Genomic DNA, 72,089 nt, shown 5'->3' with positions numbered 1-72,089 from the left:
TCTAGCTATTGGAGTTAAGAAGGGTTTGATTCTATATATGGAGCCCATTTTTCTGTTTACTGCTTTAATAGTGTTATTTATATGGCTATCAAAATTGAGGTTATTGTCAATTGTGATTCCTAACAGTTTGGTGGTAGTGTTGGGTGATGTAAGGGTGCCATTATTGGATTTGATGGAGAAAGCTATAGGGGAGGATTTACTGGTATGTGTAGAGAGTAAGAGCTTAGTTTTTTTGGCATTCAAAAGGAGGCAACGTTTCAAGAACCAAGCCTCTGCTGTGTTAAATATCTTCTGAGTCAGAGATTGTAGTTCTAATGTGGAGTTAACTGAACATATAAGCGTAGAATCGTCTGCATATTGTATGCAGGTGGCTTGAGGAATTGCTACATAAAGGACGTTGATGAATAGTGAGAAAAGAAGAGGTCCTAGAATGGAGCCCTGAGGGACTCCAAATGTGACTGGCAGGTGGGAGGATAGATTATTGTCCCAGAGAACTGCTTGCTGCCTATTGCTAAGGTAGGACTTTGAACCATTGAAGAGCCTAGGTGTCAAGAGAAAGAGATTCAAGAGTATTTATAAGCAGGGGGTTATTTACCATGTCAAAAGCTTTTGAGAGATCGATGGAGTGCTGATGAGAGGATGTTTTTATTACGGTTTCTATTGATGGACTCTGTAAATGATGAGAGCAGTGGTGGTACTATGAAATGGCCTAAAGCTGTGCTGGCAGTTAGCTAGTATGTTGTGTTAAGTGGTCTTATAGCTGACGGTGAATACATTTTTCCATAACTTTTGCTAAGGGTGATAAAAGGGCTATAGGCCTGTAGCTGGAATAATCATTAGAGTTACCATCTTTGTGTAGGGGATAATGTGGGAGATTTTCCAGATGTCTGCGATGGTTCCCTCCTTAATGGTTCTGTTTACAAGGATAGGTATAGGAAAGGCAACTGCTTTGGCTGCTTTTTGCAAGTATTCAGATTGTAACTGGTCAGCAGAAAGAGTACAAGGCTTAAGCTTTTGGATGATTCTGTAGATGACAGTTGTAGAGATGGGTTGCATTTGGAATGTTTGGGAGACTTGAGTTGTCTGTGGATAGTTGACAGGCTAGAAATTGTGTGGTCTCTGTGAAGAAGGTATTGAAGGCATTGGCAGTTTGATGGGGGGGGTATTATGATCAGCCCCTAGTGGGGTTGGTGTACTAGAGTGCCCTGGGTGAGGGAGTCTATTGATGCTTGACCAGAACTTCTGTGGATTATTTTGGCGAATTTGTTGTAGTTTACAGTAGTAGTTCTTTTTGTCAGTGAGTATTGCTTGATGTTCATTGTGTTTCACTGTTAGTCATTACACTTGGGTTATCCTGCTGGCAGGCTACCCGCAGTCGGCCTGAATTCTAAAGTCCTGGTCCGGCGTCTGTTGCTGTCGGCTCTTCCCTGACGTCAGTGCGCCAGGGGTATAAAAGATGTAGCCGACGCCATTTTCTTCAGTCTTTCTTGTCGCGTGGTGCCCGAAGCAAAAGTAGTTCGCAAGTGCCGGTCGGCCGACTCCTGAGATTTTCGAAATTGAATTTCAGATCCGAAGTCTTCAATAAAGCTAAGGACCCTGTTGGGGAAACTTTTTTTCTTGCTCCAGACCGATGTCAGAAAAAGTTAACAATTGTATTTCTTGTGGGAAGCAAATCCCTCATAAGGATTTTAATTTTTACTGTATTCCTTGCCTAGGCCCTGACCATGACGTTGCTAGTTGTCAGTTTTGTGCTACATTTAACCAGCGCACTATTAAGCGTCGGTACGATTTTGCTTTTCATTACTTTGGCCGAAGGTTTAACTATATAATGCCGTCAGAACAGCCGACAACCGGAGTTCATAAAAAGCGCAAGGAAAAAGAAAAAGGCATCCGAGGTCCAAAACCGAGGACGAAGCCTCTTCTAGGCCAGTTGCCGGTTCTCAGTGAGGTGCTTTCGCAGCCCCTGACACCCACTACATCAGAGCCACAGGCCGCCTCCGACTCCCATGTGGAGACCATTAGGCCTCTGGATACTCGAGGTATTGGGCCTACGGAAACTAATCCCTCAGATGGGTCGGGAGCCACTGAGCAGGCATCGGCTTCTGAGGGTGTTTTCAGACCTACTCATATTTATATCAAGCCAACTTCAGCATCCAAGACAAAGTCTAAAACAGTTGTAAAGACAAGGAAACAAGTACAGCATTCTCCAGGACAGACTTCCATGCCTAAGAAACAGATGAATGGCTGAAGACCTAAGTAGTTTGATCAGGGGTTCCCATCCCCCTCCTGATAAGAGGCCTAAGCAAAGACACTGAATATGATTCCTCTGATCAGGTTTCCATTTCCTCTGACTCCTCTTCAGAACAGGGATACTCTATTCCTCCCTATGAGGATTCTAATGCTGAAGAATCTATTCCTTCAGCTTCTCCTGAGGATTACTCTTTTGGGGAAACCCTGCGGGAGCATTTCCACTGGGAGAGTCAGATTACTCAGATTCGAAAAAAAGGCTCTGAGACTTTCTTTTACTACATCAGCACAGACCTCTTACTATTCCACCTGTTCTAGACATTGTAGATGATGTATTTTCAGAGTCCGGCCTGTCTCCCGACTCTCTACCTCCTGCACCTGTTAAGCCAGACAGATACTACAGGGTTCCAGATTCTCATAAATTTCTATATAAAAACCCTGCTGCTGACCCAGAAGCTATTTCTCAGGGTCCCAAAAGGGTCAAGGCCGCTACTGCAAAAAACCCTGTCCCCTCAGATAGAGATTCAAGGGCACTGGACAGATGGGGGACAAAAGTTTACACTTCTGCTACCTTGGCTGTAAGGGCTTTAAATTGTCAGTTTCATAAGCTTAAATATCAGCTGTACTTAATGTCTCTGCTTAAACAGAAAATGTTGACAAATTCTGAATGTTCTGAGAACAAGGAAATGCAGGATCTATTGCATGCTGCTGAACAAGTGGGAAAGCATACTTTGCAATGTGGTTATGATTCACTGGAGGCCTCTTGCAGGGCCACTGTAACAGGTTCTGTCATTAGAAGGCATGCTTGGTTAAAGGAACAGACTCTGCCTGATCATGTTAAAGGAAAATTATTGGATGCTCCATTACAGCGTGTTACTTTGTTTGGTGTTAAGGCAGAAGAGGTGTTGAAGAAAATGGCGAATAAAGCTAAATCTATGCAGACAGTAAAGGATTTCTTGCAGGTACAGCCACCCAGGTTTAGCAGGAACTGGCCTGCTAAGAAATGGTCCTTTCCCCGTGTCAGACAGGCCACATAAAGGCAGATAGACGCCCTAGAGGCAGACAACAGCCCCAGGGCTCATACAGGCCCAAGCAATGGGGTGCTTCTACCTCCAAAAGCAGAGAAGACAAATCACAGCCGTTTAGGAAACAGTACCAATGACTTCCCTCTGCCAATGCCAAACATTTATCCTTTGGCAGCACCCTTAGGGGGAAAACTAGCACTTTTTTTCACAAAACTGACACATAATCACCCAGGACAAATGGGTCTTAAATATAGTCTCTCAGGGCTACAGGTTCCACTTTCACACCTTCCAAAGGCAAAAGGTATGCCAGACCTGCCACACAATCAATGGGCAGAGGCACAAAAACAAATTTCATCTCTCATGGACATGAGGGCTATTCAGCCAGTGTCACAACAAGAGCAGGGACAAGGATTTTGCTCAAGACTTTTCTTAGTACCAAGAAAAAGGACAAAGCATGGAGGCCAGTTCCGGACCTGTCTATTCTAAATACTTTTCTGGACGTTCCAAAATTCAAAATGTTGACTCTGCAGCAGCTTCTGCCCATGCTGGGCAAGAAGGCTTGGCTTGTAACTTTGGACCTCAGAGGCATACCTACATGTCCCAATCAGACAATCTTGCAGAAGATACCTGAGATTCATAGCTGGCTCAATGCACTACCAATTCTCTGCACTGCCCTTTGGCTTATCTACTGTGCCCAGGGTCTTCACAAAATGCCTGGTACCAGTAATTGCATTTTGCAGACAAAGAGGAATTCAAATATATCCCTACTTGGACGACTGCCTTATTCAAGCAGAGACCAGAGACATTCTACTAAAACATCTGGCGTTTGTAAAAAGATTACTGATTTGCCTATGGTACACAGTAAACAAAAACAAATCAAAACTAGTACCCTCTCAGGAGATAATATTCCTGGGTGCAAGCTTAAATACAACTGCCCAGATGGCTTATCTCACACCAGACAAACAAAAGCAACTGACTTCTTACTTCAAAAGCATGGCAAAGACCAAGTTATGTAGGTATTATGTAGGCTCTGGGCTACATGGCATCCTGCTAATTCCATATGCAAGACTGCATATGAGGAAACTACAATGGTGTCTAAAAAGTGTTTGGACTCAACATTGCCACAGCCTGGAATCATTAATTTCACTCATTCCCTACCTGGAAAACAGGAGTTTTGATGGTGGGCACAGGCCTGTCATCACAACAAGAGGCAGCCATTCACTTTACCCACAGCTAGGCAAACACTAACAGATGCATCAGATTATGCCTGGGGGCCCACATGGCAGGAAAATACATTCAGGGCACATGGCCTGAAAACCAAAGGCATCTTCACATCAATCAAAAAGAGATGCTAGCCGTACAAAATGCCCTGACAGCCTTCAAGGACCTACTTCATCCAGGACAGCTGCTGATAAAGACTGACAACACAGTCATGTGGTACATAAACAAGCAGGGGGACACACATTCCTACCCCCTCTGCAGACAAGCCCTGATTTTGTGGAACACAGCAGTGACTTACCAAGTACACTTGCAAGCACAATTCCTGCCAGGAAAAACAAATGCTCTGGCAGACGAACTAAGCAGAACCCTCATGGATCCTCACGAGTGGAAACTAGATCCACAAATCTTCAACATGACAACAGGGAAATGGGGATGCCCAGACATAAATCTATTCACCTCCCCTCACAACTACCAGCTACAGAGATTCTGCACTCGGACTTATCACAAGCAAGCATGGAAAGCGGACGCCCTTTCATTCAGCTGGAAAGCCCGTATAGTATATGCCTTCTCTCCTCTGCCTCTCCTCTCCAAGGTACTCCTAAAGGTCAGACAAGAGAAGCCAAAAATGATATTGATTGCCCCAGACTGGCCACACCAGCACTGGTACCCAATCCTAAAGAGCTTGTCTCAAGGCCCAGCCTGGACATTGCCTCTAATACCTCATTTGCTGACCCAATAGAACAATCAGATCCTGCACAGCCAAGTCAGAACCCTAAATCTGGCTGCATGGCGGATAATGTAATCATTCAGAACACACCTCTCTCTAAAGCAGTTATGGATGTTATTTTGGAGGCCAGGAGGCCCAGCACCAGAAAATCTTATGCAGAAAAATGGAAGAGATTCTGTGCTTGGAACCAAGCGCAGGGAATTGACTTGCTTGAACCAAATATTCCTCAGATTTTGCAATACCTAACTGAGATGCTGGACAAAGGCCTGTCCTTCTCATCAATTAAGATCCATGCCTCTGCCATTTCAGCTCATTACAATACGGACCCACCTATTTTTTCTCATCAACTGCTAAGACAGATTCTCAGAGGGGCCAAAAACATAAGACCTCCAAGGAGAGCTCCAATACCTACATGGGACCTCAATTTTGTCTTGGAAAAACTCACACTGCCTCCTTTTGAGCTAGCCAATACAGCAGAGGTAAAATACTTGTCATGGAAAACCACTCTTCTCCTAGCAGTAACTTCAGCAAGAAGAGTCTCAGAGTTACAGGCACTAATGGCTGTGGAATGTTTTATTATTTTCCATCAGGACAGGGTTTCTCTAAGGACAGACCTGACATTTATGCTTAAGGTAGCATCCAGCGTGGCTCTTAACCAAACCATACATTTGCCTACCTTTTATCCAAACCCACAGAATAAGGGGGAGATACTTTTGCATACTTTGGACATACACGGACAGCTATGCTTTTACTTGGACAAGACTAAAGCCTTCAGAAAGACTGAGCAACTCTTAGTGGCATATGCTGTAGGTTTCCAAGGAATAGCCATTTCAAAGCAGACTATTTCAAAATGGATAGGCCACTGCATTCGTTTCTGCTATTCACAACATGGCAAATCAGCGCCCAAGGGCATTAGGCCACATTCTGCCAGAGCAGCAGCCTTCCTCAGAGGAGTACCAATGAAGGATATTTTGGAGGCTGCAACATGGACTTCAGTGCACACTTTTACAAAGTGCTACCATTTACCTCTCTACTCTAAATCCAGAGCAGGCTTTGCCACTGCAGTTCTGCAGGGCCTCATAGTCACTCCAAACTCTCTTTAGGCCCAGCCGCCCTACCTCAGCTTTGGGATTCAACCCAAGTGTAATGACTGCAACAGTGAAACGCGATGAACATAGTACAGTTGTCTACCAACCATAAATGTAGATGTTCGAGTGTATTCGCTGTTGCAGTCCAGGTTACCCTCCCACCATCCCCCTTTTTCTTTGCTGGGACTTATCTGTTCCTATCTATTCTATTCAACCTATGTGGTGTATTTGCTTGTAGATGAAGGTTATGTGCATGCTTTTTTATGATAATTTTTACAGCCTACCCTTTTGGGGGCACCTGACATCTGGGGCAAGAAAAACTGAAGAAAATGGCGTCGGCTGCAGCTTTTATACCCCTGGCGCACTGACGTCAGGGAAGAGGCAACAACAACCGACACCGGGCCAGGACTTTGGAATTCAGGCCGACTACGGGTAGCCTGCCAGCAGAATAACCCAAGCGTAATGAACTGCGGGTAGACTGCCAGCAGGATAACCCAGGCGTAATGACTGCAACAGTGAATACACTTGAACATCTACATTTATGGTAGGTACACAACTGTACTTTTCCCTTCCTTTGGTCTCATCTTCTGGCTCCACCTTGGATCCCATTCAGGATCTTATTTCACACCCCTCAGGGGTTCCTCTTCCGAGCCTGGATAGTTTGAAGCTCACTGCTTGGCTGTTCCAGTTCCCCTAACTGCTAGGACTCCTGGATTATCCTCTTCAGTCAGGTCTATTCTGGTGGCAGCTCATAAGTCTTCCACCAGGAAGATTTACTTTAGCAAATGGAAATGTTTTTCCTTTTGGGCTTCTCAAAGGAGTTTAGACCCTTTCATGGCTCCTGTTCCTGCCATTCTCGATTTTTTTATGAAATATTTTTCAACAAGGGGCAAGCTCTTCTACTATCAAAAGTTCAACTAGCTGCCATCTCTCATTTTCATTTAGGTGAGAATTCTGCTTCTCTAGCCTCTTCCAGACTTTGTAAAGCCTTTATTAAAGGTACTTTCCTATTACACCCCAAGTTGCTGTGATGCAGCAGTAGCATTGTCGCCTCTTCCAGACTGTGTAAAGCCTTTATTAAAGGTACTTTTCTTATTACACCCCAAGCCGCGGTGGTGCAGTGGTAGCATTGTCGCCTTACAACAAGAGGTTCTCCCGTTCGATTCTCAGCTGGAGCGCCTTCTGTGTCGAGTCTGCATGTCCTCCACGCGGTCGAGTGGCATTCAAAAGACATGCGTGAATGGACGTGTCTTCGTTGAAGGTTGGGCGTCGAGCTGGCACCTTGGTACCATAAAAATCTACTACCAATCACTAGCGGACTGGAGTTCTACTGTGGCGACCCCTAACCAGGAAAAGCCGAAAGAACAAACAAAACTTTCCTATTACACCCCCCCCCCCCCCCGTCAAGGATCCTGTTCCCCCATGGGACCTTACTGTGGTTCTTCAAGCTTTGGTTGCTCTACCATTTCAACCTGCAGCAACCAGCATTTTTAGTGGCTATCACCTCTGTTATAAAAGGGTTTCAGAACTGCAAGCGTTGTCTATTGAAGTTACCTACATAGGTAGGTACTAGGCTATCGGCCCAAGGGCCTAAGTAAGCCTAGCCGAAAAGATTCCCTGGCTTACGCCACCCAAGAAAGTTATTTTCCTGTGCCCATGTTAAGCAGAGCCACCAAAGTGATCCCTGGGGTGTATTTCCTGTTTCCTATCCATTTATCAAGATTTTTCTTGGAGTACTAATGAGGAACTTTGCTTGGCATAGATGGGTATGGGAAGTCTCTGGGACAGAAATCCATCCCTTCAGCATTTCCTGTTAATTGTGGTGACAAGGTTTAGGTCCATAGAGCAGGTAGCTCGAAGGGATTGCGATTTCTTTAGGTGTAGCATGTCCAACAGCTCTGTCTTTGACATAGCTTTATATGTTAGGCAGAGATCACCTCAGAGTAGACGATATGCTATGGAGTAAAGGGAGTAAAGCTTGAGTTTTTTGAGATGCTCATTGTAGGGCATTTGGTTGAGGTCAGTAATCCCTTTTGCGAAGTACTTCTGTGACCCTTACAGCTGCTGCAGATGTCTTATGAGGTGCATTCCAAAGGGGGCGTTGTACTCTATAATGGATCTGAGTGTCGAGTAGAGGGGAACAATGACCTCTTTTTTCCTTAGATGAGAACCCTTTTGTGATGGTGTGCCACGTACAGGGATTTCCTGACTACTGTGGTGATGTGATTATCAAAGGAGAGACTGCTGTCCACCTGGATCCCCAGGTCTCATCACACATTTGGTGTTAAGTAGACTGCCGCCTATGTGGTAATTCATGGGTACAGAGTTTTTATCAAATGAGATGACTGCACTCTCTGGCATTGTGCTTGAGGCCATGGCTCTGACACCAGGCATCTGTCTCAGTGGGGCCCTTCTGTAGGATGTCCACGTCATTTGGGGACTTGACTATGGCTCCTAGTTTGCAGTCACCTGCGAACTTTGTTAGCCAAAGGCCTTCTGTGTTAACCTGTACTTCAGAGAAGTAGATACCAAACAGGAGGGGTCCCAAGACTGAACCCTGTGGTACTCCAAATCTGACTTCAAACCAGTGACAAGTGGAAGTCTGCAACTTTTACATTGTGGGTTCTGTCAGTGAGCCAATTGGCAACCTATCTTGTGACGTAGAGATTTATACCTAGTTTAGTGAATTTAGCTATAATTCCAGAATGGGGGATGGTGTCTAAAGCCTTGGCGATGTCAAGATAGGCTTTGTGAACTACCTTACCCTCGTCTACAGCTTTGGTGACTGCCTCAAAGAAGTCTATCAGGTTCAGGAGGCATGATCTACCTTTCACAAACCCGAACTGGGTGGGGTCCAGAGTTTGGAGGTTACCAATGTCTTTTGAGTTCCATGATATGTTCCATGGCCTTACAGACCAAGTTCATCAGGCTAATATGGCTATAGTTCCCGGGATCAGTGGTGTCTCCCCTTTGTGGAGTGGGATAACTGTTGCTGTGCACCATTCAGTGGGCACAAAGCCTGATGTGAGACTATGATTGAACCATGGTGCTTAGGTGGGGAGCCAGTTAATTATGAAGTTCATGTAAAACGTAGCCTGGGATGTTGTCCGGTCCCATGGATGCTGTGTTTTGGGCTTTAGAGAGTGCAGCTTTTACCTGTGTAGTTGTGATTACAGGGACTCTGCATTCTTCCCGTATAGATATATGGGCCCTTTAGAGGGTGAGAGGGGGGGTAAAGTTAACACTGAACCTATCTGCCAGGACGTTGGCAATATCAGTTGGTTCTGTAATTTTCATGCCGTTATTATGTAACTCTGACCAGATCTAGGTGTTGCCATTGAGAATGTTCTTCGTGTTTCACTGTTGCAGTCATTACATTTGGGTAATCTGCTGACAGGTTGCCCTCAGTTGGCCTGAATATCAAAGTCTTGGGTCCTGTGTCGGTTGCTGTCTCCTCTTCCATGACGTCAGGTCGTTGGGTATAAAACATGCAGCCGACGCCATTTTCTTTATTTCTTGCCGCACAGTGCCCAAAGCAGAAGCAGTTAGCAAGTGTCAGTCGGCCGACTCCTGAAATTTTCTCATTCGAGTTTCAGAACTGAAGTCTTCAATTAAAGCTAAGTACCCCGTTGGGGAAACTTTTTCTTGCTCCTTACCAACGTCAGTAAAAGTTAATAATTGCATTACTTGTGGGAAGCAAATACCTCATAAGGATTTCCATTTGTACTGTATTCCTTGCCTAGGCCCAGATCATAACGTGCCTTGCTGTCGGTTTTGTGCTAGATTCAACCAACGCACTATTAAGCGTCTGTATATCTTTGCTTCAAAATATTTTGGAAACAGATTTGTTTGTTTGTGTCTTTCGGCTTTTCCCTGTTAGGGGTCGCTACAGCGGAACTCCGGTCCGCTAATGATTGGCAGTAGATTTTTAGTGCTGGCTTGCCGGGCCTAACGCACAACCTTCAATGAAGGAACGCCCATTCACGCATGTCGCCACACAATACGCTCTGAGAATCGAACGGGCAACATCTAACTGTGAGGCGACAACGCTACCGCAGCACCACCACCACCACCGCAGTATTTTGGAAACAGGTTTAACTACCCTGAAATGTCGTCTGATAGCAATCCGACTACGGGAGTTCACAAAAAAATGCAAAAAAAGGACAGACAGACTGTCCAGGTCCAAAACCGACAAAGCTCCTAAGCCAGTTGCCGGTTCACCGGTACTCAGTGAGGCACTTTCGCAGCCCCTGATACCCGCTACTTTCGAGTCGCAGGCCTCTACCGAGACCCATGTGGAGTCCGGCATGCCATGAGATTCTCAGAGTATTGTACCCACGGATCTCTCTTCCTCTGATGGGTCTGGAGCCGCTGAGCATGCACCGGCTTCTGAGGATGTTTTCTGGCCTCAGCATTTCTATATAAAACTAACGCCAGTTTCAAAAATAAAGACAAAAGCAACTTCTAAGGCTAAAAAACCGATGCATGAACCACGTGCTCAGGCCTCTATGCCCAAAAAACAGATGATCAAAATGTCTGAAGACTTAATTGCCTTGATCAGGGGTCCCAACCCCCCACTGATAAGAGGCCTAGGCAAGACACTGATTATGAATCTTCAGATCAGGTTTCTATTTCTTCTGATCAGGAATTTTCTATACCACCCTATGAGGATTCAGATGCAGAGGAATCCATCCCATCTGCATCTCCTCCTGAAGATTATTCTTTTGGAGAAACCTCGCATACTTTGAGGGAACATTTTCATTGCGAGAGTCAAGATTTCTCATAATCAAAAAAGAGGCTTAGGGATTTCCTTCTTCCTCAGCATAGGCCTTTGGCCATACCTCCTGTATTAGACATTGTTGATGATGTGTTTTCGGAATCGAGCATGACTCTAGACGCCCTACCTCTGGCTCCTAGCAAGCCAGACAGATATTTTACAGGGTTCCTGACTCCCACAAATTTTTATTCAAAAATCCTGCTGCTGACCCTGAAACCATCTCACAGGGTCCCAAAGGTGTAAAGGCCTCAACAGCTAAGAATCCTACCCCCTCTGATAGAGATTCCAGGGCGCTGGATAGATGGGGGAAGAAGGTTTATATGTCTGCAACCTTGGTAATTAGGGTCTTAAACTGCCAGTTTCATATGCTTAAATATCAACAGCATGTTATGGGATTATTGAAACAGAAAATTATGTTGATTTCTGAATGTGTGGAAAATTAAGAATTGCAGGAATTATTGCATGCAGCAGAACAGGTTGGAAAGCATACTTTGCAGTGTGGTTTTGATTCCTTGGAGGCCTCCTGCAGGGCCTCAGTTACTGGATCTGTGATTAGAAGGCATGCCTGGCTCAAGGAACAAAATCTTGCCTGATCAAAGCTTAATTGTTGGATGCACTTTACAGCATGATACTCTGGTAATAAGGCAGAAGAGGTTTTAAAGAAAATGGAAGACAAAGCTAAGTCTATGCAAACTGTAAAAGACTTCTTACAAGTGTAGCCACCAAGATTCAGTAGACACTGGCCTATAAAAAACTGGTCCTTTCCTGTGTCTGACAGATCCTCACAGGGCAAATCCAGGTGCTCAAAAGGCTCTAGATACCAATCACAGGGTTCTTACAGGTCAAAGCAATGGGGTGCCTCTACCTCCAAATCTGGAAGAAACAAAGCACCAACCCTACAGTAAACAGTCTCAATGACTTCCCTCTGCCATTACCAAGCACTTATCTTTTGGCAGCCGCCTTAGGGGGAAAACTAGTACTTCATGCTCAAAATTGGCAGTTAATAACCCAGGACATTTGGGTATTAAACATAGCATCCCAGGGATACAGATTTCATTTCCATACTTTGCCAATTCCAAACGGTTGGCCAGATCTACCACAAAATCAATGGGCAGAGGCACAGAAGCAAGTTACGTCCCTCATGGATATGGGGGCTATTCAGCCAGTACCAGAACAGGAACAAGGACAAGGGCTTTACTCAAGACTCTTCTTAGTACCCAGAAAAGACTATGCCTGGCGCCCAATACTGGATTTATCGATTTTGAACACACCAAAATTCAGAATGCTAACTTTGCAGAAGCTTCTGCCCATGCTGGGCAAGAACGCTTGGCTAGTGACTCTAGACTTAAGAGGCATACCTGCATATCCCAATAAGGGAATCGTGCAGAAGATACCTCCACTTCAAGGCTGGTTTTATGCATTACCAATTCTCTGCACTGCCCTTTGGCTTATCTATTGCACCCAGGGTCTTTACAAAGTGCCTGGCACCAGTAATTGCATTTTGCAGACAAGCATACAAATCTATCCTTATTTGGACGACTGTCTCATTCAAGCAGAAAACAAGGTCATTCTTCAACATCTGGCGTTTGTAAAAAAGGCTTCTAACTTGCCTAGGGTACACAGTAAACGAAAATAAATCACAACTGGTACCCTCTCAAACGATTACATTCCTGGGTTCAAGCTTGACTACAACTGCCCAGATGGCTTACCTTATGCCAGACAAACAAAGGCAACTGGCTATTTACTTCAACCGCATGGTAACAAATACCCAGTTATCTGCAAGACAAATTCTGCAGGCTTTGGGGTTCATGGCATTTTGCATTCTACTAATTCCATATGCACGACTGCATATGAGAAAACTACAGTGGTATCTAAAAAGTTTATATAGTCAGCATTGTCACAGTCTGGAAACAGTGATTAATCTCATTCCCTGCCTACAACAGGAGTTTCTTTGGTGGGCAGAGACATGTCACCAGAACATGGAATGGTGTTTTACTCTACTCCCTGCCAACCAAACCCTAACTACAGATGCATCAGACTATGCCTGGGAGGCCCACCTGGCTGGGAGATGCATTCAGGGCATATGGAGCCCAAACCAAATGCATCTGCATATCAACCAGAAAGAGATGTTAGCTGTTCAGAATGCCCTGACAGCCTTCAAGGGCTTACTTCATTCAGGACAACTACTGATAAAGACAGACAACACCACGGTTATGTGGTACATAAACAACCTGCTTACCAGCCCACAGGACATCAGAGGCAGATGGAGGGAGTCTTTCCAGCAGCTTCTGAATGAAGAAAACCCCACAGAAGCGGTACTGCCCCAGAAACGGCCTACAATGAGATTAGAAGAGGCGCCCAGCTTAGAAGAAGTAAGAGCAGCACTAAGGAAAATGAAGTCAGGGAAAGCAGCAGGCTCAGATGAGGTCACAGCAGATATGATAAAGATGCTAGGTGAGCTAGGGGAGAAATGGCTCCTGAGGGTACTAATTGCAGTGTGGAGAGAGAGGCGTATCCCAGATGACTGGAGAATAAGCATACTCGTGCCAGTGTACAAGAACAAAGGGGACATCCACAACTGTGGACAGTACAGAGGCATCAAACTCCTACCACATTGCATGAAAGTTCTGGAGAGGGTGATTGATAAACGGATACGCAGAATAGTAGAATGTAAGATGGGAGATGAACAGTTCGGATTCAGATCAGGATGCAGAACAATTGACCCGATGTTTGCATTGAGACAGATACTTGAGAAGAAACTAGAGAAGCGGAGAAAATCAAACTGAATTTTCCTAGACATGGAGAAAGCATATGACAAGGTCCCAAGAAAGCTGATCTGGGCAGTACTGCAGTGGTTTGAAGTCCCAGAAACATTGGTAGAATTAGTACAGTCTATGTACAAGGACCCAGTGACTCAAGTACGAACAGTGTTTGGCCTCACTGAGGGGTTCCCAGTGGGAGTGGGTGTACACCGGGGTTCAGCTCTGAGCCCACTGCTGTTCATACTGGTAATGGACTACATCAGCAAACAGGTTGGAGGGGTCAGAGCAACAAAGCTGCTGTATGCAGACGATGTGGCAGTACAAGCAGACTCTGAGCCAGAACTTCAGCAAAGGATAGGAGAATGGAATGCAAATCTGAAGGCACATGGGATTAAACTAAGCACAGATAAGACAGTGGTAATGGCAGCAGATTGGGGAAATCAGAAGAAGCTGAGAATATTGATAGATGGGAAGATAGTGGAACAGGTAAACAGCTTCAAGTATCTAGGAGGGGTGGTTGAGGAGAAGGGTAGTCTGAATGAAGATGTCAAGGCTAGAATTAGAGGGGCTGCAGCCAACTGGCATAGAGTATCAGGTGTATTCTAAGACAGAAGAATGCCAAAGAAGCTGAAAAGTAAGGTGTACAAGACAGTGATGCGACCAGTACTACTGTATGGTACAGAAACCTGGGCAGTAAAGGCAGAACAGTTGAAGAAGCTAGAGGCGATGGAAATGAAGTGCCTGAGAAAGGTGGTAGAGGATGCACACTGCGGGGCAGGCGAAGAAATAAGGACATAAGAGCAGAAGCCAAAGTAGCTCCAATTGCAGAAAAGATCAAAGAGAACAGATTACGATGGTATGGGCACATGTGTAGAAAAGCAGAAGACAATCTGGTGAGGGAGATTTGGGACAGACAGGAAGAAGGTAAGAGGAAGCGAGGGCATCCAGCAAAGAGGTGGATGGATTGTGTGAAAGAAGATCTGCGACAGTTGGGCATGAGTGTTGAAGAAGGCAGGAGAGTGGCACTGATACCCCGACCCCATGTAAATGGGAAAAAGGGGGGTGATGATGATGATGAAACAAGCAGGGGGGTACATATTCCTACCCCCTTTGCAGACTAGCCATGGCATTGTGGGACACAACCTTGATTTACCAAGTACATCTTCAAGCTCAATTCCTGCCAGGAAAACAAAATACTCTGGCAGACGACCTAAGCAGAAATATTATGGACCCTCGCGAGTGGAAACTGGATCCACAAGTCTTCAGCATGATAACAGAGAAATGGGGGAGCCCGGACATAGATCTATTTGCATCTCCCCAGAATTATCAACTGGACAAATTCTGCACAAGGACTTATCACAGACAAGCATAGAAAGTGGATGCCCTGTCCTTCAGTTGGAAAAACCTATCAGTCTATGCCTTTCCTCCTCTGCCTTTTATTCTCAAGGTCTTACTAAAGCTCAGACAGGAAAAAACATAAATGATCCTAATTGCCCCGGACTGGCCTCGCCAGCACTGGTACCCAATTCTAAGGAATATGTCTCAACTCCCTCCTTGGTACTTGCCTCAAATACCTCCTCTACTGTCTCTGCAGAACAATCAAACTCTGCACAATCAGCTCCAAACTATGAACCTTGCAGCATGGCTGATCATGTAATTATTCAAACACCTCCTCTCAGTAAATCTGTGATGGATGTCATTTTGGAAGGCAGAAGGCCTAGTACTAGAAAATCTTATGCTGATAAATGGAAGAAATTCTGTGCTTGGAACCAACCACAAGGGACTGACACAGCAAAGCCAAATATTCCTCAGATTTTACAATACTTGACTGCAATGATTGGCAAGGGGCCTATCTTTTTCATCTATAAAAATCCATGCCTCTGCCTTCTCGGCTCATTACAACACAGAGCCTCCATCTTTTCTCATCCTCTGCTAAAACAGTATCTTAGAGGGGCCAAAAATTTAAGGCCTCCCAGAAGATCACCAACTCCTGCATGGGACCTCAATTTTGTGTTGGAAAAGCTCGCCCTGCCTCCATTTGAACCAGCAGCTACTGCAGATATAAAGTTTTTATCTTGGAAAACAGCTTTCCTTCTGGCAATCACTTCAGCAAGAAGGGATGTTCGTCTTGTTTCACTGTTGTAGTCATTACATTTGGATAATCTGCTGGCAGGTTGCCCTCAGTCAGCCTGAATTCCAAAGTCTTGGGTCCTGCATCGGTTGCTGTCTCTTCTTCTATGACATCAGGGGTATAAAACAGGCAGCCTACGCCATTTTCTTTAGTCTTTCTTGCCGCGCGGTGCCCGAAGCAGAAGCATTTTGCAAGTGCCGGTCGGCCGACTCTTGAAATTTTCGAGTTTCAGAACCGAAGACTTCACTAAAGCTAACTACCCCTTTGGGGAAACTTTTTCTTGCGCCATACCAATGTCAGAAAAAGTTAATAATTGTATTATTGTGGGAAGCAAATTACCTCATAAGGATTTCCATTTATACTGTATTCCTTGCCTAGGCCCTGATCACAACGTGCCTGGCTGTTGGTTTTGTGCTAGATTTAACCAAGGCACTATTAAACGTCAGTATATTTTTGCCTCGAAATATTTTGGAAACAGATTTAACTACCCAGAAATGTCATCGGATAGTAATCTGACTACTGGAGTACACAAAAAACGCAAAGAAAAGGACAGAGACAGACAGTCGAGGTCCAAAACCGACGAAGCTTCTCCTAAGCCAGTTACCGGTTCGCTGGTACTCAGTGAGGCCTGATACCTGCTACTTTCGAGTCGCAGGCCCCTACTGAGACCCATGTGGAGTCCGACACTCCACTAGATACTCAAAGTATTGGACCCACGGATGTATCTCCCTTGGATGGGTCCGGAGCCGCTGAGCAGGCACCGGCTTCTGGGGTTATATTCAGGCCTCAAAATTTTTATATAAAACCGATGACAGCTGCAAAACCAAAGACAAATGCAACTTCTAAAGCTAAAAAACTGACACGAGCCACGTGCACAGGCCGCTATGCCTAAAATCAGATGATCAAAATGGTTGAAGACCTTATTACCTTGATCAGGGGTACCCATCCCCCTTCCTGATAAGAGGCCTAGGCAAAAAACTGATTATGAATCTTCAGATCAGGTTTCTATTTCTTTTGATTCCTCTTCTGATCAGGAATTATCTATACCTCCCTATGAGGATTCTGATGCAGAGGAGTATATCCCATCTGCATCTCCTCCTGAGGATTATTCATTTGGAGAAACCTTGCATACTTTGAGGGAGCATTTTCACTGGGAGAGTCAAGATTTCTCAGAATCAAAAGAGGCTCAGGGATTTCCTTCTCCCTCAGCACAGGCCTTTAGCCATCCCCCCTGTTTTAGACATTGTGGATGATGTGTTTTCAGAGTCAAGCTTGACTCCTTACCTCCGGCTCCCAGCAAGCCTGACAGATATTACAGGGTCCCTGACTCTCACAAATTGTTTATTTAGAAACCCTGCTGCTGACCCTGAAACTATTTCACAGGGTCCAAAGGGAGTTAAGGCATCAACAGCAAAAAATCCTACCCCCTCTGACAGAGATTCAAGGGTACAGGATAGATGGGGAAAGAAGGTTTATACATCTGCAACCTTGGCAATTTGGGCCTTAAACTGCCAGTTTCATATGCTCAAGTGTTAACAACATGTTATGGGATTGCTGAAACAGAAAATGATGTTGATTTCTGAATTGCAGGAAATAAGAATTGCAAGAATTATTGCATGCAGCTGAACAAGTTGCAAAGCATACTTTGCAATGTGGTTTTGATTCCGTAGAGGCCTCCTGCAGGGCTACAGTTACTGGATCTGTGATTAGGAGGCATGCCTGGCTAAAAGAGCAAACTTTGCCTGAACATGTTAAAGCTAAATTACTGGATGCACCTTTACAGCATGATACTGTGTTTGGTATTAAGGCAGAAGAGGTTTTAAAGGAAATGGAAGACAAAGCCAAGTCTATGCAAACTGTAAAAGACTTCTTACAAGTTCATAGGTTTTTAGGCTTATGGCTCGATCCACCCCTTTAGTATGGACTGATATACCCATTATTACCCAATGCCTCTGTCGAGCAGTCTGTCGAGGGTAACTATGGGTATATCTGCTTATCTCCCATCCATTGGTCAAGATTTCTTCAGGACATTCTCTTCATAGTTCCATTTAGGCTACATCTACCGGGATTGTTCGTTTATGCCCTCAAGCTTATGTGGATCCTGCTTGTCTCCCACGCCCCATCCTGATATTTTTCGTTTGCTCTGTTCACCTTGACACTGAGGTGATCCTGATTTATCTTCTTTTTTTGAGGTGAAGCATATCTATCAAATCTGGGTTTGACATGGCTTGCTGGATTTGGATGAAGGTCACCTCTGAGCAATAGGGAAGTCGGGGTGTCAGTTTTGGTGATTTTTTTTGGCAGCTCGTCCTTAGGTTTTAAACGCTTTACTTTGTGGCCCGAATGGGGCATGCAAGGGTCGCAGAATACCAATTCTGGAGGGCAATGTGTATGATAGGGTGTCTGATCTCGATGATCTAATGGAGACTATGAATGGAAAGGGAGTTCTTCTAGTCGGATGATCTAGATGAGCATTGCTAATGGTGTATCCTAACTAACTTAGATCCTCTCCAGTCAATGATGTCTATTATCAACCTGGGGCATTAGACAATTATTGGTCTGATGAGTTCCTCCCTTACTTCTTACCTACTTGGTGGCTAGATGAGAATTTTCATTTTTTAGGTGGGTGGCTTTATGTTTTTTGCACATTTAGCTTTAGGCATTTCTTTGGAGGCATATCTAGGCTTGGTCCTTTGTTTTCTGTAGACCCTTCTTTGTTTGTGTCATTTGCCTTTTGGTAGCCCAAAGGCCTTTTGTTCTTCCTGTGTTTGTCATCTATAACTTAAAACTTTGTGCTAGGGACTAGTACTGGCACCCAGAGCCCCTTCTGTGTGAAACCAGGTCTGACAGGATGTGGGACTGATGTGGTGGACCTATGACTGTGACCCTGCAGTCATCCGCACCCAGCTTGTGCTGGCCTCTGTCTGGCTGAAGTTTGTGAGTTCAACAAGTTCTGTACAATGGGCCATTTATGATAATGGACACTTCTTGTGAAGGCCTTTGAGTCCATGCGTTTAAGCACATATTGGCGAGTGGGGCTCCGCCTGGACTTGGTAGGTGTATCATCAAAAATCAATGCGACTGTAATTAAGGTGATGAGTTTTTTCTGCCTTTCTAATGGCAAATGATACAAAGCTGCACTGGAATCTGTCTTAGTCAAAATCTGCATGGTTTGGCTTATACTTCCAGACTGTTCCATCCATGGCTTCCAAAATAAGCATGACCCCTTTTGAAGGGGCCAAACTGGGCTGCTTCCCACTTGCAAATTCTTATGTCTTTATTTACGCCTTTCATTATGATCCCCACAGGGCTTTTGCATAATCGAGCCAAAGATTCCTGGGCCGGTAAACAGAGGTCGTAGAAAGTAATTCCCCATCAGGTCAGACGGGGACACCGCCACTCCCCATCTGTGAGTTTCCAGAGCTTGGGAACTTGAGGAAGTTGGGGCTGGAGCTTTGGAGGCTGCATTTATCTCTGCAGTCGCTGCTCTTAGATTTTCTCTCTTTGGGGGGCTGGATATGTTTTGGCTGTTTTGGTTCTCACAGCTGGTTGGTGGGGGTGGGGAAATCAATTGACTGTATCTGTCAGATATCCAGTTTCTCTTTTGAGCTATCTTCAAGTTTCATCATCTAGTTTTGCTTGGCAATGTTTTTAGGATGTCTAATTGAGTTTTCATCTTTAACTAATTTTCTGAATTTTTTCTTCTTGATTTTTTGAGTTGTTCTAGTTTCTTACCTTTTTGATGATGGATTGTTTTACCTTTGTCTTTTTTAGTTTATCTTTGCTGTGGCTGGGGTCTTTTGTTGTCTTATTTTTTGCTAGCTTAGTGATCAAGGGTGTTTGTTTGCTTGGCTTTTTTGCAGTCTTTGTTCTGTTTCCTTTGTTGTTGCTTTTGTTTATGGCTGGCTGCTGGTGCAAGTGTGCAGCCGCTGGTAGAAGGGTTTTCCACTAGGAGTGTTTTATCCGGGGCTTGAGTATGAGAACAGTAGACTGAAGTCTTCTTTGATGTGGCTCTTGAAGTAGTGTTTTACTTTCTTTTTTCAAGTTCTGTGGACTTTGCTATTCTTAGTGGGGCTCACTGAGTTTGTCAAAACAACTTGTGTGTTCTCGTGACCTCCGTTATGAACATACGGCTCCCCTCCAAGCATGATATTAGTTTGTATGTTATCTCCTCTTGTTGGATACACTGTGTTGAACAGTATCTATATGGGCAATTTGATTTGATTTGAGTTAAGCTTTTGGGCTAGGGGAATTTAAGGTGTTCTAGTCCAGGATTTTTCTATGTCACTTCCAGGATGGTTAGGGCTGAGTGTTTTCTATGTTGTGAGTTCAGCTCTATGTGAGGTGATTGTCCCTTGTGTTTACGTGCAGTTTGCCCATGATGCCTTGAATTTGCCTTAGTAGTGTGAAGGCTTGTATGCAGACCTGAGCACTCTGATTGTAATTGCTACATCGCCACCAGTCTTGAGGTGGTGCATGTGGTGCCAGGGGCTGTCTCCCCCGATCATTACCATAGTTTTGGGTGTGGAAAACTTGATAGCATGAAAACATGATAGCACCCCTATCTCCCGATAGCCTTACGAATCAGCCTTCTGGAACGCATGATCTGAGATGGCCTCGACATACTGACTCCCAGGACTGAGAAACCCAGGCTGAGAACGTGCATTTGAGCATTAGACTTGGCATTAGACCGTTTTTTTCTTTCTTTTTTTTTTTGTGTTCTAGGTTGGTAGGTTTAGAATTTGGTTTTTTTCCTTAAAAAGGCAGGGAGCCTTGGGCAAGAGCCTTGCAAACGGCCTGAAATGCAAGGTGACAGGTGCAAGCCGACCCTTCAAGCCAGCGTGGCTTGTCAACAGTCCACATCCAATGGACACAGACACTGGCCCCTTTGAATGACACAGTGTTTATTACAGCTGGTATGGCCCATCAATCTATGTCAGTGTGTCATCTTGGAAGGTAGAGGGTCAATCATTCTCAGGGTCAGGTCTCACCTAGCTGTGTCTATCAATAAAGAGCTCTCCTCAATGTCTCTTTTCATGTAGGAGGAGGAAATGCAGGTCTTTCGCTTACACCAGCGTGACAATGACTGATACATATTTTGTACCTGCTGTTGAGGACCCGAGTGTGTGCCTGCGTTATGTGATTCTGGCGACTTATGCAGCTACTGTGACCTTCTCCTCTACTTACAGTGTGGAGCGGGACTCAGACGTGTGTGTGTCTGGTCAGTGTGTCTGACATGTGTCTGGCATTGTTGTTGGTGTTAAGGGCTGTGGGACTGTGACACACTGACTGTGTGGTCTATGTGTGTGAGGTGTTGTGTGTTGCAGGGTGGTGGTGAGGTGGTTGTTGCTTTGTGTCTGCTTTGGTGGCTTCTGCTGTTTTTTGAGATTTTCCTCATGTCTTTGTGTGTGTTTGTGTGTGTATGTGTATGATTTGAGGTTGTGAATGAGACTGGGTGTCCAGTGTGTGTGTGGTATTCTCCTCCTCCTCCTCTTTGGTCTCTGTCTGTTGAGAGAGAGAGAGGCCTCCAGTTTGTTTTGGTGTTAGTTGCATCTCCATGTGTATTTGTTTTGTGGGAGGAGGAGAGGGTTGTCTGTGTACATGAGGCAGCCACCAAGATTCAGTAGACACTGGCCTACAGAAAATTGGTCCTTTCCTGTGTCTTGACAGAGCTCAAAGGGGGCAAATCCAGATGACCTAAGGGTTCCAGATAACAGGGACAATATTCTTACAGGTCAAAGCAATGGGGTGCTTCTATCTCTAAATCTGGAAGAGATAAAGCGCAGCCCTACAGAAAACAGTCCCAATTACTTCCCTCTGCCTTCACCAAACACTTACCTTTTGGCAGCATCCTTAGGGGGAAAATTAGCAGTTAATAACCCAGGACAAGTGGGTGCTAAACATAGTATCACAGGGATACAGATTCCATTTCCAAACTCTGCCAAAGGCAAACGGTTGGCCGGATCTGCCAAAAAATCAATGGGTAGAGGCACAGAAACAGGTTACGTCCCTCATGGATATGGGGGCTATTCAGCCAGTACCAGAACAGAAAAAAGGACAAGGTTTTTACTCAGACTGTTCTTGGTACCCAGAAAGGACAAGGCCTGGCTGCCAATACTGGATTTATCAATTTTGAACACATATCTGGACATTCCAAAACTCAAAATGCTGACTTTGCAGCAGCTTCTGCCCATGCTGGGCAAGAATGCTTGGCTGGTGACATTAGACCTAAAAGAGGCATACCTGCACATCCCAATAAGGGAATCGTGCAGAAGATACCTCTGTTTCAAGGCTGGCTTAATGCATTACCAATTTTCTGCACTGCCCTTTGGCTTATCTACTGCGCCCAGGGTCTTTACAAAGTGCCTGGCAATAGTAATTACTTTTTGTAGACAAAGAAGTGTACAAATATATCCTTACTTGGATGACTGTCTCATTCAAGCAGAGAACAAGGACATTCTTCTTCAACACCTGGCGTTTGTGAAAAGGCTTCTAACATGCATAGGGGTACACAATAAATGAAAAGAAATCACAACTAGTACCCTCTCAAAAGATAACACTCCTGGGTGCAAGCTTGAATACAACTGCCCAGATGGCTTTCCTCACGCCAGACAAAGGCAACTGACTACTTACTTCAAACTGATGGCAACAAAAGCCCATCCTACTGATTCCATATCCAAGACTGCATATGAGGAAACTTCAGTGGTACCTAAAATGTTTATGGAGTTAACATTGTCACAGTCTAGAAACAATGATTCCTCTCATTCCCTGCCTACAACAGGAGTTTCTATGGTGGGCAAAGGCATGTCACCAAAACATGGGACGGGCCGTCACTCTACCCCCTGCCAGCCAAACCTTAACAACAGACTCATCAGATTATGTATGGGGGGGCACCTGGTGGGAAGATGCGTTCATGGCATAAGGACCCCAAAACAAATGCATCTGCATATCAACCAGAAAGAGATGCTAGCTGTTCAAAATTCCCTGACAGCCTTCAAGGACTTACTTCATCCAGGACAACTTCTGATAAAGACGGACAACACCACGGTTATGTGGTATATAAACAAGCAGAGGGGCACGCACTCATACCCCCTTTGCAGATTAGCCATGGTACAGTGGGACACAGCTTTGACTTACAAATACATCTTCAAGCTCAATTCCTGCCAGGAAAGCAAAATACTCTGGCAGACAACTTAAGCAGAAACCTTATGGACCCTCATGACTGGAAACTAGATTCACAAGTCTTCAGCATGATGATAAAGAAATGGGGGAGCCGAACATAGATCTATTTGCGCCTCCTCAAAATTATCAACTGAAAAGATTCTGCACAAGGACTTATCATAGACAAGTATGGAAAGTGGACGCCCTATCCTTCAGTTGGTAAAACCTATCAGTTAACACCTTTCCTCCTTTGCCTCCTCTTCCCAGGGTCCTACTAAATACAGACAAGAGAAACCAAAGATGATACTAATTGCCCCGGACTGGCCCCGCCATTACTGGTACCCAAGCCTAAGGAACTTGTCTCAATACCCAGCTTGGACCTTATCTCAAAGACCTCAACTACTGTCCCAGCAAAACAATCAGATCCTGCACAATCAACTCCAAACACTGAACCTGGCAGCATGGCTGATCATGTAGTTATGCAAACAACACCTCTCAGTAAAGCTGTGATGGATGTCATTTTGGAAGCCAGAAGGCCTAGTATTAGAAAATCTTATGCTGACAAATGGAAGAGATTCTGTGCTTGGAATCAAGCACAAGGAACTGATACAGCAGAACCAAATATTCCTCAGATTTTACAATACTTGACTGAGATGCTTGACAAAGGCCTATCTTTCTCTTCAATAAAAATCCATGCCTCTGCCATTTCGGCTCATTACAATACAGAGCCGCCAATCTTTTCTCATCCTTTGCTAAAGCAGTATCTTAGAGGAGTCAAAATTTTAAGGCCTCCCAGAAGATCGACAGTACCTGCATGGGACCTCAATTATGTGTTGTAAAAGCTCACCCTGCCTCCATTTGAACCAGATGCTACTGTAGATATACAGTTCTTATGGAAAACGGCTCTGCTCCTAGCAATTACTTCAGCAAGAAGAGTCTCAGAGCTACAGGCCGTCATGGCTGTGGAGCCTTATCTTTTACCCAGACAGGGTGTCTCTGAGGACCAATCCTTCATTTATGACTAAGGTGCTTTCCAGTGTGGCTCTTAACCAAACTATTCATCTGCCAACCTTTTATCCAAATCCACAGAGCAAGGAGGAGATAATTCTGCATTCCTTGGATGTACACAGACAGCTAAGATTCTACTTGAGCAGGACTAAAGCTCTAAGAAAACCTGAGCAATTACTAGTGACATATGCCGCAGGATCAGAAGGAAAGGCTATTTCAAAGCAGACTTTTTCAAAGTGGATAAGCCACTGCATTCATTTCTGCTACTTACACCATGGCAAACCTGTGCCCCAAGGGCATTAGGTCTCATTCCACCAGAACTGCAGCTACATCTGCAGCCTTTCTCATAGGAGTACCAACCAAAGACATTCTAGAGGCTGCTACTTGGGGATAACCAAAGACATTCTAGAGGCTGCTACTTGGGGATCTGTTCACACCTTTACAAAGCATTATCATTTGCCTCTCTACTAAGTCCAGAGCAGGCTTTGCCACTGCAGTTCTGTAGGGCCTTATAGCCACACCTAATGCTGTTTAGCTCCAGCCTCCCATCCATAGCTTTGGGATTCTACCCAAAGTAATGACTGCAACAGTGAAACACGAAGAACATAGTACAGTTGTGTGCACTTACCATAAATGTAGATGTTTGAGTGTGTTCACTGTTGCAGTCCAAGTTACCCGCCCGCCATCCCCCTTTCATTCTGGAGTTTATCTTTCCTTCTCTATCTTCTGCAACCTATGTGGTTTATTTGCTTGTAGATGAAGGTAAAGTTTGTATTGATGCATGTATATATAGTATTTATATATATTTGCTATTTTTTGGGGGACACCTGACATCTGGGGCAAGAAAAACTAAAGAAAATGGTGCCCGGCTGCCTGTTTTGTACCCCTGATGACCTGACATCATGGAAGAGGAGACAGCAACCAACACAGGACCCAAGATTTTGGAATTCAGGCTGACTGAGGGCAATCTGCCAGCAGATTACCCAAATGTAATGACTGCAACAGTGAATACACTCGAACATCTGCATTTATGGTAAGTGTACACAACTGTACTTTTCAGAACTACAGGCCCTCATGGCTGTGGAGCCTTTTATTACATTTTACCCAGACAGGGTGTCCCTCAGGACCAACCCTTCCTTTATGCCTAAGGTGGTATCCAGTGTGGCTCTTAACCAAACTATTCACCTGCCAACTTTTTACCCAAATCCGCAGAACAAGGGGGAGCGGATTCTGAATTCCTTGGACGTACCCAGACAACTAAGATTCTACTTAAACAGGACCATATCTCTAAGAAAGTCTGAGCAGCTACTGGTGGCATTTGCTGCAGGATCAGTGGGAAAGGCTATTTCAAAGCAGACTGTTTCAAAGTGGATAAGCTACTGTATTCGTTTCTGCTATTTGCATCATGGTAAACCCCAAGGGAATCAGGTCACATTCCACCAGGGCTGCATCTACCTCAGCAGCTTTTCTCAGAGGGGTTCCAACCAAAGACATTCTAGAAGCTGCTACTTTGAGCTCTGTTCATACTTTTACAAAGCATTATCACTTGTCTCTCCTCTCTAAGTCTAGGGCAGGCTTTGCCACTGCAGATGTTCATCGTGCATACAGCTGCAGTCATAACATGGGTTCTCCTGCCGTCAGGCGGGTTCTGACAGCAGGAGAACCCATCTGTTATGACTGCAGCTGTATTAGCACTCGAACATCTACATTTATGGTAGGTACAAAACTGTACTTTCTGCAGGGCCTTATAGCCGCTCCTAATGCTGTTTAGTTCCAGCCTCCCTTCCATAGCTTTAGGATTCTACCCAAATGTATTGACTGCAACAGTGAAACATGAAGAACATAGTACAGTTGTGTACACTTACCATAAATGTAGATGTTCGAGTGTATTCACTTTTGCAGTCCAGGTTACCCACCCATCATCTCCCTTTTTTCTAGAACTTCTCTTTCCTTCACTGTATTCTACAGCCTTTGTGGTATATTTGCTTTTAGATGAAGGTAAAGTTTATGTTGTTACAATTGCATTTATATATATATATATATTTTTTTTTTTTTTTTTTTTTTTTTGCTCCCCATTTGGGGGGCACCTGACATCTGGGGCAAGAAAAACTAAAGAAAATGGCGTCAGCTGCATGTTTTATATCCCTGACAACCTAACGTCATGGAAGTGGAGACCGCAACCGATGCAGGACCCAAGACTTTGATATTCAGGCCGACTGAGGCCAACCTGCCAGCAGATTACCCAAGTGTAATGACTGCAACAGTGAATACACTCACACGCTAACATCTACATTTATGGTATGTGTACACACCTGTACTTTCTTGACATAGCTATAGATTGCTTTGGGGTTGTCCCTAGAATCAGTGGCGATTCTGTTTTCATAGCTAGCTTTGGAGGATCTTATAAGGGATCTCAGCTTCTTACTGAGGCTGGCCAGGGAACTCCTCCACTCATGGGATTTTACTCTCTTTTGCAACAGTTTTTTCCTACTGTTGTAGAGTTTGGTTATGGCAAGGGGGATCACCAGATTGCCTTCCTTTCTTTGGAGGATAGCATCTTGGTAATGTTTGGGATATCACGATCCATGCACTCATGTAAATACTTATAGAGTGAATCTGTGTAGGATTCAGCAGTCTTAACTGTATTGTCCATCTGCATGGATTCAGCAGTCGTAACTGTATTGTCCATCTGCATGGGTGTCATAAGGTTTGCCACTTCTGTCTTAAGCATGAAATTGTCTTTGGAGAAATTTTTTACCGTGATTTCCTTAATCGGGGGGGGGGGGGGTAGGGTTGGGATGTGCATATCTAGGGTGATTAGCTTATTGGTCGGATCTGACCAAAGAGGAGTTGACTTCAGGTGTGGAACACCGGTCACTCATGTTGGTAATGACTAGGCCTAGGATATTCTTGCCCCTGGTGGGGGTGTGGATAAGTTGATCCAGGGCATTGGAATTTATGAATTCCAGAAAGCGTTGAGCAAAGGAGTTGGTACAGGAGTAGTATTCCTAGTTAATGATGGGGTAGTTGAAATCGCCCATTATTAGGGTGTTTGGTTGAACCCTAATATTTTCCAGTATATCAAGAAAAGAGTAGTGGGACTCCTGGGGCATGGTGAGGGATCTGTAGCAAGCTATAATTTGGATTGCAGTTTTGCCCAGAGTTATTTGCACTTGGATAACCTCTGATGCATTATGCTGAGCAACTGGCCTAGAGGTATGGATATCCTTAATGAATATGGACACACCACCACCTTTGGTGTTCCGGTCCAGGTTGTGTGGCCAAAAAGTGTGGTATGAGTTATACCCTGGTAATGCAGGGGTGCTCTCTGGAACCTTGAACCAGGTCTCAGTCACTGCACAGATATCGATGTTCTCCATTTTAAGGAGTGCCTCAAGGGAGTGCATTTTTGAGGTTTAGACTTCTAGTATTGAGTAGCATTACCCTCAGTTTTTGCTTGCCTGTTCCTGTTATGGTGGGGAATTTGTCATTTGAACATTGCCTAAAAAAGGCACTATATGGGCAGCAAAAGCATTGACCAGTATCCAGAATCCCAGGGGTGACAGGTGCAGGCCATCTCTAGCAAACAAACATGGTCTGTCAACCATGTTGTCCCAGGCAGGCAGATATTGGATCCCCTTAGAATGACACCAGAAGCTTAGCCAATTGTTGAAGTCAATCATGTTGTCCTTGTACTGTGGTATCATTCAGGGCGATGGCAGGATGCTACTCAGGGCTAGGGTCATACCTGCCTTGGGCTACAAGATCGGAGAGCTCTTCGATGTCTCTTTTTATGTAGTCCAGGGAGGTACATCTCAGATCTTTCACACCAACATGGACAATGACAGAGTCATATTTGTACTTGTTGTGGAGTGACCTGAGTGCCTGGGTTATGTGGCGGTTCCTGGCACCCGACAGGCAGCTAACAGTAACCTTCTCCTTGTTTAGCCTGGTGAGTGGGACATCAGTGTACCTGACTATAGAGTCACCTATGACTAGTGTGTTGGGTACGTTGTTTTGCTTTATGGGCTGCGGTTGAGTGGCACACTGAGTTTGTGGGCTATGTGTCATTTCGGTTGTGTTGGGGGGGTGGAGGCTGCTTGCGTTTCTGCTTTGGAGTTCTCTGTTGCTTGAGCAGATTGTTATTGAGAGCCTTCACAAATGTTTTTGTTTCTGTGTGTGGATTTTGGTAGTGTAGGTTTAGTGGGACTATGTGATGAGTGTGGTGTGTTGCAAGTGTTTACCTTCTCCTCTTGACTGTCAAATTTAGTCTTGGTTGGAGAGCGCTTTACCTCCAGTTTGGCTAGATAAGTCTATCTCTCACATGTTGTGGTGTTGGGTGGTAGGAGGAGATGGTTGTCTGTGTACATGAGGCAATTGCTACATTGCCCCAAGATGCCCAGATTCATCAGACAGACAGGAGAGAATACCAGGAGCTGACCCTTGAAACATGCCTGAATAAAAAACTACTTTCCTCTAGACAAGTGAGGAAAGTGAGTATAAGAGCTGTTTTTCTCTAAGCAGTGAGGAAAGTAAGTACAAAAACTGTTTTCCTCTATGTAAAGAGGAAGGTTGAGTGCTGTAGTAATTTCTAGCTTTAGTGCGAACATGTTCTGAACAAGTGCTGAGCACGAATAAGCAAATTCAAGTGCTAAAACTAAGAATCTGTACCTGAATCTTGTGCTAGATAGGCTACCTAGTGCTCATCACTCCCACTGATAAATTAGAATGCTTCCCTCCAACACAGAAGGGCTTGGGGGGGTTCAGAAGCTTACACGCAGTCCTGGATACAGCAAATCTGTTTCTGGACTAGACTAGTTACAGGAAAGGTGGGAAGCAAGCGCAAATGAGGGCTTTTAAACCAGAAGTTTGAAAGAGATGGAAAAACTGCCCAAACGGCCTGTAAACTACAATTTCTGGGCCAGAAACCACTCTTGTGGTAGATAGGCTACCTAGTGCTTACCACTCCCACTGGTAAGCTAGAAGGCTTCCCTCCAACACAGAAAGGCTTGGGGGGCTCAGAAGCTTAGAAACAGTCCTGGATAAGGACAGGGCTTCCCTTCGTATCAATCAGTCCTTTCTTCCCAAGGTCTCATCACAAGTTCACATCAATCAGACCATTAACTTACCTGTTTTCTTTCCAAATTTTGCTAACAGAATGGAATACAGACTCCACTTGGATGTTCATAGACAGTTACAATTTTATTTACACAGGACTAGAACCTTTCGTACATCTGATCAGTTGTTTGTGTTCTCTAAACCCTTTTTGGATAAACCCATCTCTAAGGTCATTATCGCCAGGTGGATTCCCTTGTGCATCCTTCAGTTCTATAAGGATAAAGGTTTGTCTCCTCTGGGTCAGGTGAAAGCTCATTCGACTAGGTCACTGGCTACTTCTGCAGCTTTCTGGTTGAGAGTCTCATTGGATGATATTTGTTCTGCAGCTACTTGGTCCTCATCTCATAACTTTATTTCTCACCGCAAATTGGATTTGATTTCTAGGAGAGCATCATTTGGTTCCGCGGTGCTCCGGAATATCCTTCCATGAGGGCCACCCAGGAGTTTAGTAGCTGGGGACTCTGTCCCACAGGTTGAAGATCAAATGAAGTAAACTACTTCAGATAAAGAAGTTATGTACTCACCATAACATTCCATCCGAGTAGTTCTACTTCATTTGTCTTCAACCATCCCTCCCTCCTTCCCCCCTGGCCTTACCATATGGACAGCCTGTTTGGCTGATGTTTTAGGTGTGCAAGATGTTTTTTGAAGGTCGGGTTCTCAGTATAAGTGGCAGCAAACTCGATCTGGGGGTTGGAAGGTAGTGGAGCTCTATTATGGGTAATGGGAGGAGCGTGGAGCAGATGCTAGTGAACTTGCCATCTCGGAACCGATATGGATCTGGTACCACAAGTTGAAGACAAATGAAGTAGAACTCAGATGGAACGTTATGGTGAGTACATAACTTCTTTTTTTGCATGATTTAGTTTTAGGAAATATTCCTAGTCCAGATGTAACAAAAATGGATGGGGAAATACAGGACAAGGCTCTCCAAACAGTTAAGTTAAAAATGGAATATGTGGACTACCTACTAATTTCTATTTGATTATGTTGTAGCCCTTTTTTATAGTTATATTGTACAGTTCACTTTTTAAGTGAACTAAATGCATAACATAATTTAGGAAGTGAACATCACACCCTCTACACTGCGTAGTTCCCAAGTTGCTAAACACTGTTTACACCGTGTCTTTGGTACTCTTGAAACATCAAGTATGCCAGCTACTTTAGGGTCAATAATCAGAAGACATGCTTGGCTTAGTGAACAGTTTTATCCTGATTGTGTCAAAGCTGAATTCTTTGATGCCCGTCTGGACAAGGATTTCCTCTTTGGATCCAAGGCGCAGTGATTTCAAGTAACTGGAGAAAAAGACTAAGACTGTAAACTGTCAGACTGTGTCCCACCTCAAGATTAATATTACCATACCCTACCAAGTCCTGGTGCTTTTCTGCCTCCCTGTCATAAACAAAAAGACCAGAAGGGATAGACAGCAAAGAAATGGGGCAGCCAAACCCCACAACCAGGTCTACTGGGTCCCATTTGCAGGAAGAAGCCATGACTCAAAAGTACCTCTCTGACCCTTCCTCCAAAGACCCAGACCAAGTCAAACTGTCCCATCTTATAAAGCCAGGGGCAAATACTCCCTTTTCCTAAGTCAGTGGCAAACTATCACCCAGGACAGATGGACCCTAGATATCAGAAATGGGTAGAGAGTACAATCTGCTTCTCTTTCAAGGTTCTCTGGCATTACTCCTTTCCTTGAATGGCAAATCAGAGAAACACAGATTTGCATCAAAAAACTTCTAGCACAAATCTATAGAACCAGTCCCCTCAAGTGAATTAGGAACAGGGTTTTATTCCAGGCAGGGACCTAAAGAAATGGTGCCAGTGGGCGACCCTTTATCCACTGACATCTTTTACGTGTGGGAGGATTGTGTCCCCATTGAGCTATGGAGTGGGGAAAAAAATCTGTTTGGGTCAACCAAAGACTTCCAAGGCAGGAAGTAAACCCCAAGTGGTGGTTTTACAACAGTTAAAACACGCTTAACGTCTGCATTTATGATAAATACACAGATGTACTTTCTCATTGTCCTTTTGGCCTAGTCACTTTGGTTCCCTACACTTAGATCTCAACTCACCCGGTTTCCAAGGTCTCCGGATCTGCAACCGAGTCTTGTATCTCATCTGTCTGGCAAGCCATATGCAGGCATAAATGCCTTCAAGCTGAGCACATTTTTGCCAGTTCCATTGATGGTCACTGACCCTTCTTTGCCTTTATAAGTGGTAAAGATCTTAACTGTTTCCCAAAAGTAATCTACATAAACTGTAGAAAAGTAAATAGAAAAGGTTTTCTCTGTGGTTATTGACCAAAGGTTTTAATCTCTGTTTAGTTTTGGTGCATTTTATGCTGCAATTCTTAAGTTTTATACCGTTATATTTATCTACTACATATATACATATCAATATAATGTGTGTGCATACTGGAGCTAATTATTGAGCACTACACCTTCCTAAACATACTGGAAAATATTAAGATACAACCAAACACCTTAATACTGGGTGATTTCAACTACCCTGCCATTAATTGGGAAAACTACTCGGGTACCAACTCCTTTTCCCAACGGTTCTTGGAATTCATAAATTCCAATGCCCTGGATCAGCTAATCCATTGTCCCACCAGGGGCTCCAATATCCTAGACCTGGTCATTGCCAACATGGGAGATAGATGCTCCACACCAGTGGTCACCCCCTCATTGGTCAGGTCTGACCATAAGCAAATCACCCTTGACATCCACATCCCACCCCACCCCCACCCCCCAGTAAGTAAACCTCCTTAAAAAACTTCTCCAAAGCCAACTTCTTGCTACTGAAGTCAGAAGCGACAAACTTCACGGCACCCACGCAGATGGGATCTGGAAGTTCGACTGCAGAATCCTACACTAAGGCACTGTACGAGCACATCCACTTGTGCATGAATCGTGCCATCCCAAATAGAACCAAGATGCTCTTCTCCAAAAAAAGGAAGCCAATCTGGTGGTCCCCTGCTATATACAAACTATACAACAGAAGGAAGAAACTGTTGTAGAAAAGAGGAAAATCCCAGGATGCAAAAAAACTCTCACCAGCCTCAGTAAGAAGCTGAGATCCCTCATAAAATCCTCAAAAGCTAGTTACGAAAATAAAATTGCCAAAGATTCCAAAGACAACCACAAGACATTCTATAGTTATGTCAAGAATCTAAATGGAAATGCTCAGATCTGCTCTGAGCTACACAGAATGGCATTAAATATACTAATCCCAAGGATATTGCCAATATCCTGGCAGATCGATTTAGTGCCAACTTCACCCCCCTCTCACCCCCTAAAGGGCCCATCTCAATACCAAAAGATTGCCAAATTCCGATAATTACAGACACACAGGTAGAAACAGCACTCTCCAAAGCTAAGAATACAGCATCCATGGGACCAGATGAAATCCCAGGCAGTGTACTACAGGAACTACAAAATGAACTGGCACCCCACCTAAGTGTCATGTTTAATCATAGCCTCACCTCAGGATTCGTACTCACTAAGTGGCGCACAGCTACAGTTATCCCGCTCCACAAGGGAGGATCCGCCTTAGATCCCGGGAACTACCATCCCATCAATCTGACAAGCCTGATCTGCAAGGGCATGGGACGCATTATCATGGAACTTATAAACAAAGACATTGACAATCTTCAAACACTGGACCCCACCCAGTTTGAGTTTGTGAAGGGCCGATCTTGTCTCCTGAATCTGATTGACTTCTTCGAATTGGTCTCCAGAGCTGTGGACCAGGGTAAGGTGGTCCACACAGCCTATCTGGACCTCGCCAAGGCCTTTGACACCACCCCCCACTTTGGAATCATAGATAAACTTATTAAGCTGGGCATTAATCCCTACGTCACTCGATGGGTTGCCAACTGGCTTACTGACAGAACCCAGATTGTAAAAGTAGCCGACTCCAAATCTAGCTCCAGACAAGTGACAAGTGGAGTACCTCAGGGTTCAGTCCTGGGACCACTCTTGTTTGGCATCTACTTCTCTGAAGTACAGGCCAACACTAAGGGACTCTGGCTAACAGTTTGCAGATGACTGCAAACTGGGAGCCATTATTGAATCCCCAAATGATGTGGATATTCTACAAAAGGGCCTTACAGAAACAGATGCCTGGTGCCAGAGCCATGGGCTCAAGCTTAATGCCAAGAAATGTATAATTATCCCCTTTGGAAAAAAACATGTACCCATGAACTACCACATAGGTGGCAGGACACATCGAAAGTGTGATGAGAGACTTAGGGACATAAGTGGACAGTGGTCTCACTTTCGATAACCACATTGCCACAACAGTCAGGAAATCCTTCTATGTGGCACACCATCACTAAGGGCTTTTCATCCAGAAAAAAGGAGGTCATTGTCCCACTGTACTCATCCCTCATTAGACCCATTATAGAGTATAATGCCCCATTTGGTATGTACCTCACAAGACATCTGCAGCAGCTGGGAAGGCCACAGAAATAACTCACTAAAAGAATCACAGGCCTAAAGCAGATGCCATATGCTGACCATCTAAAAAAACTCCAGCTGTACTCTGTGGCATATTGTCTACTCAGAGGCGATCTCTGCTTAACATACAAGGCCATGTCAAACCCTGAGCTGTTGGATATGCTTCACGTAAAGGAATCCCAATCCCACAGAGCCACACGCTCCAGGGATCTAAACCTTATCATCACAATGAACAAAACATGCTGGAGGGATAGGTTCCTGACCCAGAGACTCCCCATACTGTGGAATAGAATGCCCATACATGTCAAGCAGAGCGCCTCATTGTCCCTCTTTAAAAGGAACCTTGATGATTGGATGGGAGATAGGAAATTCACCTCGGGGATCATGTCAGTCACCCTGCTAGACAGGGGCCCAGAGAAGTAAATATTGTGGGAAGAAATTTCCTGGGAATTGTTATGGCTAGGCTTGCATAGGCCTTAGGGCCGATAGCCTAGTACCAACCTATGAACCTGTAAAGAGCAGATAGCAGTTTTGAACTTTCACCCATGTCTAGATTCTAAGTATAATGCCTCTGTTAAACTTTGCAAGGCCTTTTTAAAAGGAACTTTCTCTCTATACCTCCCATCAAAGACCCTGCTCCATCATGGGACTTCTCATTTGATGGTTCAAGCAGTGGCACAACCCTTTTAGAGCCTGCTTCCACTTGCTCTTTGAAGGACCTCTCCTGTGAAACCTTAATGTCCTTATCTAATGTTGCAGTATTCTTAACATGTGGGAGATCCTCTGCCCCAAGTAACCTGACCTCTGGCCAGCATACAACAGCTTTTAACTACTTTAAGTACAGGGGACATCACACGTATGGCTTGTCGAATGTTGGCCATAAAAAGGGCATCCACACAGGGTCTATATTGAATTAGCGAATGCTTAGAAAAGCGAACACTAATTCATTGACCCCTTTTAAGCGAAAGCTTACAATATCGAGCACCAGGAACAGCGATTTTTTTCACAGGGCAAAAAAAATTGCTGGGCCATTTTCGGGTGTTTGCCATTTCCTCCACTGTAGTGCGATCTCGGAGTTGGTATATTTAAGTAGGGGGGACACATGTAATGTTTTAAGTTGTTTTTTTTTTTTTTTTTTTTTTTTTTGTGGAACAGTGATTTTTTTTCCTTGGGAAAAAAAATCGTTGTTCCGGGTGTTCGAGATTTTAAGCTTTCTCTTAAAAGGGGTTGATGAATTAGCATTCGCTTTTCTAAGCATTCGCTAATTTAATATAGACCCTCCACACATACATATGTTCTTCATGTTTCACTGTTGCAGTCATCACACTTGGGTTATCTGCCTGCAGGGTACCTCTCAGTCAGCCTGAATATCAGACTCTTAGTATTTCTGCTTCAGATGCTGTCGCTTCTTCCATGATGTCAGGTCGTCAGGGGTATAAAAACAGGCAGCCAACGCCATTACATCAGTCTTTCTTGCCGAGGAAGAGCCCGAAGCAGAAGAAATTTGCAAGTGCCTATCGGCCGCTACCTGAAATTTTCGATTTGATAATCCTAAAGTCTTCTAAAGCTAACTACCCTGTTGGGGATCCTTTTTTCTTGCTCTAACCGATGTCAGAAAAAGTAGTTAGCAATTGTCTTGCCTGTGGAAAGCAAATACCTCACAGAGATTTTCATTCTTACTGCATCACCTGTTTAGGCCCAGATCACCATGTCCTTCACTGTCAGTTTTGTGCCTTGTTTAACACCTGAACCATTCGTCATCGGGCTATCTTTGTCGCAAAATTCTTTCGCTCTCAATCTCCATATTCCGAAATGGCTTCGGTAAGCCATCCGACTACCGTTCTTCTGAAAAAACATAAGGATAAAGACGCGATAGACCGCATAGGTCCAAAACTGCAGATGACGCTTCTGTTAAGCTAGTCGCCAGTCCGCCAGTACACAGTGAGGCGTCTTTGCAGCCCCTGATGCCCACTTCTGTGGATTCACAGGTCTCTGCTGAGACCCATTCAGAGTCCGGTATGCCGTGAGATGCTTCTTTGACTATGGAACCAGTGGATATTTCTACCTTGGATGAGTCCGGAGCCTCTGTGCAGGCACCGGCTTCTGAGGGTGTTTTTCATCCTACCAATGTTTGAATCAAACCGACGACTTCATTTTTAACCAAAACTACCGAATTTCTTAGGCCCAGAGTACGCATCACGCCTAGAAAACCGATGACCAAAGCTCATGCTCAGGCACCCATGCCTCAAAAACAAATGCTTAGAATGGCTGAAGACCTTATTATGCTAATTAGGGGAATCCAGCCTTCCCCTGCTAAGGGACAAAAAATTCAGTTGCCTTCAGATTCTACAGACCAGGAGTCGGATGACTCTGACCTTTCTGATTATCAAGACATGCCCTTAGTCTATGAGGATTCATATGCAGAAGAATTCATTCCCTTTGCCTCCCCTCCAGAGGATTTTTCTTTTGGTGAAACCTTGCATACTTTAAGAGAACATTTCCGTTGGGAATGCGAGGACTATCCTCAGTCCAAAAAGAGACTCAGAGAATTTTTAGAGTTGCCTCAGCACATGCCTTTAGCTATACCCCTTGTCCTAGATTTATTTACTTATTCCAGTTTGATAACCGGGGAGGTCCACTGGGCTCGGGGAGCCCGTTTTCAGTGATTGCCCAGGGAGAAAAGCTCCAACAATACATAGTTGCATGAATAATTACTAAGAAACTTTGCATTACTGACAAACAGGTAGCATTCATAAAGAAACAAACAATTACAATTTTGTTTAGGTGTAAAAGACAGGCAAATGGCCTTGAGGCTAGATTTTACAGTATAGTTATATATACATAATACAAATGAACAAAGTTAGCTAGGTGAGAGGTTAACCAGGAGTAAAAGTGGAGTCCACCTTGAGATGTATAGGGTGAAGAGTACAGTTGCATTTCCTGTTTGAGTAAAGGTGAGAGTGAAGAAGAGTTTTAAAGTTTTCAAGGTTATCACAGGTCCTAAGAGTGGAGGGAAGAGCTTTCCATTTTTTGGCTAAGGTGAAGGAAAGCAGAAGTTGACCAGCTGGGCGCTTGGATTTGTGGATGGTGATTAGGTTTTGGTGGGTAGGTCTAAGTGTTCTATGGGGATTATATGGTTGTAGGATATTGGATAGTGCAGGGCATTTGGTAGGTTGGAATAGTAGCCTATAGGCAGTCGTGATTTGGAGAAAGTCAAGTTGATTATTGAGTTCAAGCCAGTTTAATGAGTGAAGGGATGGATAGTGCAGGGCATTTGGTAGGTTGGAATAGTAGTCTATAGGCAGTCGTGATTTGGAGAAAGTCAAGTTGATTATTGAGTTCAAGCCAGTTTAATGAGTGAAGGGAGGAACAGTGATGAGAGGAAGATTTGGCTTTGGTAGCAAATCTGGAGATTTTATTGTAACATATTTCCAGTTTGGAAGATAGTGAGGAGGATAAATTAGTAAGTAGAGGGGCGCCATACAGTACAGAGGGAAGGAGATAAGTAGTGGCGAGAGTTAGTCTGGCAGCAGGAGAGAGGAAGTGGTTGTTTCTATAAAGTAGGCCGCGTTTTATGTGGGTTTTCTTTGTTTAGCTGGACGTGAGTATTAAATTTTAGGTGTTCATCAATGGTTACACCAAGAAGTTTGGTGGAGGGAACGACCTCGAATATGGAGTTGTTATAGCTGATTATTTGGAATGAGTTTTTATCAATAGGGGAGGACTTAAAGGATTTTAGTTTTGTTAGCATTTAATGAGAGGTGATTTTGGAGCATCCAGCTTTCAGTAGTTGAGAAGGCTGTTTGTGTCAGTAGTTGGAGATCTGTTAAGTTGGAGGCGCAGCAGATCAAAGTAGAATTGTCAGCATATTGAACAATTTTAGTATTGGGTATGACCTTGTAAAAGTCGTTAATAAAGATGTTGAATAGAATTGGGCCAAGTATGGATCCTTGGGGTACTCCAGTGGGAGTAGGACATAAGGTGGAGGTGCCCTGGCCCCATTTGACAGCCTGGGACCTGTCAGATAGATAGCTGGAGAACCAGGAATGAGTTTTGTGGGAGAGATTGAGATTAGACAGATAATTTCGAAGGTGGGTGTGGGAGATGGTATCAAAAGCTTTAGATAAGTCCAGCAGAACTGAGGATACTAAATTTGTTGGTACTATGTCCTGGTCGGAAGCCGTGTTAGGTAGGAGAGAGTAGCTGGTGTTTGGTAAGGAATGGCAACAGCTGAAGGTGGATGTATTTTTCAAGGAGTTTAGAGAGAGGGGAAAGGATGGCTATGGGGCAGAAATTAGATACGTTACAGTTTTTGCCACTCTTGTGAAGTGGAAGAATATATGCAGAGTACCATAGTTTGGGTACATAGGATTCAAGTAGGGGTCTATTGATCAGGATGCTAATAGGGAGAGCAATACCATCAGAGGCTATTTTTAAGAAGGAAGAGGGAATGTTGTTGGGGGCATTGCAGCAAGGCTTTAGTTTAGAGAGTAGTTTCTTTATTTGGTAGGTGGAGATGGGTTTGAGTTCAAAAATGGGGGTGGGGTGTTTGGTTGGGGTGGGGTTGAGGGTTGTTGTTAGTAAAGGTCTAGGTTAGCTCAGCAATAGAAGTGGTGAAGAAGGTGTTGAATAGTGAGGCAATTTCAAGGTCAGATTTGCTGGTGTCGGGGCAGGGGTTGTCTTTAGTACCCTGGCCTAAGGAGAGAGTTGATAAAGTTCCAAAAGTTTTTGGGGTTTTTTGCATGATTTGTTTGCATTTTGATGTAGTAGGACTTTTTATCTTTGATAACTTGTTTTTTGGCAAGGTTTCTTAGTTTGTATTTAAGTGAGATGTCTGGTTGTTTAGTTTGGAGGTATGTTTTCCAGGTTTTTATCTCTTTGTAGCATAATCTTTTTGGTGTCTTTGGTAAACCACAGGGTGGTCTTAGTTTTTACTCTTTTTGTTCTTACTGGACCTAAGGAGTTAAGGACATTTAAGAAAGTTGAATTGAAAAAGTCAACGGCTGAGTCTAATGGAAGAGTTTTCAGGGGGTTCCAATTGGTATTCCTGAATGAATCAGAGAAAGTAGTAGGGTTAAAGTTAGAGAGGTTCAGAGTGTGGTTAAACTGGTGGGAGTGTGGGGGGGGAGCTTGATGGGTGAAGGCATGGAGGTGGTCTCCTAATGGGTCTGGTATGACACCAGATTGTTTCATTTTATTGGGATGAGATACTAGGATCCAGTGTAGTAAGGAGCCTGGGGGGTTGGTTTTGTTGGGTCTAGTGATGGTGTTAGTAAGTTGAGTGTAGTTAAATAGATTGATTGACATGGTGGGGTTAGGGTTGTTGATTTTGTTCCAGTCTATATTTACATCACCGATATGTAGGTTTCCAGTTTAGTATTTGAGGAGGCCCAGGACAGGATGTCTTCCAGGGTGTTGTTGGTGTTACCTGGAGGAATATAGAGGGAAATGAAGCAGATGCTTTTATGATTTTTAATTTTTAGAAGGCCTGCTACAAGTTCAGCATTATTGAAAGAAGGGATGGGATTAGGATATGGAGTAAGGGAGAGCTGGTCGGAGTAGACTAGTGTGACACTGCCACCTGGAGTACTTAGGCGGTCAAATGGAAGTGATTGAAGTCCAGGGGGAAGGAATTCAGAGTCACTTATGTGAGGTTTTAACCAGGTTTCAGAGATGGCTACAATATCAGGTGAGTTGTGAGTGAGCCAGGCATGAAAGTCTTTGGGTGTTGATGGTGAGGAATTTAAGGTATTTATTGGTGGAATTATTGTGGGAGCTAGTGTGGTTAGTAGGAGAGAAGTTTGGTCCTGGATTAGGGTGAATGTCACCGGCTAAGCAGAGATAAGTGAGATAAGGAATAAGTTGTTTTGGTTTGTACTTAGAAGTGTGTGGTAATGAAAAGGTCTGGGTTTTTGTAGTATGTAGTAGTAATTGGGAGAAGTTTTACTTTGAAGATGAGGAAAGGGTGGGAGGGAACTAAAGAGGCTGAGATATTGTGGAAGTGTGTTGTGTGGGGGAGGTGAGGAGGCATAGGTGGAGGGTGTAGGTGGAAGTTGAGTATAGGAGGTGACATGGTATAGAGGAAGTAGAAGGAGGATGAGGAAGGAAGTGGAAATAAAGGTTTTAGGAGTAGGAGAGTGCATGATAGGTGGGGCCTGTTGGATGTAATAGAGAGGAGGTTAAGGGACTTAGGAGGGAAGTGGTGAGGTAGTGAGAGGCAGGTGGGCTGGAGGGAAAGTGTTGGTGTCAACAGTCAGGAAATTCAGGAAATCTCAAGGCAGGATACACCAGGGAATGATATACACGCGGCAGGACAAAACTTTGGTTGCTTTGAGTGTTAGTACAGCAGGTTCTGCTCAAGGGACCAGTACAGCACTGGGAAAGTAAGCGTTCGCATTAGATGGATGTCAACAGTCAGGAAATTCAGGATTCAGATATTGGTACAGTTGTTTCATGCCACTCAAAAGTTGTACATATCTTACATGAACAAAACCATTAAATACTGCTTATACAAATTCAGTCAATAGACAATTCACAGACAAAAAAATGAAATGCCATTAATATTCTAGTCCCAAACTCAGAAAAGTCTTTTCAGCTCGATGTCTTAGTATCTTCAGCCATTGAATTCAAATTTGGTTCGTCCAACAGGTGACCATTTTGAGAAAGCTATTATGTATCTAGGTCAGTGGCTCTGCTCTTATGCAACTCTTCCAATGCAAATTCACCTACTGCATCATTGTCTAGGCTTCTTTCGCACAGGTGAAGGCTTTGCTATGAGACTATAGGCTTTTAGTGCCTATTGTTCTGTTGCAAGGAGACATTCAGTTTCCAGCTCTCACCAACCAGCAGGCATATCGGTATATGACAGAAAATGTGAATGCTATATGGATAGCTGCATACCTTGATATGCAGACCTGTGCAGTTGTAATCCAGTGGTACTTATTTTTTCCAGTCTTCTTTTTTACTGCACAGTTTATCTTTCTGTCACTAGACTTTGCTATTCCTTCTGTTATCTTACTCTTTTTATTTATTTTTTCTTCTTTTCCATCCCTTCTATATTCACTTTGTCTGCTAAGATGTTGTGGATGATGTTTTCATGGAATCCAGTCTTGTTCCAGACACCTTACCTCCGGCCCCTAGGAACCTTGACTGGTACTACAGAGTACCTAATTCACACAAGTTTCTTTTCAAGAATCCTACTGCTGATCCAGAGATCATTTCCCAGGGACGTAAAGGTATTAAGGCTACTACAGCCAAAAATCCTACACTTTCGGACAGGGATTCCAGAGCTTTAGACAGATGGTGTAAGAAGGTATATACCTCTGCAACTCTTGCTATCAGGGCACTGAATTGCCAGATGTTCGTCATGTTACACTGCTGCAGTCATTACACTTGGGTTATCCTGCCGTCAGGCGGTTCCCCAGTCAGCCTGAGTTCCAAAGTCTTGGTCCGGCGTCGGTTGCTGTCGCCTCCTCCCTGACGTCAGTGCGACAGGGGTATATAAGATGCAGCCGACACCATTTTCTTCAGTCTTTCTTGCCACGCGGTGCCCGTAGCAAAAGCAGTTCGCAAGTGCCGGTCGGCCGTCTCCTGAGATTTTCATTCCGAATCCAGAACCAAAGTCTTCTACAAAGCGAAGTACCCAGTTGGGGAAACTTTTTCTTGCCTCAGACCGATGTCAGTAAAAGTTAATAACTGTATTTCTTGTGGAAAGCAAATACCTCATAAGGATTTCCATTCCTATTGTATCCCATGCCTAGGCCCAGACCACAACGTCACTGGTTGTTGGTTTTGTGCTAGGTTTAACAAGAGCACTATTAAACGTCAGTTTGATTTTGCCCGACATTATTTTGGTAGAAAATTCAATTATACCATGTCATTGGAACTTCCGATGACCGGAATACACAAAAAGCGCAGAGACAAGGATAGGCATCCGAGGCCCAAAACTGACTAAGCCTCTTCTAGGCCAGTCCCCGGTTCTCCAGTTTTTAGCGAGGCGCCTTCGCAGCCCCTGACGACCACTTCTGTAGAACCACAGGCCGCCTCTGACTCCCACGTGGAGATGGCCGGGCCTTCAGACGCTCAAGTTATTCAGCCTACCAAGACTAACCTTTCAGAGGGATCCGGAGTAGCTGAGCAACCCACAGCTTCAGAGGGTGTCTTCAGACCTACTCAGTTAAGCATTAAACCCTAAGCTAAGTCTAAGCCTCCTTTAAAATCAAAGAAACAAATACAACATTCTCCAGGACAGGCCTCCATGCCTAAGAAACAAATGCTCAAAATGGCCGAAGACCTAATCACTCTGATCAGGGGGTCCCAACCCCCTCCTGACAAAAGGCCTATACAGGATGCAGACTATGACTCAACCGACCAGGTGTCTATCTCTTCTGATTCATCCTTAGACCTAGGATACTCTTTACCCTCTTATGAGGATTCTGATGCTGAGGAATCAATTCCATCAGCCTCACTGCCTGAGTACTACTCCTATGGGGAAACCCTACATATCATGAGGGAGCATTTCCACTGGGAAGGCCAGGATTACTCAGAATCCAATAAAAGGCTCAGAGACTTCCTTTTATTACCTCAACACAGACCCCTTGCTATTCCGCCAATGTTCGATATTGTGAATGATGTGTGTACTGAATTCAGCTTAAATCCTGATTCCTTACCTCCAGCCCCTGTTAAACCTGACAGATACTGCAGAGTCCCTGACTCACATAAATTTCTGTACAAAAGCCCTGTAGCTGACCCTGAAACTATTTCTCAGGGACCCAAAGGAGTTAAGGCTTCTTCAGCCAAGAATCCAGTTCCCTCTGACAGAGATTCAAGAGCATTAGACAGATGGGGAAATAAAGTATTAAACATCTGCAACTTTAGCAATGAGAGCCTTAAATTGCCAGTTTCACATGCTAAAATATCAGCAATTTTTGCTGTCTCAGTTAAAACAAAAAATGCTTCCAGAATCAGATCCTCATAATTTTAAAGAAATGCAGGATTTATTACATGCAGCTGAACAAGTGGGAAAACATACTTTGCAATGTGGTTTTGATTCTCTAGAGGCCTCCTGCAGAGCAGCAGTTACAGGTTCTGTCATTAGAAGACATGCTTGGTTAAAAGAACATACGTTACCAGATCATGTAAATTTATTGGATGCACCTTTGCAGCAGGATGTGTTATTTGGAGTTAAGGCAGAAGAGGTATTAAAGAAAATGGAGGATAAGGCAAAATCTATGCAAACGGTGAAGGATTTCTTACAGGTTCAGCCTCCTAGATTTAGCAGAAACTGGCCAACTAAGAATTGGTCCTTTCCAATTACAGACAGACCTCAAAGGGGAAGATACAGACATCCAAGAGGTAGAGGTCAAACACAAGGTCCTTACAGGCCTCGACAATGGGTTGCATCAGGCCAGAAAGAAGGGGAAGACAGGCCCCAACCATATAAAAAGCAGCTCCAATGACTTCCCACTACAGCTTCCAAACAAATCCTTCTTGGCAGCCCCCTTGGGAGGAAAACTGGCACTCTTCTACCTCAATTGGCAAATGATCACCAAAGATAAATGGGTTCTCAACATTGTATTTCAAGGTTGCAGGTTCCACTTTCACACTCTGCCAAGGTTAAAAGGAATGCCAAATCTGCCACCAAATCAATGGGCAGAGGCTCAGAAACAAATTACAGCACTCATGGATATGAGAGCTATTCAAAAGGTACCATCACAGGAGCAAGGACAAGGATTTTACTCAAGACTCTTTCTGGTACCCAGAAAGGACAAAGCCTGGAGGCCAATCTTTCATCTCTAAACACTTACGTGGATGTTCCAAAATTCAAAATGTTGACACTACATCACCTTCTTCCCATGCTGGGCAAGAAAGCTTGGCTTGAGACTTTGGACCTCAAGGAGTTATACCAGCATGTCCCTATCAGACAAAACTGCAGAAGATACCTCAGATTCATAGCTGGTTCAATGCACTACCAATTCTCTGCACTGCCCTTTGGCTTATCTACTGCGCTCAGGGTCTTCACAAAGTGCCTGGCACCAGTAATTGCATTTTGCAGACATAAAGGAATTCAAATTTACCCGTACCTGGATGACTGCTGATTCAAGCAGAGAGCAAGGACATTCTTCTAAAGCATCTGGCGTATGTAAAAAAGTTAAGTTGCCTGGGGTACACAGTAAACGAAAAAAAATCAAAACTAGTGCCCTCACAAGAGATTATATTCCTGGGTGCCAGCTTGAACACAATGGCCCAGATGGCTTATCTCACGCCAGACAAGCAAGGACAACTGACTCAATACTTTCAATTGATGGCAACAAAGACCCAACTCCCTGCAAGAAAAATTCTGCAGGCCTTGGGTTACATGGCATCCTGCATACTACTAATTCCATATGCTAGACTGCATATGAGGAAACTACAATGGTACCTAAAGAATGTATGGTCTCAACACTGTCAAAGTTTGGAAACAGTTATACCACTAATCCCTTGCCTTCAACAGGAGTTTCAATGGTGGGCTCAAGCTTGTCACCTCAACAAGGGACAGCCTTTTACACAACCCACAGCCAAGCAAACACTGACAACAGATACATCGGATTATGCCTGGGGAGCACACATGGCAGGCAAATGTATTCAGGGCGAGTGGCCCGCAGAACAAAGGCATCTTCACATCAATCAAAAAGAGATGCTAGTTGTACAAAATGCACTTATAGCTTTCAAGGACCTGCTGCATCCAGGACAACTACTGCTAAAGACCGACAACACCACAGTTATGTGGTACATAAGCAAGAGGGCACTCACTCCTACCCCCTATGCAGACAAGCCATGACCTTGTGGAACACAGCTATAAACCTTCAAGTTCATCTGCAAGTACAATTCCTGCCAGGAGAGAAAAACACACTGGCAGACGACTTAAGCAGAAACATCATGGATCCCCACGAATGGGAATTGAATCCACAAACATTCAGAATGATAACACAGAGGGGGGCGTGGCCAAGGATGAACACAGGATAGCAGCAGATTTCTTCAGCTCCACCAATTTCATTACACTGACAGGAATTAATTACTTAAAAAATTAATTTTTGAAGTAATTTTCTTTCTAAATACGTTTGTTTTATATAGTTCTTGAACTATATCTAAAAAAGAAAGGAAATTTTAACAATATTCCTGTCAGAAATCACATTGGAAATTTTCCTGTCAGTTTATCAGTCTGAAATGAGTTCCAGTAAGACAAATTCTCAAGACTCCAGCATCAAGAAAGAACTTCAGTCTCTGATGACTATAATCCAGCAACTTACTGCTAAGATGGATAAAATGGATACTAAAATTGATACCTTCATAGAAAAAACTACAAAACAAATAGACTTGTTACATATAGACCTGCAACAACAGAAGATCCAGATGACAGGCATAGAAGAAGCTGTGAATGACATGGAAAATAGAATCCAAGAAGAGGAAATCAACATTGAGTTTCTGCTGAAACAAAATACACATTTACAAACAAAGCTGGATGACTTGGAAAATAGATCTAGGTGCAATAACATTTTGGACTGCCAGAAAATATTGAAGGTAACAATATTACTTCTTTTTTAACAACTTAGCTCTGTAAAACTTTAGACTTACCAGAAGCATTCTCTTTTGGTATCGAAAGAGCACATAGATCTATAGCTAATACTAACTCTAACAAAAACTATCCTAGATCAGTTATAGTTATATTTCTATCATCTTTTGATAAAGAGATGGTTCTTAAATCTGCTTGGGCTAAAGCTCCTGTTAAGATTAATGAGACAACTGTGCGTTTTGACAATGACTATTCTTCCTTGGTAATAGCTAAAAGAAAAGTTTTTCTGCCACTAATAAGGGAGCTTAAAAAAGCACAGTTTAAAACATACCTTCTGTTTCCTGCCAAGCTAAAAATCTTCCTTCCTGATGGTCCTAAAATTTTTGATGACTTAGACTCTGCTTTACTGTTTATCAAAAAAAAAATAAGATTTTGGATAAAATAGAGGAAATGGAATGGGCTAGTCCTTCATTAAAGAGACTGGCAACTGAAACTTCGTGGAAGACTTCAGAGAAGAAGAGACTAAAGAACAAATGATTTGTTCTATGTTTTTTTTCTTTTTTTCTCTCATCATTTTACTTCATTATTAATCTTTTTAAATATAGTTCCTGCATTTCCAGAAAGCCACAAATGTACTGAAAAAGATTTAATCAAAGTTATTCTCTGTGTGCAAAGAAATGTTTTGTTTCATAACCAGTCAAAATATCTGAGGAACTAATAACAAGCTATTATTCAATTTGTTTCTCTTTCTGAAAAAGAGAAGTAAGGTCAGTAATTTGATACAGTTTTTTTTCTTCTTTTTTTTTCTCCTTTTCTTTGTTTAAACAATGACATTCTATTTAGATTATGTAGTGGGTAAAGGGTGGGGGAGGGCAGGGAGAGAAAAGTAATGAAAATATGATAAATGGAATAATAACATATTTATTCCTTGTAAAAAGTTTATATGTTCTTCAAATGCTATTCCTAATTATACTTTCTTGATTATACTGCTTATGCTTGTTTGTAAATAATCTGTCATGCTTTAACTAATAATAATTAGAACTAAATAAATAGTAAATATGTTTTATTTTTAACTCTATTAATATAAACAGTAAGTAATATTCCATTGTATATACTTCTTATAGCTTTCTCTTACATTTTTTTTATTTCTGCTTTACATTCTTATTTTCTACTCTCTTTTTCTTTTCTTTATTCTTTCTCTTTATTTTTTTTTCTCAGAAATGCTTTTGATCATATAGACACAGTAAATAAGATTTGCATAAAAATTGAGTTGGGACAAAAATATTGAGATCTGAAGTAGGAGATTCATTTGTCTGCAACCTGTGGGTTATGGATCTGATATCGGATCCGAACCGGCATGGTTTACCAGCTATGGATCCAATCTCTCAGCTCCTCCCCTCACCCATAATGCCCTGCTCTACCCTCATGACCTCAGATCTCGTTTGCCGCGCATGGTGACCAGATTGTGTTTTCTAAGCTCTCCAGCTAAGTGTAGTTTTTTAGTCTTAAAGTGCTTATTTTTGAAAGTTTTGTGTGAAAGTTGTGTGGAAGTGTAGGTTTCCCTTTTATATTATTATACTTTGTGTCTTAAAATTTAATTTTACTTATCCCTCCCCTCGCTGGTAGCATAGTGTGTGTTTGGGCCTGTTGAGTGGTTTTGTTACTTTACTTTAACTAGTTTAAGTAACCTTGTTTTTGCTTTTGGAATGTCTGAACAGCCCAAAGCTGTATTTTGTAAGTGCTCCGAGTGTGGCCATAAGCTTTCCCCGGCTGATGGCCACACTCGGTGTGTTAGATGCCTTGGGGTTGAACACCTCACATCTGGATGTTCCATTTGTGCAGGGTTCAAACCCAGGGCATTGAAGGAGCGGAGGTCCAAGCTTGTCTTGGTGGGTCTTTTGCCACCGGACTCTGCTCCGGCCTCCGCTCCTTCGGGGGTAACCGTTTCGACGGTTGTCTCCTCTCCGGCTCCCCCTCCTCCTCCTGGGACTCAACCTCCCTGTAGTGGTTCGGAGGAGAGGGAAGCTAGGAAAAAGGACCGGAGGGAGAAGCACCATAAGCGGCGGGCTGAGTCCTCTGTTTCGGCCCCGCCAGCCAAGCGGGCTTCTCCTCCGGCCTCCTTGTCTGCTGGCTCTCCCCCGGTCTCCAGTGTGTTTTTCACCGGGACCTGAGGAGGAGGAGACCCGATCTCCGTCGAGGCTATCGAGGAGGCACTCAAGGCCTACCCTCGGTAGCCTCGTCGAGATCAACTTATAGCCTGTCAGACGCTGATCTGGACCGGATGATGAGAAGGTTCATCCAGGCCCAGATGCAGATGGGAGTGCTCTTGCCTCCCCTCTGGGAGCTCGACCCTTTTTCAAGCCATTGCTCCTTCTCCGACCCGCTACCGGGTTCGAGCAGTTGGAGCTGAGCAGCCGAGCGGGGTGGGCCGGCGCCGATAGTACTTGGTACTTCGGATCCGACCCTGCCCTCGAGTGCTTCGGATCCGACCACTCGGAGCCTGGATCCGAGCCGGATCCGGGGATCAGTGCTCCTTCGCGCCATCTGTGTCGGAGCGCACTGTCCTTCGGATCCGGCGCTTGGCGCCAGCTCCGATCCACTCGGATCCGAGGGGAGCCGATTGTCGGATCCTTTGGTCGAGGTCGGCTCCCTTCGCTTTTGATGTAGTGGAGAGGGCCCTGTTGAGGGTCTCCGGACCCCGGCACTTGCTTCGCTCCGCCCGCTCCCTCTGCACTGGGTCAGGCTTCCACCATCCGGCCCTTGGGACAGCCCGCTCCTGTGCCCCAAACTGTTCCCCTGGAACAGGTTACTGTTCAGGAGTCCTCTGACAGCCCCCAGAGGATGTTCCCGCAAGCATACGTGCAAAGGAGGCACATTGACTCCCGAGTCTCTCACGGAAGACACGGATTTGGAGGAAGGGGAAGGCTCCCCACGGTCACCCCCCGAGGATGTCTCATTTGGAGACATCATGGAAATGCTCCAAATAAGGGGGGGTGGTCTGCCCCCAAGTCTTCCTCGGACGAGTCCGTGTTCTTGGAGGCATTTGAAGCGGGCCTGTCTACCTCTTGGGTGTCCCCTCCTGCCGACCCCCTGGTGGACCTCATTACCACCAGGGCGTGGAAGGAACCGGACACCGTGGAGCCAATCCCTAAAAGGCCCGACCGTATTCTCAGTCCCCTGGCTGACCGTGCCCATTGGAGTAAGGGGCCTCCGGTAGATGCCATGTTGATGGCGGCCACCAAGAGGGAACTTGCTCAGGAGAGTCCCTCAGTCCATCCCCCGAGCAAGGAGTCTCGGATGATGGACCGCTTGGGGAAGCGGATGTTTAGATGTCCTTCATGGATGCATCTGCAGTCATAACAACTGGGTTGTCCTGTCGTCAGGCAGCCCTTCAGTCGGCCGGATTCCAAAGTCCGGGTCCGGCTTCGGCTGATGTCGCACTTCACCCGACGTCATCTCTGTTGGTCTTCGGGTATAAAGGCATCAGCCGACGCCATTTTCCTCAGTCTTTCTTGCCGCGTGGCGCCCAAAGCAGAAGCTGTTCGCAAGTGCCGGTCGGTCGGATCCAGAGATTACTTCTACCGAATACTACTTCGAAGACTTCTAAAGCTAAGTACCCCGTTGGGGACTCTTTCTTGCCCCAGCCGATGTCAGAAAAAGTTAATAATTGTTTAACCTGTGGGAAACAAATACCTCATAAGGATTTCCACTCTTACTGTCTGCCTTGTTTAGGCCCAGCCCACGACGTAGCAGCCTGTTCGCCTGTGCTTCTTTCAACCCGTGAACGCTTAGGCGTCGGTCGGAGTTTGCTGAACAGTTTTTCGGTTCTGATTTTGCGTATATTATGCCGCCGGATCCTCCGACTACCCAAACTGCTAAAAACGCAAAGATAAAGACCGACACTGCAGTCCGCGGTTTCGGCCGAAACCATGGTTAAGCAAATCATGAGTGTCTCGGTTTCGGCGAAACCGAAAACTGATCAAAATACAGCAGAATCTATCACTACCACTGAGGCCCTGCTACTTCTCTTGAATCGGCCTCAGAAATTTTATCCACTACGGTGGTTGCCACTGACTTATCAGACACCATTCCCTTGGATGTGTCTACCCCAGCACGTGGTGCTGCTAGGCCTCCAGCAGCCATGTCCATTAAGGCCTTTGCCAGGGCCAAAGCAGCCAAAACTACTAGAACAGTGCCTGCTAAACCCCTACAACCCGGCCCTCTTCTAGTGCACAAATGCTTACTCTGGCAGAAGATTTAATTTCATTAATTAGGGATCTCAATCTCACCCAGACAGGGCCTCTCAGCCCCAGAGAAGAGACCTAGGGCAGAGCCCCGAGCCTGTGTCCTCTGATGATTCTGCTGATGAATCAGACATAACAGACCAGCCAGAGGCTCCTTTCTCCAATTTTGAAGACTCAGATGCTGAAGAATCCATTCCAGCTGCCTCCCCACCAGAAGAATTTTCCTTTGGGGAAACCTTACATGCCATGCGAGAGCAGTTCCAATGGCAGCAGCAGGATTTCTCAGACTCCAGAAAAAGACTGAGAACCTTTCTGCACCTTCCACAACACAGGCCCTTAGCTATACCTCCTGTGCTCTCTGTAGTGGATGATGCCTTCAATGATGTCTGCTCTGCACCAGATTCTTTACCTCCAGCCCCTGCCAAACCAGACAGATTTTACAGGGTACCAGACACTCATCACCACCTTTACAAGGCCCCACTTGCAGACCCGAAACTATATCCCAGGGTCCCAAGGCAGTAGCCGCGACCACAGCTAAAACCCTATTCCTTCTGAAAGGGAAGCCAGGTCTCTAGACAGATGGGGCAAAAGGTTTACACTTCAGCTACTCTCTCAGCTAGAGCTTTAAACTGTCAGTTTCACATGATACAATACCAAGAGTTTATGCTTAATCAGTTAACAAAAAAGCTATCCTCTGATGAATCAATTGATAAGAAATATGTATTAGAAATGGTAAATAACATACAACAGGTTAGTAACCATTCCTTAAAATGTGGCTATGATGCACTGGAGGCTTCATTTAGATCAGCCATGACTGGCACAGTGATAAGAAGGCATGCATGGCTAAAGGAACAAGCTTTACCGGATCATGTTAAAGCTAAGTTATTAGATGCTCCTATGGATAAGACCAGCTTGTTTGGTACACCTGCCCAGCAGGTAATGAAGAAAATGGAAGAAAAGGCAAAATCTGTTCAAACGGTTAAAGATTTCTTGCAGGTCCAACCCCAAGGTTTAGCAGGAACTGGCCTGCCAAAAATTGGTCCTTTCCTGACTCCACAAGATCCCAAAGGGGCAGGAATAGACGTTCCAGAGGCAGAAACCAATCCAGAGGAGGTGCCTACAGAGGACGACAGTGGCAAGGTAACAACAGAGGCACACACACAACCACTGCCACTACAACAACACAGCCACAGTGACTTAACTCTAAATCCGCCTACCAGGGAACAAATAGCAGCTCCATTAGGCGGCAAATTAACCTTATTTTCAAAGAACTGGCACTATATCACAAAAGACAAGTGGATTTTACAAACCATAGATCAAGGTTACCGGTTCCACTTCCACACTTTACCAGTCAAAAGAGGAATGCCAAATCTACCTCCAAATCAAAAAACAGAGGCTCTACAACAGATAATGCAGTTAGCAAACATGAGAGCTGTGGAAAGAGTGCCAACAACAGAACAAGGAAAGGGATTCTACTCAAGACTATTCCTAGTTCCAAGAAAGGAAAAAAGTTGGAGACCTATTCTCGACCTGTCCACCTTAAATACATACATCATTGTCCCAAAATTCAAAATGCTGACCCTACAGCAACTTCTTCCCATGCCGGGCAAGGAGTGTTGGCTGGTAACTCTAGATCTCAAGGAGGCATACCTGCACGTCCCCATTCGACCAATCTGCAGAAGATACCTCAGATTTCTTGCAGGATCAGAGCATTATCAATTCTCAGCATTGCCCTTTGGCTTATCTACTGCGCCCAGAGTATTCACAAAATGCCTGGCATCAGTAATCGCCCACTGCAGACTACAGGGAATTCAAATTTACCCATACCTGGACGACTGCCTGCTACAAGGGGACAACAAAAGCAAGCTGACAACAGATTTACAAAGGGTCATTTACTTGCTACAAGCACTGGGATACACAGTCAATTTACAAAAATCAAGGCTGATCCCATCCCAGACAAGGACATTCTTGGGCGCGGAATTGGACACAGTCAAACAAATGGCTTTCCTAACTGCAGAAAAACAAAGAGAACTCCCTCTTTACTTCTTGGCACTAACAAAACAGAACAAGTTAACAGCAAGAAAAGTACTGCAGGCCTTGGGCTTCATGGCATCATATATAATCTTGGTTCCACTTGCCAGACTACATATGAGAAAACTACAGTGGTACCTAAAGAATTTATGGTCCCAACACAGGCACAGCCTAGAAACAGAAATTCCACTAATTCCATGCTTAAAACAGGAGTTCCTATGGTGGGCTCAAGCATGCCAGTCAAACCCAGGGCTACCCTTTCGCAGATGTCAAGCAAGCCAGACCATCACAACAGACGCTTCAGACCTAGGATGGGGCCCACATGCTGGACAAATGCGTGCAAGGATTGTGGACGAGGATCAACTTCACCTGCACATCAACCTAAAAGAAATGCTGGCAGTAAAACTGGCAATCCAAAACTTCAGACCATTTCTCAAAGAGGGCCAGTTGATGATAAGGACAGACAACACCACAGTCATGTGGTACATCAACAAACAGGGAGGCACTCATTCATACCCCCTATGCAGAATGACTTTGGAGCTGTGGAACCTGGCACTCAGCTACAACATCCAGTTACAGGCAATATTTGTACCGGGAAAAGAAAATACTCTAGCAGACATATTAAGCAGAACCACATCGGATGCCCACGAATGGATGCTACACCCGGACATCTTCAAGACCATCTCAAAGAAATGGGGAATGCCTCAGATAGATTTATTTGCTTCCCCTCTCAATCACCAAGTTCTGCACAAGGACATTCCACCCACTAGCATGGAAAGTGGATTCGCTCTCCTTCAGCTGGAAAGGCCTAACAGCATATGCATTCCCACCTCTTCCCTTGATACACAAGGTATTACTAAAAATCAAGGAAGAACGTCCAAGGATAATCCTAATAGCTCCAAACTGGCCAAGACAACACTGGTACCCACTGCTGAGGAGCATGTCTCAGAACAATATGTGGCCAATACCCCTGATGCCTTTGATGTTAACTCAGAACAACTACAGCATCATGCATCCAAACCTAAAACCTTGCAACTGACTGCATGGAACATCACATAGCAGCAGCTAATCCAGAACTTTCCCAAAGAGTTAAAGACATTATTCTTGAAGCCGCAGACCTTCAACAAGAAGGAACTATGCAGGAAAATGGAAAAGGTTTGTCATTTGGAGTACTGAAAGAGGAAAAGATGTGTCAAACATAGATATGCCTAACATTCTGGAGTATCTGGCAGAACTTCTACATTCAGGCCTGTCCTACTCCTCCATCAAGATACATGCATCAGCTATATCAGCAGAATACAGCTTTGATCAACCTGTTTTTTCACACCCATTACTCAGACAGTTCCTCAGAGGAATCAAGAATGTAAAACCTCCAAGGAAACCACCATTACCAGCTTGGGACTTGAACTTTGTGCTAGAAAAGTTGACACTATCACCCTTTGAGCCAGCAGCAACAGCAGACCTACAGCATCTATCGTGGAAAACCGCCTTCCTACTGGCAATAGCCTCAGCCAGGAGGGTTTCTGAACTCCAGGCCCTAATGGCAGTACAACCCTTCCTAATCTTCCATCCAGATAGTGTCCATGAGGACTAATCCTACATTTATGCCTAAGGTGGTATCCAGAGTGTCTTTAAACCAGGCAATCCACCTACCTACCTTCTTTCCCAACCCACAAAACAGAGGGGAAAGAATACTGCATACCTTGGATGTACATAGACAGCTACGCTACTACCTGGACAGAACAAAAAGTAGCAGAAAAACTGATCAGCTTTTTGTAGCCTATGCAACGGGAAGGGAAGGAAAAGCTATTTCCAAACAGACAATCTCCAAATGGATAGGAAATTGCATACGATTCTGTTACTCCTTCCATGGAAAACCAATTCCACAGAACATAAGACCTCATTCTACAAGGGCAACAGCCACTACCACACCCTTTTTACGAGGAGTGGCAATCAAAGACATTATTGAGGCGGCTACTTGGACCTCCGTGCATACATTTGCCAAGCATTATAATTTGCCTCTATATTCCAGATCCCGAGCAGGGTTTGCCACTGCTGTACTGCAAGGGATCCTAAACACACCATAATCTAGTTTCTTCCTCCTCCCCTAGTTGGCTATGGTATTCTACCCAGTTGTTATGACTGCAGATGCATCCATGAAGGACATAGTACAGTTTTGTACCTTCCATAAATGTAGATGTCCGAACTGGATAGCATCTGCAGTCAGGATTACCCTCCCTCCTTCCCCTCTGTGGTACTCCTAGGGTGTTTACCCTCCTAATAGCTAGCTGGTGGGGGGAGTCTTTTATGGTGTATTTGTTGTATATATGTACATACATGCTTATTTTTTGTGTTTACCACTATCTTTTTGGAAACATTGGCATTTATCCAAAATTTTTAGCCTACAAGAGGGCTACTGGCATCTGGGGCAAGAAACACTGAGGAAAATGGCGCCGGCTGATGCCTTTATACCCGAAGACCAACAGAGATGACGTCGGGTGAAGTGCGACATCAGCCGAAGCCGGACCCGGACTTTGGAATCCGGCCGACTGAAGGGCTGCCTGACGACAGGACAACCCAGTTGTTATGACTGCAGATGCTATCCAGTTCGGACATCTACATTTATGGTAGGTACAAAACTGTACTTTCAGCAACCTTCTCTGTAAGGGCGCTGAACTATCTGGCACATGTGATTAGGATGCAGCGCGATCTTAATTAAAGAATACACTGCATCCCCCCAGAGTCCATGTCGGAGGAGGACAAAGTGCTGCACTCCACCCGCATGGCCACTCTCAGGTCCGTTACCAATACCTCTATGCGGCTACTCTCCCATGCTACGGAAGGCGCCGCTAGAGCCGCAGGGGCAGGCCTAGTTACTAGACGTCAGGCCTGGCTCCGTCATTGCGATTTCTCAGAGCCCTTCAAAACGTTATTTGCGAACGCCCCTTCGATGGTTCTGCCCTCTTTGGCAAAACTGTTCGCGACACTTTAACCCAGAGCGAGAAGGACGGGAAGACGCTGTCTGCCGTCGGAATCCGCTTCTCTGCACCCCAGAGGCCCTATTCTAGGAACCAAAAGGGTCAGAAGAAGATGTGGTTCCGGAAGTCGCAGCAATCCCAGCCTGCTCCGGACAACCAGTCCTTCCGTGGCAGAGGAGGAGAGGAGGACGCCGCCCTAGAGGCAGAGGGGCTCCCAGGAACTTCGGGTCCAGAGAACCCTTCTCTGAACGGCCCGCGCAGCAGCCCTGAGGGGTTGCCCGGCTGCTCCACTCTGGAGGCAGTCGGGGGACGTTCGGAGCACCTGGCGGCATGGGAGTCCATAACATCAGACCGCTGGGTTCTCCAGATCATATCCAGAGGATACCGTATCCCCTTTCTTCACTTGCCAAAATTGAAGTCCCTCCCGGCTCCACCCGGTCAGTGGGAGGCCGCTTTGGCAGAAATTGGCCATCTGCTAAAGAAAAGAGCCATCCAGCCCGTCCCCCCAGACCAGATCGGATCAGGGTTCTACTCCAGGTTCTTTTAGTGCCAAAAAAGACGGGGGATCTAAGACCAATTTTAGACCTTTCACTCTTGAACCTGGCAGTTCCCAAGGAGAAGTTCCAAATGGTCACTCTGCAGTCTATTCTCCCCCTTCTGGGAGAAAATCACTGGATGTGCTCCATAGACCTCAAGGATGCGTACTACCATATACTAATGGACAGGCGCTCCAGGAGGTTTCTCCGCTTCCGGCTGGGAGCCAGTCACTACCAGTTCCGGGTCCTTCCCTTTGGTCTCACCATAGCCCCCAGGGTGTTCACCAAAGTATTAGCAGTGGTAGCGGCCCACCTGAGGCTTCAGGGGGTACAGGTCTTTCCCTACCTGGACGACTGGCTCCTTACCGCCCCAACAAGGCATCTACTACTATTGGCGCGAGACTCCTTTCTCCATCTTGCTCCCCGTCTGGGCATCACTATAAACACAAAAAAATCCAACCTAGCACCCACGCAGTTCATAGATTTTATAGGTGCCAGGTTAGACACAAGGAGATTAAAAGCCTTCCTCACTGCGGACAGAGTTCAAAATCTGCAACTCTAGGTGCGGGCCATTCTCCACTCAAGCTCAGTTCCGGCGGAGTTGGTCCTGAGGGCTCTAGGGTCCATGGCGGCTGCTATAGCACTTCTTCCTCTCGCCAGGTTCAATATGCACATCCTCCAGTGGACACTCCTAGTACAGTGGTCGTATCTTGTTCTTCCTATGCATCATCCCATTGCGATCAGCAAGGCTTGCAAGCGGTCCCTCCTGTGGTGGCTACACTCTCCAGATCTCCACGGAGGCCGCCCATTTTGTGCTTTTCCCCCTCTCGCCACGGTGACCACGGATGCCTCCTGCCTCGGGTGGGGGGGGGCATTTTGCAGGCCGGACCGTCCAAGGCACGTGGAACGATTCAGAGACCTTACTGCATATCAACGTTCTAGAGATGAGAGCACTGCTCTTAGCGTTGCTAGCACTTCAGGCCTTTCTTCCCTTGGGAACAATTGCGATTCAATCGGACAACATGTCGGTTGTCTGGTATATCAACAAGCAGGGGGGAACCAGGTCTTACCCTCTTTGTCGAGAAGCCATGAGAGTTTGGGAATGGGCAATCTCCACCAACCGCTTTCTCATAGCAACGCACATTCCGGGTCGGTCCAACATCCTGGCGGACAAACTCAGTCGCACCATTCTCACCCCTTATGAGTGGTCTCTCAATACTCAAGTAGCGGAACGCATATTCGCACGGTGGGGAACTCCTTGTTGCGATCTTTTTGCCTCTCCCTCAAACACCAAGTGTGACAGTTTTTTCGCTCTGATACCTCCTCCCGGAGGTTCCCCAAGAGACGCTCTGGTGCATGCTTGGCCACCCGGTCTTCTTTATGCTTATCCCCCCTTGCCTCTGATGCCCCAAGTTCTTCAGAAAGCCTCTCGGTTGGGGTGCAGAATGATTCTCATTGCTCCGTTTTGGCCTCGACAGATCTGGTTCCCCTTCCTAAGGTCTCACTCTGTGAATCCTCCTTGGATTCTAGATCCCATTCCGGATCTGATATCTCATCCATCCCGCTTATCTCCTCCGAACCTGGACAACCTGAAGCTGACCGCTTGGCTGCTCCAGTTCCACTCTTGATCAGGACTCCCGGTATTTCGTCCCCTGTTAAGGCGATCCTGGTGGCAGCTCATAAGCCATCCACTAGGAAAGTCTACCGCAGCAAGTGGAAACGGTTCTCGTTGTGGGCGGAGCGGCAAGGCCTAAACCCTTCACAGTTCCTCTCCCTTTGGTGCTTGATTTCTTAACCACTCTTTTAACGATGGTGCCAGCAGTTCCACGGTCAAAGTACAACTGGCAATTTCCCATTATCACATTGGTCATGACTCCAATCCACTGATGTCGCCAAGTTGTGTAAGATTTTCCTTAAAGGTACTTTTCTTCTCAGGCCCCCTGTAAAGCAAGCGGTTCCTCCTTGGGACCTTTCCTTAGTTCTCCAGGCCTTGACCGCCCCCCCCTTCGAACCGGCGGCTACGGTAGATCTGAAATTCTTGTCTTTCAAGACCGCCTTCTTAGTAGCCATTACTTCGGCCAAGAGAGTTTCAGAGCTTCAAGCATTATCAGCTAAACCTCCTTACTTGGTCTTTCATCCGGATCGTGTTTACCTCAGGACCAACCCGTCCTTTCTTCCTAAGGTAGCTTCTGAAGCAAACATTAATCAATCCATTAACCTCCCTGTCTTCTTTCCTAAATATGAAAACAAAGGTGAATACAAGCTTCACTCCTTAGATGTTCACAGGCAACTTAGATTTTATCTAAACAGGACGGCTGGTCATAGGCAATCCGACCAGTTGTTCATTTCCTTTGCTAAATTTAATTTGGGCAAATCAATTTCTAAAGTCTCACTATCTCGCTGGATTTCACAATGTATCTTACTGGCTTATCAAGCTTCAGGAAGGCCCGCACCGGAGGGTGTACATGCCCATTCAACCCGGTCAGTCTCTACCTCGGCAGCCTTTAAGGCTAGGATTCCTCTAGATGATATTTGTGCAGCAGCCACGTGGGCTTCATCTCATACTTTTATTTCCCACTACAAGTTGGATCTTGCATCTAGGGGTAGAGCATCCTTTGGCTCCGGTGCTCGAATATCCTTCCATGATGGCCGCCCAAGATTCAGGTAGCTGGGGACTCTGTCCCACAGGTTGCAGACAAATGAATCTCCTACTTCAGATTTAGAAGTTATGTACTCACCATAACGTTCCATCTGAGTAGGTGTATTCATTTGTCTGCAACCATCCCGCCCTCCTATCCCCCTGGCCTTTCAGTTTCCTGCATATGTTGTTACCCTTTTCAGGGTGTTCTTGCTGTTGGCAAACTCGATCTGAGGTCATGAGGGTAGAGCAGGGCATTATGGGTGAGGGGAGGAGCTGAGAGCTTGGATCCATAGCTGGTAAACCATGCCGGTTCGGATCCGATATCGGATCCATAACCCACAGGTTGCAGACAAATGAATACACCTACTCAGATGGAACGTTATGGTGAGTACATAACTTCTAATTTTATTACTTATTAATAACTTTGGGCTTAATTTCACTTACATAGAGGCTGTAATAACCTGTAAAATACATCACGAAGGTTTTGTCATGTTTAGATGCATTTACACTGCTAAATGAATGTTTGTCACTAGTTTTTAACAAGTTTCCCGCCAAAATGTTAAGGGAGACAATCTGGGATGTGGGCTATCTCATGCACAGTGTCCTCGAGTTGTTTCAAAAGCTTCAACTCTGAGAATTCTCACAGAGAAGCTGAAAGCAGTCAATCTGACCTTTGACCCAGATATCACACTGACACATCACAGATTCAGGAAGAACACTCTACCAGGAAGTAGAACTGATGCAAATGTGACTATGTGAAGGAAAATGAACACTTTGACATTTAAATGTGAGTTATTTTATATAATTACTTAAATATCTATGTTATAATTCATAAAATATGTCAGTTATAATGATTTTAAATGATGCAGTTTCTTGTAAGTAAATGTCTTATTTTAGAAGGCATAGAAAATGAAACATTTATTCAAGTGTTTTTGAAAATCTACTTGACTGCAGCATACTAATCTGTGTTGAAAACTTATGTTCCAAACATATGCATTACTATAACTCATTTAATTAATCTGATTGACAAGCATAAATAACTTTATAACTCTATTCTGGAAGAAACTGTCATGTGATATATTTTAAAGCAGTAGTATAGACATACATAATACAGATGTTTTTTTTTTTTACAATAATGCAAGTGTTTCTGAGAATTTGCATAACTATGCAGTATGATTTATAACAATTTCTATAAATATAATATTTTATTCTATTGACAATAATGAGTATGAGTAAAATGCTCATATACAAGCAATTCAAGGGTTTTTTTGGAAGCTGTTGACTGCATTTACATGACAGAAAATAGATGCATCTTAATATATGTAATGTCTGAACCATATTAGCCAAAGTTTTTGATTTAAATGAATGTTAGAACTTATTTTTACATACTTTGAATAAATTCATATGTAAATATGCCTTCCTCTTTTTTTTTCTCTCTCTCTCTTTCTTTCACTCTCTCTCCCTCTTTCACATCTTTTATTTCTCTCTCTCTTCTTGGTTCCTAATATCAAGTTTATTTGAATGCTATTTGAATACAAGTGTATTATATTACATAGATGTATATAGTAGTATGAATAGTTTTTTTAAAAAAAAAAGAGTTTATTTTAGTTTATATGATGCTGTTTTATCAAATGTGTAGTCTTGTCTTGCTAGATAATTGAATTGAAAGCTGTTAATTTAAGTTAAATATAACCAGTATTAAATTGATAAGGTGGTAGCTGAGGTACTGCTGCTTAGGGTAGGGGGTTAACTTGAGTGGTAAATACTACTCTAAGTTGGAGTTTTTAACTCCAGGCTGGATGCAAGGTTTAATCCTTACATTATTTTCACTTGTTCATTGTTATATGTATATAGTTTTGACATCCACAATATATTTTGTACACTCATTGTCACTACAAACAAAATTGAATCCTATACAAAATCCCATAAGAGATTCAATAAATACAGCTATATTTAAAGGTACACCTAAAGGATGAGATGTAACATTACTTATGTTGTTATTTGTTATTTTAATCATAAGATTCTTAAGTTTTAAAAATGCCAAATGACTCAGAAAAAAAAGAGGAGTGGCTATTTTATGGAATAAAAGTATGCCCATTCCCAAAACCATTAAGTCTTATCAGGATGACAAAGGAATGTTTTGTATGGTTACAATACAAATTAATGGGAAGACTTACACTTTAATTAATGTATATTGGATACCTGAATTGGTATTAATACAGTGAAACATCATCTTGATAAGATCATATCATTCTCTATAGGAGATATTATTTTAGCTGGTGACTTTAATTGTATACTACATGAAAGTGATACTACCACTATAGGAAAAAGAAGAATTACATCTAATGCAAAACATTTAAATGATTTTGCTAATTCTTATCATTTGAATGATATTAATAATCAGATAGATTCAAAATCATTACCATACACCTTTTTTTCTAACAGATACAAAACTTATTTTAAAATAGATAGGGTCTTTATTTCTAACCAGATGGTAACAGATTTAATTAATTCCAAAATCATTTCATGTCCTATATCTGATCATAATTCAATTGTTTTTGAATTCATGATAAAAAATACTCATAATGTTCAGATCAAAAGGATACCAGCATACTTAACTCAACTAAAAGACTATAAAGAATATATACTTTCAGAAGTGCAACATTTTCTAGACATAAATAATACTCCTGAAGTCTCCATTGTCTATGTTTGGGATGCCTTAAAATCATATCTAAATGGACAAAGTATAAGATGGTATAATAATAAAAGGAAATCTTGGGATAAGGAATTGTTAGCTATTCAAAGTAAATTAGACTCTTATAAACATAATAATAAAGAAAATATTATGGATAAGAAAGTCATTGAAGAAATAAACAAACTAAATGAGAAATACAAAGAAATTTTAACTCATAAAGTTAAAATAACTCTAGAGAAATACAAGTTTTTGTCTTACTCAATAAGCCCCAAATACTTACATAGACTTAAAAATAAAACAAAAAGGTTGAATAAACAAAACCATATCAAAGAAATCTTTTCTCTAAGGAAAAAGAAGAATGTTTCTAGTCTACCTGAAATACTAGATGAATTTAGAAATCACTTCCACAATATTAACAATAATAACATTAACATGGAACCTAAAGATAAAATAAAGGAGTTTATAACCACAAACATGAATAAAAAGCTTAATAAACAACGGATTAAACTATTGGACAAAAGTATTTCATATACAGAGGTTATTGCACAAATAAATAAGCTTAAATCAAACAAAGCACCGGGTAATGATGGTATTATACCAGAGATATATAAAATCCTTTCTAAAAGTACATATTCATTAATACATAAGGTTTTTATTTTGGCCCAGACTGAGTTAATAACCCCCCCATCTTGGCAATATACATTTATTTCGCCAATTTTAAAACCTAATAAAGATCCAACTAGATGTACTTCATATCGGCCCATCTCATTACTTAATGTTGATTATAAAATGTTTGAGTATTTTTGCTGATAGATTGAAGACAATCATTCCCGGCATTATAGATATAGATCAGACAGGCTTCATTGTAAATAGAAATACTTTTGATAATATAAGAAGAACTTTAACATTAATTGATTTTGCAAATAGGAAAAAGAAAGATTTAACACTTATTAGTCTTGATATAAGTTCAGCATTTGATTCAATAAGTTGGGACTATCTGTTTACCTTACTGAAGTGCACAAACTTCTCAGATGCATTTGTAAATCTAATTGAGCATTTATACAAAGGAACGTTGGCTTATATTAAGGTAGGAACATATGTTTCACAAAAATACCCATTCTTAAAGGTACAAAACAAGGATGTCCACTTTCTCCACTATTATTCACTTTAGTAATGGAGCCTTGGGCTAATTTGATCAGAAACAGTACTGACATAGAGGGTTTTGAAATAGATGAAAATACAACATCCAAAATTCAACTTTTTGCAGATGATCTAATTACATCAGCAGGATCTAATTCTTCTATGCAGTCTCTATTTGATAAAATGATGAATTTTAAAAGTATTTCTGGTTTAATATTCAATGAAGAAAAACTAAAATACTACCTATATATACACGAAAAATATTCTCATTAGTGATTTTACTAAATATGTACCCAATTCAGGTCAGATAACTTATTTAGGTATAATACTATCTAAAGATATTAAATCTATTATATATAATAATTATAATACCTGTTTTCTTAATATACAAAATCTTTTTAATACCTGGAATAATATGTTTTTTACTATGGAGGAGAGACTTACAATTATTAAAATGATAATATTCCCCAAGATTTTATACTTAATACAATCAATAATACTTCCACCTACAAAAATAATTATCAAGAAACTGAATACACTAATGTTAAATTTCCTATGGGCACCTAATAGACCTAGGATTGCATTAAAGAAACATACTAATAGCTGGTCTCAAGGGGTATTTCTTTTTTAGACTTTAATTTATATACTATCTCTTCTATTGTAAAAGTTATTACTTTATTAATAGATCAGTCATATGTCGCAAAATGGAAAGATTATTGGGAGCTAATTAGTATGCACTTCATGAAAATCTCCTTAACACATAAAAATATGATTGTAAATAACTCCATGTTATGGTTACTAAAGGAATTTTGTACTTCACCTATTACACCTAAACATATGGTTTGTTACCCATTAAATATTATTATTAGCTATCGTAACTTTATATTCATGCACCCTAAGTATAGGGAATGGAATTTTATTATATTCCCTATAATGTATACTCAGGGTATGCTTTTGTCATCTACTTCACTCATTTAGCTATAGATAATGATCTAAAGTACTGGTATCAGTTGATATCTGATAATAAAGTTAAAAATCTAGATTTCTTAAAACAAAAATTTGATCTAAGAGAAACTTGCTGGTTAGAGGTTCAGACCTTTAGACAACATCTCATTGATAGAATAGATCTAATGTCTATAACAGTTAAAGAATCTATTCCAACACTGATTGATTACTTGATATTAAATTTACAGCATAAAGTTTCTGATAAAGGTAAACTTTCATACATACATAAAATTATCAGACAAGAAACTTTTTACAGTGTAGATACATACTGGAATTATTTCACTTCTATTAATGGGGACCCACCAAATCAACAAGATAAACAATATATATTGGAATCTGCCTATAGAACTACGTCTTCCATTGTCTGGAGACTTTATGCATGGAAATTTTTACATAGATCTTTTTATACACCTTTGATGATGAATAAAATAAATAATAAAGATAATCTATGTAAGAGATGTAATGTAGAAATTAATGCTGACTGGGCTCATATGTTTTATGACTGTATAAAATTGAAAGAATACTGGAAGTCAGTTAATGAATTTTGCAGGCTCTTTTACAGATAATTTCATTATTTCTAAATCTCTTATATTATTCAACACACCTGTACCTCAAAGTGTTAAAAAGGTTAAGCTTCCCTTGTTATGGTCTATTCTAGCAGTGGCTAGGAAAATAATAACCAGAAATTGGATTTCAGATACACCTCCTTCGTTCAATGAATTTAAAAGTGTTATGAATATAGTGTGCCATATGGAAATAAACACAATTAGGTCAAGAACATCTAGAAAAACATCTTATTATATTGTATGGGATAATTTACAAAATTTGTTAAAAAAATCCTAATTTCAATAGCATGGTATTTTAGTTTAATTAATTGATCTGACTGTAGTGGATGTCTTTGTAAATACTTTAGTTGTTTTGTTGAATGTTATAATCATATCTATTTTTAATTACTTGTATAAAATTGTTATGATATTTCTCTTGTATGTTAAAACAATAAACCTGTTTTGAAAAAAAAGAATGATAACACAGAAATGGTGGAGCCCAGACATAGATCTGTTTGCATCCCCAATAAACTGCCAGCTACAAAAATTCTGCACAAGGAGTTACCATCCACAAGCATGGAAAGTGGATGCCCTCTCATTCAGCTGGGAGAACCTACAAGTATACGCTTTCCCACCACTACCTCTCCTGCCAAAGGTAGTCATAAAAGCCAGGCAAGAAGAGCCAAAGATGATCCTGATTGCACCAGACTGGCCACGCCAGCACTGGTACCCAATCGTAAGGAGCTTAGCACAAGAACCTCCCTGGATTTTTGCCTCAAATCCCACATCTACTGACTCAGCACAACAGTCAAATACTACACAGCCAGCTAAAGACCTTAAACCTAGCTGCATGGAAGATTCCTTTGTCAAGCAAGCAATGCCTCTCTCCAAAGCTGTTATGGATGTCATTCTGGAGGCCAGAAGGCCTAGTACTAGGAAAGCCTTTTCAGATAAATGGAAGAGATTGTGTGCCTGGAACCAAGCTCACAGCCTTGACCCTCTTGTCCCAAACATTCCTCAGATACTACAGTACTTAACTGAGATGCTGGACAAAGGCCTCTCCTTCTCATCCATCAAGATCCACGCCTCTGCCATCTCTGCTCATTACAACAGGGATCCACCAATTTTCTCTAATCCTCTGTTAAAATAGTACCTCAGAGGGGCTAAAAACATAAGACTGCCCTGTAGAGCACCTACTCCAACTTGGGACCTTAACTTTGTTTTGGAAAAACTAACGTTACCTCCTTTTGAGCCAGCTAACACAGCAGAATTAAAATATATCTCTTGGAAAACTGCTCTGCTCCTGGCAATATCATCAGCATGAAGAGTTTCAGAATTACAGGCAGTAATGGCAATGGAGCCTTTCCTCATTTTCCACCAGGACAGGGTGTCTTTAAGAACTAACCCATCATGTATACCAAAGGTGGTATCCAGTGTGGCTCTAAACCAAACTGTTCACCTGCCAACTTTTTATCCTAAACCACAGAATAAAGGGGAGAGACTACTGCACACTTTGGACATTCGCAGGCAGTTATGCTTCTACTTGGACAAAACCAAAGCTTTCAGAAAATCTGAGCAATTACTGGTAGCATATGCTGCAGGAGCACAGGGGAAAGCCATTTCAAAACAGACTATTTCAAAATGGATAGGCCATTGTATACGTTTGTGCTACACATACCATAGAAATCTTGTACCTAGCAGCATTAGATCTCACTCCACCAGGGCAACGGCCACTTCATCTGCCTACCTCAGGGGAGTTACCTACCAAGGATATCTTGGAAGCAGCAACTTGGAGTTCTGTACATACCTTCACCAAGCATTACCACCTGCCTCTATACTCTAAATCCAGAGCTGGCTTCGCCACTGCAGTGCTGTAGGGCCTTATAGCCACCCCTAATGTCTTATAGAACCAGCCACCCTACCTCAGCTTTGGGATTCTACCCAAGTGTAATGACTGCAGCAGTGTAACACGATGAACATAGTACAGTTTTGTACCTACCATAAATGTAGATGTTGGAGTGTATAGACTGCTTCAGTCCAGATTACCCTCCCTCCTTCCCCTCTTACTGGCTGCTACGTACCTATGTCTTCTACCCTTACTACCTGTGGGGGAGTATTTGCTGGTAGATGTAAGTTGTTTTTTGCTTTTCTTATGTATGTTTTATTAGCAGTTGGAATTGCCTACCTATTTAGAGGCACCTAACATCTGGGGCAAGAAAAACTGAAGCAAATGGCATCGGCTGCATCTTATATACCCCTGTCGCACTGACGTCAGGGAGGAGGCGACAGCAACCGATGCCGGACCAAGACTTTGGAACTCGAGCCGACTGGGGAACCGCCTGACGGCAGGATAACCCAAGTGTAATGACTGCAACAGTGTATACTCGAACATCTACATTTATGGTAGGTACAAAAATGTACTTTTCACATGCTGAAGTACCAGAAACATATTATGGAACTAATTAAACAAAAAAAAATGGTAATATTTCCAAGTTGTGCAGAAAATAAAGATTTGCAAGAGCTTATGCATTTTGCAAACCAAGTTAGTAAGCATACTTTGCAGTGTGGTTTTGATGCCCTAGAAGCATCTTGCAGGGCTGCAGTCACTGGCTATGTACTGAGAAGACATGCTTGGCTGAAGGAACAGACCTTGCCAGATCATGTCAAATCCAGATTATTAGACGCTCCTTTAAGTAAGGACTGTTTGGCACCAAAGCAGAAGTTGTTGTTAAAAAGATGGAAGAAAAAGCTAAATCAATGCAGACTGTTAAAGAATTCCTACAGGTGCCAGCCCCCCCATATTCAGCAGGCATTGCCCATCAGAACATTGGGCATTTCCAGCCCTTTCCAAATAAGACCCAGGGGAAACAGACCCCCCCCCCCCAGACTACAGTCTCAGGGTATGCAGAGAGCTAAGCAGTGGAGTGCCCCCATCCCTAAAACAGGGAGTGGTAAGCCATCTCCCTATGGAAAAAGTTCACAATGACTTCTCAAATCTTCTTCCCAGCCCTGCCCAATTGCTTGTGCCCCAAGGAGGAAAACGTGCCATTCATGCAAAAAACTGGATGTCCATCACTCAGGACCAATTGGTCCTCAGCATTGTATCCCAGGAGTACAAATTTTATTTCCTTTCACTGCCAACCCCTAGCAGGTTTCCAGACCTTCCTCCAAACCAGTGGGCATAGTCTCAAAACCAAGTACTTTCCCTGCTCAGTATCACAGCTATTCAGCCTGTTCCAGTAGAACAAAGTAGTCAGGGATGTTCTTCATGTTTCACTGTTGCAGTCATTACATTTGGGTTATCTGCTTGCAGGTAGCCCTCAGTCAGCCTGATTAACAAAGTCTTGGGTCCTGCGTCGGTTGCTGTCCCTTCTTCCATGATGTCAGGGGTATAAAACATGCAGCCGATGCCATTACATCAGTCTTTCTTGCCATGCGGTGCCCAAAGCAGAAACAGTTGGCAAATGCCGGTCGGCCAACTCCTGAAATTTTCATTTTCAAGTTTCAGAACCGAAGTCTTCAACTAAAGTTAAGTACCCCATTGGGGAAACTTTTTCTTGCTCCTTACCAATGTCAGTAAAAGTTAATAATTGCTTTACTTGTGGAAAATAAATACCTCATAAAGATTTTCATTCGTACTGTATTCCTTGCCTAGGCCCTGACCACGACTTACCTTGCTGTTGGTTTTGTGCTTTATTTAATCAGCGCACTATCCATCGTCGGTATATTTTCGCCTCTAAATATTTTGGTTCTAGGTTTAATTATCCGGAAATGTCATTGGTTAGCCATCCGACTACCGGGATTCCGAAAAAATGCAAAGATAAAGACAGAGACAGGCCGCCGAAGTCCAAAACTGCAGACAGCGCTTCTCCTAAGCCAGTCGCCAGTTCGCCGGTACTCAGTGAGGTGCTTTCGCAGCCCCTGATACCCGCTACTTCTGATTCACAGGCCTCTACTAAGACCCATTCGGAATCCAGTATGCTGCGAGATGCTTCAACTATGGAACCTGTGGATGTCTCTACCTTGGATGGGTTCGGAGCTGCTTTGTAGGCACCAGCTTCTGAGGGTGTATTCAGGCCTATGGACTTGCATATTAAACTGATGCCTCCTTCTTTACGTAGGCCTAAATCTCGATCCATGCCTAAAAAACCGACGCCCAGGCCACATGTTCAGGCCTCTATGCCTAAAAAGCAAATGATAAGAATGACTGAAGATCTAATAACTCTAATTAGGGATAGCCAACCCCCCCCCCTTTCTAAGAGGCCTAGGACTGAAGTTGATTATGAATCTTCTGATCAGGATTCTGTTGTTTCTGATTCTTCTGATGATTTGGATTTGCCCTTATCTGCTTATGAAGATTCTGATGCAGAGGACTCCATTCTCTCTGCTTCCCCTCCTGAGGATTTTTCTTTTGGGGAAACCTTACATACAATAAGGGAGCATTTCCACTGGGAAAGCCAGGATTTTTCTTATTCAAAAAAGAGGCTTAGGGAATTCCTTCTCCTACTTCATCATAGGCCTTTTAGCTATTCCTCCTGTACTAGACATTTGAATAAAAACCCAAAAACCAGCAAAACCAAAAAAACAAAACTACTGGACAAAAACGTTGAATAAATCATTTTACGTTATTTCTTTGGTCCGTTTCTCTGGTGCACTAGTGTTTTTTTGGCTGTACTAGACATTGTTGATGCTTATTCGGAATCTAGTTTGGCCCCTGATTCCCTGCCTCCTGCTCCCAGTAAACTTGACAGATACTACAGGGTCCCTGAGTCCCACAAGTTCCTTTTTAAAAATCCTATTGCAGATCCAGAGTCTATTTCACAGGGGCCCAAGGGCATTAAGGCTTCTACTGCTAAAACACCTACCCCTTCTGATAGAGACTCCAGGGCGCTGGATAGATGGGGTAAGAAGGTTTACACTTCTGCAACCTTGGCCATTAGGGCTTTAAACTGTCGGTTTCATATGTTCAAGTATCAGCAACATGTTATGGGGCTGCTTAAACAGAAAATGATGTTGATTCCTGACTGTGTGGAAAATAAAGAATTACAGGATTTAATGCATTCTGCTGAATAAGTTGGAAAACATACTTTGCAATGTAGTTTTGATTCATTAGAGGCCTCTTGCAGGGCTGCTTGATCAGTGCTCAGAAGGCATGCTTGGCTTAAGGAGCAATCTTTGCCTGATCATGTTAAAGCTTAATTGTTGTATGCTCCTTTAAATCAGGACCGCCTCTTTGGCAACAAGGCTAAGAAAGTTCTTAAAAAGATGGAAGATAAAGCTAAAGCTATGCAAACTGTGATTTTTTACAAGTTCAGCCTCCTAGATTTAGTAGGCACTGGCCCTCTAAGAATTGGTCCTTTCCAGCCCCTTCCAGGTCTTCTCAAGCCAAACCCAGACACAACAAAAACCCAGGTTTCAGTCCCAGGAGAGACACAGAACTAAGCAGTGGGGGGCCTACACTTCCAAATCTGGGAGTAATAAGACTCCTCCCTATGATAAACTGCCTCAATGACTTCCTTTTAAAATTTCCATATCAACTGACTGCTCCTTTGGGGGAAAGATTGCTCTTCGTGCAAAGAATTGGAACTCATTACCCAGTACAAATGGGTTTTAAATATAGTGTCCCAGGGATACAGATTTTACTTCCACACGTTGCCAACACCAAGCGGGTGGCTGGACCTACCCCAAAATCAGTGGCAGGGGCCCAAAAACAAGTGCATTCTCTCTTAAGCATGAGGGCTATTCAACTGGTACCAGAAGAGGAAAAGGGACAAGGTTTCTACTCGAGACTTTTCCTGGTATCCAAGAAAGACAATTCATGGCGTCCTATCCTGGACCTGTCTACTCTAAACACCTTTTTGGAGATTCCAAAATTCAAGATGCTGACTTTACCAATTACTTCCTATGGTAGGCAAAGATGCCTGGTTGGCAACAATAGATTTAAAAGAATCATACCTGCACATCCCAATCAGGAAATCTTGTAGAAGATACCTACACGTCAAAGCAGGCTACACGCACTGTCAGTTCTCTGCACTGCCCTTTGGCTTATCTACTGCACCCAGGGTATTCACAAAGTGCCTAGTTCCGGTTATTGCATTTTGCAGGCAAAGAAATATTCAATTATACCCATACCTGTACAATTGTCTAATTCAAGCATAAAGCCAGGACATACTTTTGAATCATCTGGCCTTTGTACAAAGGGTTCTAACACCTGGTACCCTGTCAACAAATTATATTCCTGGAAACAAGCTTGAATACAACTTCCCAGATGGCTTACCTCACGCCAGAGAAACAAATTCATTTGACAACCTACTTCAGACAAGTGGCCACAAAAACCCTGCTATCTGCAAGCCTTGCGGTTCAGGCCTCCTGCATTCTTGTAATTCCATATGCAAAACTGCATATGAGGAAACTACAGTGGTATCTAAAAAGCCTATGGTGTCAACATTCTCAAGACCTAGAAACAATGATTTCTCTCATACCTTGCCCTACACCTAGAGTTCCTTTGGTGGGCAGAGGCCTGCCACCAAAACAAGGGACTACCTTTCACACCACCCCCTGCCGCCCAAATCCTAACAGACGCATCAGATTATGCATGGGGGGGGGGCTCACCTGGCAGGGAAGTGCATTCAGGGCAAATGGAACCCAAGTCAAATGCACCTGCATATAAATCAAAAAGAAATGTTAGCTGTACAGAATGATCTGACAGCCCTCAAGGACCACATTCTTCCAGGACAACTAATTGTAAAGACGGACAACACCACTGTTATGTGGTACATAAACAAGCAGGGGCGTACACATTCTTACCCCCTCTGCAGACTAGCCATGGCTGTGTGGAACACAGCCTTGAGCTACCAAGTGCACCTACAAGCTCAATTCCTGCCAGGAAAATTAAATACACTGGCAGGCAGACTATTCAGAAATCTCATGGACCCAAACGAGTGGAAACTGGAACTAAGGATTTTCAACATGTTGACAAGCAAATGGGGGGGCCAAGATATAGATCTGTTTGTCTCTCCCCAGAACTACCAATTGGACAAATTTTGCACAAGGACTCCCCACAAATAAGCCCGGAAAGTGAATGCTCTGTTCTTTAGTTGGAAAAACCTATCAGTCTATGCCTTTGCTCTCCAAATTACTAATAAAAATCAAACAGGACAAACCAAGGATGATTTTGATTGTTCAAGACTGGCCGCTCCAACACTGGTACCCCCTCCTGCACAGTGTGACATGGTTATCTCCATGGCACCTGCCTCAGACTCCTTCCCTGCTGTCTCAGCAGGAGAACCAGATTCTGCACCCTCATCTTCTAACACTGAACCTTGCAGCCTGGCTAATTACTTAATCTCTCCTTTACCATCCCTCAGCAAACCTGTGATGGATATCATTTTAGAGGCAAGGAGGCCTAGTACTAGAAAATCTTATGCTGAAAAATGGAAAAGATTCTGTGCCCGGAAGCAATCTCATGGGATGAGCACAGCAGCGCCCAATTTACCTCAGATTTTACTATACTTAACTGAGATGCTTCACAAGGGCCTGTCTTTTTCCTCCATTAAAATCCACTCCTCAGCCATTTCAGCTCATTATAACACAGAACCTCCCCTCTTTTCTCATCTACTGCTCAAACAGTTCCTCAGAGGAGCTAAAAATTTGAGACCACCCAGGAGAGCTCCAACCCCAGCCTAGGACCTTAACTTTGTCTTGGAGAAACTCACTGTACCTCCTTTCAAGCCAGCTACTACTGCAGACTTAAAATTTCTTTCTTGGAAAACAGCTTTCCTTTTAGCAATCACTTCAGCTAGAAGGGTATCTGAATTACAGGCCCTTATGGCAGTGGAGCCTTTCATCATCTTTCATGCGGACAGGGTGTCCCTCAGAACCAATCCATCCTTCATGCTCAAGGTGGTATCCAGTCTGGCTCTTAATCATTTCATTCATTTGCCAACCTTCTTTCCCAATCCACAGAATAAAGGGGAACGGATACTGCATTCCTTAGATGTGCACAGACAACTTAGATTCTACTTGGACAGGACTAAACCTCAAAGGAAATCTGAACAACTGCTGGTGGCATTTGCTGCAGGGGAAGGCTATTTCAAAGCAAACCATTTCTAAATTGATAAGCCCTTGCATTCATTTCTGCTATAAGTACCATAGAAAACCTATCCCCCAGGGGATCAGACCTCACTCCACCAGGGCTGCATCTACCTCTACAGCCTTTCACAGAGGCATCCCTACCAGGGACATCCTAGAAGCTACTACCTGGAGTTCTGTACATACTTTCACCAAGCATTATCATTTGCCAATTTTCTCTAAATCCAGTGCTGGCTTTGCCACTGCAGTCTTGCAGGGCCTTATAGCTGGCCCTAATGCTATCTAAATTCCTTCTCCCAACCATAGCTTTGGGAATCTACCCAAATGTAATGACTGCAACAGTGAAACACGAATAACATAGTACAGTTGTGTACACTTACCATAAATGTAGATGTTCGAGTGTATTCACTTTTACAGTCCTGGTTACCCTTCCTCTAGCCCCCTAACTTCTTTTGATTATACCTCTACTTTCCTTTACTATACTTAAAAGCCTTTTTGGTGTATTTGCTTTTTTATTAGAGGTATATCTTTGTACTTTTATATTTAATTGCTTCCCATTAGGTGCACACCTGACATCTGGGGCAAGAAAAACTGATGTAATGGCGTCGGCTGCATGTTTTATACCCATGAAGACCTGATGTCATGGAAGAAGGGACAGCAACCGATGCAGGACCCAAGACTTTTGTTAATCAGGCCGACTGAGGGCTACCTGCATGCAGATAACCCAGATGTAATGACTGCAACAGTGAATAAACTCTAACATCTACGTTTATGGTAAGTGTACACAACTGTACTTTTCCACTCCAGATTATTCCTGGTACCCAGGAAAGAGGGCTCTTCCCCACTGTTGTGCGATCCTTGAGTTAGTATATAAAGTAAGGGGGGGGGTACAGCCCCCCACAT

The sequence above is a fragment of the Protopterus annectens genome, chromosome 2.part1 (assembly GCF_019279795.1).
Source record: "Protopterus annectens isolate FY-2018-M chromosome 2.part1, PAN1.0, whole genome shotgun sequence".
Classification (NCBI taxonomy): Eukaryota; Metazoa; Chordata; order Ceratodontiformes; family Protopteridae; genus Protopterus; species Protopterus annectens.
This window is presented reverse-complemented; position numbering follows the sequence as displayed.